The 72,089-nt window shown below is 36.6% G+C and overlaps 3 protein-coding genes across 3 annotated transcripts in view; 2 read left to right on the top strand and 1 right to left on the bottom strand.

Moving 5' to 3' along the window:
• Window positions 1–19,868: 19,868 nt before the first annotated feature.
• LOC119251044 (olfactory receptor 14A16-like) lies at window positions 19,869–40,835 on the top strand. Its single transcript, XM_037518551.1, has 2 exons — window positions 19,869–20,371; window positions 40,238–40,835. The coding sequence occupies exons 1-2, from the start codon at window positions 19,869–19,871 to the stop codon at window positions 40,833–40,835; spliced, it is 1,101 nt and encodes a 366-aa protein (XP_037374448.1).
• A 310-nt stretch (window positions 40,836–41,145) lies between these two features.
• LOC119251043 (olfactory receptor 14J1-like) lies at window positions 41,146–58,207 on the bottom strand. Its single transcript, XM_037518550.1, has 3 exons — window positions 57,290–58,207; window positions 49,280–49,324; window positions 41,146–41,271 (listed from the first exon to the last, which is right to left on the bottom strand). Exons 1-3 carry the CDS (start codon window positions 58,205–58,207, stop codon window positions 41,146–41,148), a joined length of 1,089 nt encoding a protein of 362 aa, XP_037374447.1.
• An 8,759-nt stretch (window positions 58,208–66,966) lies between these two features.
• LOC119251042 (olfactory receptor 14J1-like) overlaps window positions 66,967–72,089 on the top strand; it is a 7,919-nt gene continuing 2,796 nt past the window's right edge. The window contains exons 1-2 of the mRNA XM_037518549.1: window positions 66,967–67,012; window positions 70,239–70,351. Coding sequence (XP_037374446.1) covers window positions 66,967–67,012; window positions 70,239–70,351 — 159 coding nt within the window. The remainder of the gene's footprint in view (window positions 67,013–70,238; window positions 70,352–72,089) is intronic.

The following is a 72,089-nucleotide window of genomic DNA, read 5'->3' as shown; positions in this document are numbered from 1 at the left end:
AAAAATATAGGATGGTTTCACTTAGAGGAGGAATATAGGGGAAACAAATAAGGGATGACAAAAAAATAATGACAATTTAAAACAACAACAACAAAACTAAACAAAAATAATTAGACAACTATAAATCAGAGACATTCTGCAGAGGAGGAGGAGGGAGAGGTATCAAAATGAAGGCGGGAAGAACACAAGGGACTAAGGTGATGGTGCACGGGTGATTTGGTGTGAAATTCTTTTGGAACTACACTTTGTGTAAAATATATACAAATATAGAAATGATAAATAAATAAATAAACAAACAAATAAATAAATAAAATAAAGCAAACTGATGTGTGATTTTTGGGAAATCAAGTCCTTTTTGTGTACAAAGCAGAGGTTATTTGAATTTTGTTATGTTCATATTTATAATTTTGATATTACTTTAAACTCAGAATTTTATTTTTCTAAATATGGATTTTTTAAAAAAGATTTATTTTATTTATACAGAGCTGGGGTACAGGCAAGAGGCACAGGAGGGTGAGAGGATTCACCAGCGATAGAGCAGGGAGCAGAACAGGCAGACGGACGAAAGCACTGCTGAGGGGAGCAACAGGCGAGACAGGAGGAGTCTGCCCCACCATGTGGGTATCTCTTAGGCAGGCCGGAAATCGAACCCATGCTGCAGAGGCTGCGGACAGCTTCACAGCGTTGCGCTCAACCCACTGTGCCACCGGGGAGGCCCTAAACTCAGAATTTTAGACAACAAAAATCATAGGGCTTCCCCTGGTGGCGCAGGCCATTGAGCGCAGCACTGTGACGCTGGCCGCAGCCTCTGCAGTGCCGGTTTGATCCTGGCCGGTCGGCGAGGGTCCCGCAGGGCGAGGCAGACCTCTCATGTCTCATCCGCTGCTCCCCTCAGCGGTGTATTTACTCAGTCTGCCTGTTCTGTTCCCCACTCTGTCTCTGGTGAATCCTCTCACCCTCCTGCACATCTGGCCTGTACCCTGGTTCTTGTATAAAACAATAAATAAATCTTAAAAAAAAAGAAAAATCTTAGAGATCACTATAGCCAACATTCCACCCATATTAAAAATCCCTTTTTCGGACCTCGTCGGTGGTGCAGCAGTTGAGCGGTGGGCTGTGAAGCTGCCCGCAGCCTCTGCAGCGCAGGTTCAATCCCTGGCCGCTGGCGAGGGTCTCACATGGCGCACAGACCTCTCCTGCCATGCCCACTGCTCCCCTCAGCAGTGTACTTCAGTCCTTCTGCCTGTTCTGCTCACCTCTCTGGCTCTGGTGAATTCTCTCACCCTTCTGCGCTTCTGACTGTACCTACTGCTTGTATAAATAAATAAATAAATAAATAAATAAATCTTTAAAAAAAAATCCCTTTATCCACTTGTATCTAGACTTATCAATCATTGGCTTAAACAGACATAGGAAATCAATACATCTTTAGAACTTCATATTCAGTACTTAAAGTTAAAAACATTTTAGAAATCTTCATATTAATTTGTTCTTACTTGCTACTTATGACTTTACTCTTTCATTTCTTAATATGTGAAAAGACAGTCTATTTCTGCCAGTACATAGCAATCCTTCAAGCATGTGAAGCTGCCTATAGCAATTTAAATTTTAAAAATGTTCAAATTTTTCATCAGTTTTAATCTTTATGTCCTTTCTGAGCTCAACAAATTGCAAATCTACACATTTTTATATTGTGATTTTTTAAAAAAAGATTTATTTATTTATTTATACAAGTAGTGGGTACAATCAGAAGCGCCGGAGGGTGAGAGAATTCACCCGAGCCAGAGCGGGGAACAGAACAGGCAGGCTGACGAAGTACGCTCAACCACTGTGCCACCAGGGGAGGCCCTTTATATTGTGATTTTTTTCAAAGACATTTCTTTCTTTTTCTTTTTCATTTTTTGAAGATTGATTGATTTATTTATACAAGCACTGGGTACAGTCAGAAGCGCCAAAGGGTGAGAGAATTCACCAGAGCCAGAGGGGAGAGCAGAGCAGGCAGAAGGACCGAAGTACACTGCTGAGGGGAGCAGCGGGCGGCAGGAGAGGTCTGCGCGCCATGTGGGACCCTCGCCCCGAGGCCAGGGATCGAACCGGCGCTGCAGAGGCTGTGGTCAGCTTCGCAACACAGCACTCAACTGCTGAACCACCGAGGAGGCCCTCAAAGATATTTCTTTGTTCCATGTCATTAGAAATCTCTGGATATTTTTCTCACTCATTGAAAGAGATTTATTCTGCAAGTTTAGGAACACGTGTACTGAAGATGACTTAAATTACATCTTTGTATGCTAGTCTTGGTTCAAAAATGTGCAACACATTAAAAAAAAATAGTTGAATTGTTACATTAACATGCAAGTTTACATAGAAACCATTGAATTCTATTTTGTAGCATTTTGAGAATTAGAAAAACCCACGTTTGTGAAATAATACCAAGGGATGAGATGTTTTGTGATAACAGAATGCTTACGAGTTAACTATGCTAGAGGGCTTAAACAATGATTTTATTTTCATAATAGCCATGTTATACTAGACAAACCAAGACCATACAGCAGATTCTAAAAAATGGCTCTTTGATACTTCCCCACTCAAAGTGAAATTAGATTGCCATTTAGTGGCCAAAGATTAAGAAGTATTTTGTGGCTTTGTTAGTAGTAACCTAGTGATATTTACACTTTTTTTCATAACATGGAAGTCTATTAGACATTATGATATTACCTACTTAAAATTAATTTTAAGTAGGTAATTAATAACACTAAATTAAGTTATTTTAAATGTATTTTAAGTGTATTTAGTTAAGTATTTTAAGTGTATTTTTAAATCTAACATGTTATAATATTTTTCAATACTTTGGTCCAATAAACACCGATTAATTGAAAATACAGGTAACCAAAATGGGTAGGGTCATTAAATCTGCTCAACAGGAAAATACTCTGCAGGATCAATCTATGTAATTTAAGTTTTGGCCCCAGGGTATTTACCAAGAGCACCAAATACCTATAGCCCCACTAACTCTGCTAATGACAAAAAGATTTCATGACCTAACCATGCCCCCCTTGTGGCCAAAGAAGGACTTAAATGTACTTATTAATTCTCCAGTGTGCACAATTATCTAAATGTGACTGAATTACAGAGATCAGGACTTCGAGCTAAGTGTCAGCTTCTCACACAGATAGCTCTTTCTCCCATTAAGGAAGAAGTTCTTGAATATGACCTGGCGAGTTTCCTTAGGTTTTTTAAAAAAAGTTAAATTATGGACAGCCCATAAGTTACTTGTATTAAGTGGGTGAGACAACTGCCATTTCACTTGTAAAACATGAAATAATATGTATTATTTATAAATATGTAATATTAAAAAATACATAATGTTTTTTTCCCAAGAGGCAGGATGTATATTTAAAGTTTTATAGATAAAAATCAAATTGCATTTAATTCCCTTGTGTGGCTGCTGTATTAATTATTGGCAATTATTTAAACTAATGGAAAGACCAAACAAACCCTTTTGGGTGAATCAAGCAATATTTAAAACATATGAATAAATCAAGCATATGAAACTGAGACATTTTTGTTGGGATTCCAAATAGAAAATAAGCAACTTTGTCCCAGGCACAGAAATGGAAGTATCTAGAGGTTCCATAAACCTAATTTGCTTTAATTAGTAAGTGTGACATTATAATATCTAGAATCTATGATCTCTAGAAATGTCAAGTATCATCTTCAAAGTCTCTCTTCAATTATGTCTCAATATAAAATTACTTGATTTAATGTAGCAGTATTTTAACACTCCAGTGGACACTCATATAGGCACAGACACTAGGCAAAAACACATACACACAATAAGACTGAACCAATTTTCAACTAAGTTTTATTTTTGTGTGCAAGGGACTCCTCATGGGGTCAAGTCTTTTCCATCAATCTCAGAGAATTTCCCAATAAAATAACATAGTACAAATCATCCATCATGTCAAACGATGCCATAGTTGTGGGAGTTCTAATCTGTTCAGTTGATATATGTCTTCATGCTTATAATATCAGACTCTGTTAATAACTGTAGTTCACAGTACTTTAGTAAATTAAAATTTTCCAATTCTGTTCTTCCAGATTGTCTATATTTCTCTAGATTTTTCTATATCTTTATAAACTTCAGAATCAGTTTACCAGTTGCAAAACATACCTGCTGAAATATTGATTGGGATTACATTAAATATGTAGATTGAGCAGAAAAATGAAAAGATTATATCTTGCAATCAATGACCAGAATACTGTTTGCATTTAGTTATGTCTTTAAAAATTTCTTTCCTCCATCATATATAGTTTTTAGTGTAATGGTTTTGTACATTAAAAAAAGAAAACATTCAAATCCGTTTCTTTTATGTACTAAACATTGCATTATAACTTTATGAATATTTCAGATGAGCACAATTAAAAATCAACATATATATATATATATATATATATATATATATATATATATATATACACATACTACATTAAGTTCAGCACTTAAGCTCCACATATGCCCTCCATATAATTGAGGCATTTTACCTGTGTTATCCACTTCTCTTTCCTTCCCTTCTGGTAAGCACTAGTTGCTCCTAAAATTTATTTTTTTTAATTTGGTTCACATCTTTGTTTCCTCTGTATATAACACATGCATGAAATCATATGCTATTTATCTTTCTCTGATTCCTTTCCCCGAACATAAAACATCTGAGGCTCATCAAGTTTGTGACAAGCGGCGGATTCCAGCCATTTACACCTGTGGGATTCCATCGGGTGCATTGACCTCATCTTCTTCAGCCGATCATCTGTCCCTGGACACTAAGATCATTTTCACATCTTGGTTATTGCTAATAACACTGCAGTAAGGATGGTGGTGCATATCTCTTTGAATTTGTGTTTTTGTATTTCTTTGCTAAATGGGATAACAGGATCATATAGAATTACTAATTTTAATTCTTTGAGAACCATAGTATTCCTTAATGATGATACAACTTACATTTCTGCCAAGACTGTATAAAAATTTAATTATCTCAGCAATCCACCATCCCAGCCTTTGTTGCTTCTTTTTTGGAGAATAGTCATTCTCATAGGTGAGAGGTGATATCTCACTGTGATTTTGACTTGCATTTTCTTATTGAGAAGAGATGATGAACATCTTTTCATGAGAGTATTGGCCATCTGTTATCTTCTTTGGAGAAGTCATTATTCAGATCCTATGCCATTTTTTTTGTTGTTATTGTTGAATGTTTTAAGTAATTTATATTTTGGATATTAACCCATTTTGGCATATGAGGTGTAAATATCTCCTCCCATCTGGTGGAGAATCTTTTTGTTCTGAATATAGTTTCTTTCTATGTACAAAGGTCTTAGTGTCATGCAGTTCCAGTTCTTTATTTTTGTTTTTGTTTCAGTTGCCACCAGATCTGAGTCTTCAAGTACATCCCTAATGCTGATATCAAGAAGTATAGTACATGTTATCCTCTAATGTACATCTTTCATATATATTTGTTTCCATATGTTTGATGTTATTCTCACTTTTATTTTAAAAATAGTCTACCTTTGTATTTTTAGGCAGTATTCCTTGATCTTATTCAATGATTGTACTTAATTTACAGTAAACTTTATAGATTCTTTTGATTTCTATTTACACATCATTATTTGCCATAAATGGTTTGCATTCTTCCCTTCAGCTTTGAATTTTTTTATTTTTTTATGTTGGGTAGGTACTCCTGGCTAATGTTTGTTCGATAGAAATGGTTTATATGAAATTGGGTCACTAGGTTTTCTAATTGAACATTTGAATCATAGTTACTAATGTAGAAGTAGTTATGATGATGAGAAAATGTATTATTGAACAATACATCTTCAGAACATTGCATGTACTAGTCAAATATTAAAACAGCTGTCTCAAGTTAACCAAATCCTCTTCACTACTTATGACTTTACTATTTCTTTTTTTAATATGTGAAAAGACCATCTAGTCTTGCTAATACTAACACTTCTTCAGATATGTCTATCTCCTTATACGATTTTCTGAAGTCATTTAAATTTTGAAATTCTAAAATTTTTCACTATTAACTTTTGCTCAATTTTAATCTGTATGTCCTCCTTCATGAGCTCAAGAACTTGCAAGTCTATAAATTTTTATGTTGTATTTTTTCCAGACATATTTTTTGTGGTTTTATGTCATGAGAAATTGTTAGCTATTTCTCTTATTCTTTAAAATAGAAGATTTATTCTCCAAATTAAGGAGCACAGATATAGATATAGTGACTTAAATTATACCTTTGCATACTATTCTTAGTTCATAAATGTGTGATGCATTGACAGTTAGCTGACTTATTGTGTTAAAATGATAGTTTATATATTGCAGAAACCAATGGAGATCTATTTTGTGACATTAAAGGATTGGAAAAGCTCACATGTGTGAAATAAGTCAGGATTGAAAAACTTGTTTTTGATAATGAAATACATGCTTGTTAATTATTCAGTTTGGGCTTAACTTAGAAACAATGAGTTTATTTTCACAGTAATTTTTATGATACTTGTCAAACCATAGATCACGCACATGATTCTAAAAAAAATGGACACTTGCTACTTCCCCATTCAAAGTGAAATTACATTGTCATTTAGGGAGAACTTCATTGCTTCATTAGTGGTAATCCAATGGTATTTGCCCCTTTTCAGAAAAAGGAGATGTGTATTAGGCACTATAATAGTCTCTACTTAAAATTAAACTAATGAATAGCTAAGACAATTAATAGTACTAAATTAAATCTTGGGGGTATTCATGTCTTTAACATATGTTATACTATTTTTTAAATACTTTTACCCAAAAAACACAAATGAGTTGAAATTTCATGTTACTAGGTATGATCATAAAATCAGATCAACAAAAAAATTAACTCTGTAGGAACAATAAACATTATTACAAGTTTTGACCCCAGGGTATTTAGCAAGAACACCAAACACCTGCTGTGTTTTTTAATTATTTTTATGCCAAAAGATTCCATAGCCTAACCTCTAGAGACCAAAGAAGAATTCAAATGGACTTATGTTTTCTCCCCAGTCAGATTGTTGTAAATATGACTGAACTTCAGAGATCAGAATTTTGGGCAAAGTGTCAGCTTCTCACACTCACAGCTTCTCCTTCTGTTGAGGGAAGATGTTCTTGAATATGCTCTGGTGAGTTTCTTTAAGTTTTATAAAAAGAGAGATTACCAGATATGAATATTTTTTAAAGTTTTTTTTTTTTAAATGACAATTCTTTCATTTATTTATTTACTTTTTAAAGATTTATTTATTTATTTATACAAGCACTGGGTACAGCCAGAAGTGCGGAGGGAGAGAGAATTCACCAGAGCCAGAGCGGGGAGCAGAGCAGGCAGAAGGACCAAAGTACACTGCTGAGGGGAGCAGCGGGCGGCAGGAGAGGTCTGTGCGCCATGTTGGAACCCTACTCTGGTGGCTGGGGAGCAGCTGGGGATCGAACTGGTGCTGCAGAGACTGCGGTCAGCTTTGCAACCCAGTGCTCAGCTGCTGCGCCACCGGGGAGGCCCCAGATATGAATATTTTAATGGAAATTAGGAATCTGGAAGAGGACATGGTAAAGTCCTTCCATTTCAGAGTCAGAATTTCTGAATTCAGAATCAGAATTCCCACCTACTGGAAAAGTTTTTCTTTAACAACCATCATAATACAATGAATTAAAAGACATTTGAGATGTTTTCCACATCAGAAATCACTGATAAATTGTTAAGTTTGATAGGAAAATTTATAAATTTAGGATGGATCAGGTATTTTTCTGAGAGCAAAAAAAAAAAAAAAAAAACAAAAAACTATATTTTCCCAGTTTCATGAAATAAGGATTAAAAAAAAAACATAGAAAATGACATGCTTCTTGTAATTCCAACTTTCTTATTCATTTTAATTTATAGGGAAATCTCCGAAGTAAAGAAAATTCTGGAGTGGACTTGTGAATGGTCAGGATTTTCAGAATACAAAGAAAAGTCCTGAGAACCAAAATAACTGGTAAAAATAATTAAATGTATTTTAATACATTTGGAAGACTTTTGTTATGTTTTATAAACATTATATTTATGTGAACATTAAACATTGATTGCAAACCTCAATATGACCTAAAACTGTTGTACAAGTTTTGGAGTTTTGAATTTCCCCTCTCTTACTAGCAGTGAGTAATTCGGAGACAATGAAATAGTAAATTAAAGCTGCAAAAACATGCTAATGTTCTAATCAGCAATGAAAGAAGGGATTTCACTGAAGAAAAAAATATGACCATCATTATGTTCACAAATTGATACTCATAAAAATAGACAAAAATATTGAGGTTGTTTGTAAGAACCAGCAAGATACACTCAGGCCCATCATCATTTCCTGTTTTTGTACTTGGTATCACAGACAGTTGTGCAACACCATATTCAGTAGTCTTAGAAAGTGATCTATAACCCAAATGTCTTAAAATTGCATTTGCATATGCACATACTCACATACACAACTGAGTTAATATGCATCATCTTTTATCTCCAAAAGGGAGAAAAGTTACCTAAAGTTTTAAAGATGCAAACAAAAACTGCTTTTAATCCATCTATATGGTACCTGTACAATTGCAATCTACTTATTGCAATTGTAGATTTAAATTAATGGAAGCTCAACCCAATACTTTTGGGTAAATAAAGCAATATTTTCATGCATACAGAACTGAGTCTCTTTTTCTTGGGTTCGTCAAGGGAAAATAAGCTCTTTTCTCCCATACACAGATGTGGAAGTTTCTGGAGATTCCAGAAACCTCATCTCATGTTGAGTGTGTCATCATAATCTTTAGAAATGTCAATGTCATCTTAAAAGTGTTTGGTCAGTGAAATCTAAATATAAAATGATTATTTAATTTAACAATAATGAACACTCCAGAAGACACCCACACATATACACAATCACATACATGCAAACACACACAATAAAGCTGACACAATTTTCTGATAAGTCTTCCTTGTGTGTGCAAGGAACTCCCTCATCAGTGAAGTCTTTTCTATCCATCCAGACAATTTTCCAATAAAATTAAATAACACACTATAGCATCTAGAAGCATCCATCACCCTCAGCTTCCAAGTAAATTATTCAGGTTCATCCATAAAGTTCAGGCTGAAAAACTAAAATGAAGGATCATTTTCATATGTGTTTCAGGTCAGGATAACAAATCAAACCAGTAATAAGGACAATCATTCCCTCAGCAGAAATTATTACTGTTATTATACATTGTATTTCCTCATATTCTTTATTCCCTGCTTATTCCATTCTTGGGTATTTACATATATTGATAACATACATTGTGTATATCTTCTTTCTATGTCATCCACACAGCGACAACATTTCAGAAAAAAAGTCATTAATTTTCAAGAACACCAGGATATTATCATGAAAATAATAATTCCATTTCAATTTTAGAATTTGTCAATATTCTGTTACTGTGCTAATTTTACATAAACAATTTCCTCCCACTAATTACATAATTAAAATATTCTCTATCTAAAACTTGCATTCTTTAGGCTGTAGAGTGTTTCAGGTCTTTGCTAAGTAATTTTCTCTTTTCCAGAAGTATGCACAAATTTGATTTTACTACAGACATGTTTAAACTTTGTATCATTATTTTTATTAAGCAGATATCATATTTGTTTATTTTTAATTTTATTAGTTTCATTTAAGTAATGTTGATTTACAGAACTGTATGTGATTTGAGCCTTGACTCAGACCTTTTCAGCTGTGTACTACTAGATGAGTTTCTCTATAATTAATAGAACTATTTTAATTTAAATGTTAACTAATTTTATGAATACAAAAATTATTTGAATAGTTGTTTTAGTTGTTTTTGTACTCAGAATGAGTGTAAATGATATTTTCATATGTATATTGGTTATATTATTTATTTTTTATAAAATACACTGGGGACAATTCTGTTCTTTTCCATTTCCATAGGGAAATTAACAATTTATAGGCCTCCCCTGGTGGCGCAGCAGTTGAGTGCTGGGCTGTGAAGCTGCCTGCAGCCTATGCAGCACTGGTTCAATCCCCGCCGGCTAGCGTGGGTCCCACATGGTGCATAGACCTCTCCTGCCACGCCCTCTGCTCCCCTTAGCAGGGTATATCATCAGTCTGCCTGTTCTGTTCCCAGCTCTGTCTCTGGTGAATCCTCTCACCCTCCCACGCCTCTGACTGTACCCAGTGCTTGTATAAATAAATAAATAAATAAATAAATCTTTAAAAAAAAGAAATTAACAATTTACAGCTAATTTTTGTGATATTTTGTTAATGATAATGGTTATTTTCATATATGATTATTGCATAAGTATTATCAGTTTGATTTCATAATTTTATTTATTGAGAAAACATTCAGTTACATGAGAAAACATGAGGAATTTTTCTTCTCACATAGAAAACAAAATCATAAAATTACAATAACAAATCTACTGTGGTTGAAGTAGATGTGAAGACACAGAATGATTAATGAAAAGAAAAAAGGCAGCTAAGAAACCTTCATTAATGTGAATGTATTAACTACACAAAACTTTTAAATATAAATAAAAAATAATCCCACACATCATGTTAACAATATTATGCATTTAAAAATATATTTTAGGGCCTCCCTGGTGACCTAGGGGTTGAGTCTCTGTGCTATCACCACTATGGCCTGGGCTTCATCTCTAAACAGGGAGCTACCCACATGGCACAGCAGATTTCTCCTGTCTCATCCGCTGGTCCCCTCAGCAGCATATTTCAGTAGATCTTCCTGTTCTGCTCCCCACTCTGTCTCTTGTGAATCCTCTCACCCCCACAACCCTTCCAGCACTTCTGGCCTATACCCTAGTTCTTCGTGCAATAAATATAAAAAACTTTAAAATATATATGTTTTATTAATTTTATTACATGTATTTGGGTTTTTTTTCATTGGAATGCTCAATAATCAAATAATCATCTCCCTAACCTTTTTTCCTGGCTGAGTCAAGTCGTTTAAAATGTTCCACATTATTATTAGTATTGAGAAATTCTTCCACATTTGTTTTTTAAAAAATATTTATTTACTTACATATATAAGAACTGGGGTACAGGCCAGGGGTGTGGGGGGTGAGAGGATTCACCAACGATAAAGTGGGGAGGATTGACTGAAATACATTGCTGAGAGGAGCAGCAGGTGAGTCAGGAGAGGTCTGCTGTTCCATGTGGGTAGCTCCCTGGCCTGGAATCAACCTTATGCTGCAATAGCTGCAGATAGCTTCATAGGTTGTGTCTTAACCCCTTGCACTACCATGGATGCCCCCTACCTTCACATTTATAATGAAGTAGTGATTTCTTCAAATAACTTCATTCTTTCCTTCACTCAATGGTTAAGTAACAGAAATATCCAATGGTTCCATTTGATCTTGCAGCCAATATAACACAGAAAAGATGTGTGATGGCTATTTGAGGGAATATGGGGAATTTTACTATGAGTGGGTTTCTACTGTTGGGATTTTCTGCCATACCTGAACTGGAACTCATCCATGCTTCTCTGTTCTTAGTCTTATACATGGTGGCCGTAACTGGAAATATCCTCATTATCACAGCAACTTCCATAGACAATAGTCTCCAGTCACCCATGTATTTCTTCCCAAAACATCTCTCCTTCCTGGATCTGTGCTACATTTCTGTGACTTTGTCCAGGTCCATTTACAACTTTTTCATGCATAGTGGCTACATTTCCCTTGGGGAATGCATAGTGTAGGGTTTTGCTTTCACTCTCTGTGCTTCTGCTGATCTGTCCATGCTCACAGTGATGTCCTATGATCGCTACGTGGCCATCTGCCTTCCACTGCACTACAAAATCACCATGGATGCCAGCAAATGCATTCATAGTGTCTTAGGTGTCTGGATCAGTGGGGTCATTTCAGGAGCCATACACACAGCTGCCATTTTCTTGATGCACTTCTCTGGTTCCCATGTCATTCACTGGTTCTTCTGTGACATCCCCCAGCTCCTGAAACTTTCTTGTTCTAGTACATCAGAGAGATTGGGGGCAGGAACTTCTTGACTGTTTTAGTCTTTCTTTATGTCACATTTATTGGAGTGTCCTATGCACAGATATTCTCTACTGTGCTGAGGATGCCATCTGCTGAGGGCAGAGCTAAGGCCTTTTCCACTTGCCTTCCCCACCTTGCTGTTGTCATATTTTCATTTCAATGAGCTTCTTTGAGTTTCTCAAGCCACCTTCTGACTTGCCGATTGCACTGAATATTTTTATCACTTTTATGTACACAGCTGTGCCCCAACGCTCAACCCAATGATCTATAGCCTGAGAAATCAAGCCATGCAGTCAGCTGTAAAAAAGGTTTTCCAAAGAAGACAAGCCTGACACTTGTTGAGGCACATATGTTAATTCTTTGTTGGGAGACAAGTTCACAATATATTGGGGAAACTGTTGGGGTAAATAAATTGAGATGAGTGAAAATTAAATGAGTTTATGAAAGAATCAAAGCTGTGGACTCAATCCTGGGAATAACTTATAGATAATTCTGAAAATTCTGCTCAAACTTTGTGCTCCTGGATGAAGATATTCTCTAATTTGCAGGGGAACAGGGAAAAGAACTGCGGACCTTTTTTATATATGTAGCTGTTGTTGTCGGTGCATTGAGACAAACAAGGAAAATTGTTATTAATTACATTTTGTTGAGATGGTCATATACCCACAATTGGGAGTTTTAGCTCTTCCATAAAGCTTGATGTCTGTATATTTTGAATTTACTAATTTTCCCACAGAAAGCAGTCTCCAAAATGCTGTTTTATCTCCAAGTGCATTTTTTCTGGACATAATATAGTCAGGTCCAAACAAATTAACCGGTTCATTCATGACTTGTGTCCTTTGGTTAGGAATAGAGAAATGGGGAGAAGCAAATTGTTACCTGTGGAGAACCAACCAGGCAGCCAGGAATTTAGAGTTAAATTGAGAAACAAGCACACCGAGTGTCATATCAGACATTCAGTAGCTCTATGAAAATTACTCTCCCAAACAATGTAGATTAATATGTCACCCCACAGACCCAGGTGTGTGAAAAATTTCCATAATTTTGAAGAAGCTAATGTAGTCTCTTCCCTGATGATTTCTGTCAGGATGATGGGAAACAATAACATAAGGTTTTTTCTCATTTTCCATAATTCCCCTAACAAGTTGGGGTATCATATGGTGTCTGTGAACCTAGGGAAATCACTCTCAGCACCCATTGGCTAGGTTGCACTGCACTAAGACTCTAGCAACTTTAGGGCCTCTGGGAACAATAAACTGAGGCCACTCTGCAACTCTATACCATTTCTTTCCTCTTAAAATACATGGATTACTTGCCACTCAAGTGAGGGAAATTTTAAATAATATAATAATCTTTGAGTTGCTCAAAAATACATATTTGTAAATGTTAAGATGACTTAAGGAAAGAATGGCAAAATCATTTTCAATATTATATGCTAACAAAAAATAGATCTATTTAAAAATTAGGTAAATGTACTTATGGATATATAATCAGAAGTGATTAGAAATTAGATATCAATGGATGATCAATCATCTCAAATCACAAGTAAAGACAGAATTAGTGACTGAAAGAAAAGTTTTCAATTGTCAAAATATGAAATTCTGCCAAATAAACTCATGAAACAGAGGGAGAAACAGCATGAAAAAGTGATTGAATCATAAATGATAGAAAAGGAGGGACTAACATGGGCTTATAAAATTTCCCAAACACCATTTCATCTATATTCCATGCTTCAAAGGTAAGAACAACAGACAATATTGAAAATATAGGACTTTTTCCTATTTTTCCAGAATTAATACAAATTTATTTTTTGTCTTGAGAAACAAAAACTTGCTGATATATGTAAAATGAATTCCAAAGCATGTTATCTATTGAAAATATAAAATAACAACAACAAAAACAATAATTATCATTAAAATTTTACTGCTTTAGACTTTATTTCAAAAATCCATTGTAAACTCAATTTTACAAAAGTCGCGAGGTAGAAGTTTTGATTCCTTTTATTCAAAGGATATCTGATGGATTCTGTATCTTCAAATGAACAATCATGTCCTCATAATTTTGGTGTCATTAATTGCAAAATATTGTTTCCTGGTGAATTTCACCTGTGTTTTGTTAAATGATGGTGTAGGCGTGTGATTTCCTACTCTGTTCTATTGATGTATGGGTTCATGCTTATAAGATCAAACTCTGTTAAGAACTAGTTTCACAATCCTTAATATATTAAAGACTCTAAGCTTTTCAACTCTCTTCTTCCAGATTGTTTATGATTCTCTAGGATCTTTCTATATCCATATAATTATTAAAATCAGTTTACCAATTGCAAAATGTTGAATTTATAGATTAAACAGGAAAATAAAAATATCATATCTTCCAATCTGTGATCAGAATATTTTTTGCATTTACTTATGTCTTCAGGATTCTATCTTCCATTATGTAGAGTTTTTAGTGTAATGGAGTTGTACATCAGTTTTTTTTTAAATCAAATTCATTTTTTAAATGGACACAACATTTCATCATGATATCAATATTTCAGGTGTGCACAATTAAAAATCATCTTGTGTATTATATACTTCAAGTTCAGCACTAAAACTCCAATTCTGTTCTCCATGTAATTGACACATTTTACCTGAGTAACCCCCTCCTAATCTCCCTTCCCTTTGGTAAGTACTAGTTGTTGCTAGTTGTTAGTTCATCTCTTTGTTTTGTTACTATATAACACATGAGCAAATTCATATATCTTTCTTCTTTAACTCATTTCACTAAACATAATAACCTAAGTCTCATCAAGATTGTGACAAATGGCAGATTTTCAACCATTTTATACCTGTAGTACTCTATCCTATGCATATACCACATCTTCAGTGTTCATTCTTTGAAGGGCATTTATGTTGTTTCTACCTCTTTGCTGTTGTAAATAGTGTTATAATGAACAAAAGGTGAATCTATATTTGAAACTACTAGTTTTGCATTCTTTGAATGTAAACAAAAAATGGAAATTGTGGATCATACAGTAGATCTATTTTTAATTTTTTGAGAAATCTGCATCTTTTTTCCCCATGGGAGCTGCATTAATGTGCCAGTGTATGAAGATGCCCCTTTGTCTGCCCCTTCTCCAGCACCCTTGCCTTCTTGTCTTCTGGATAGTGGCCTCTCACAAGTTTGAGATGAGATGCGATTGTGGTTTTGATGTACCTATCCTACAATAAAATAATTGAACATAATTTCATGAGACTAATGACTGTTATCTGCAGATAGAACCTACTGAGATCCTCTTTCCATTTTTGATAGAGCTGTTTTTGCATATTGGATTGTATGAGTTGATTATATTTTTTAGATATTAATCCCTGATCTTATATAGTTTGTCAATATCTTTTTCCATTGGTGGTCATCTTTTTCTTCTAATGGTGGTTTCCATGATTGTACAAAAGCTCTTTATTTTGATGCAGTCCCTTTTGTTTATTTTTGTGTTTGTTTCCTTTGATGTTAGAGTCCAATTCCCAGAGTCATCTTTAAAGTGAAGGCAGTAAACCTATTGCCTCTGTTTAATGCCAAGAAATTTTATGGTTGCAAGTTTTCACTAAGGTACTTACCAATGAACTTAGGGCCTATGCTTCTTTCCTCATGTTTTAGGTCATACCTTCAAGGTTTTAATCTACTTTCATTACATTTTTGTAATAAGGTGAAATTCCAGGTAACTGAGTATAATCATTAAATCAAGTCAACAAAGAAATACTCTGCAGGAACAATCAATGTAATTACAAGTTTTGGTCCCAGGGTATTGCCCAGGAACACCAATACCCACAGCACCAGATATTCTGTTTGTGCCAAAATGACTTCATAGTCTAACCTCCAGAGGCCGAAGAAGGGTTGAAATGGACTTATTTTCTCTGAAATTCAGATATTTTTGAATGTGGCTGAACTCAGAGCTCAAGACTTTGAGCTAAGCGTAAGCTGCCCACATTGTCAACTTTACCTCTGTTGGGGGGGAGTTCTTGAATATGCTCTGGTGAGTTTCCTTAGGTTCTAAAAAAATAGATTACACAGAAACATGAAAGCCAGTAAATTACTGATTTTGGAGTGGGTGAGTGATGATCCTCTGATATTTAACTTGCAAAATATGAAATACTGCGTGCGATCTATGATTATTTACATGGGAATTATGAACTGGGAGAGAACATTGCAAACTCCTTCCTCTCCAGAAACATTTTGGGGAGTGCAGTTCCCACCTCCTTAGCAATGCCTTTCATCATGTAACCATGTTACAAGTAAAGCAGTGTGAATGTGTGATGGAATGACACTCTGATAGTGCTTGTCTTAAAATTATTCATTGACTCATAATTACCACTTATAAGAGGACATCAGAAATCACAGATAAATTGTTCAAATATGGTACATAAATGAACAATGGGAAGAATTTAAACATATTAATGAGAATGAAGTGACTACATATTCCATCTTTCACCATCTAAAGATGATAAAGAAACCTTATAGATCAAAATATTATGAAGTGATCAAACTTCTTTTATAGCATTATTGTAGTCTTCTGATTTCTTCTCATCCTCAGTGAAAATTCTGAAGTAGAGAAAATTCAGAAAAATTCAGGAAAGGACTTGTTAATGGCCATTTTTAAAGAAATATGGTGAAAAAGACTTTTAAGAAAAAACTGGTAAAAATCATTAGATGGTTTACACTAAATACATTGAACAAAAACTTTCATTATTTTTTGAAAACACTACATACCTATCTAAAGTTTAAACACTAATGCCTAAAAATATGAATATTCACCAAACACTGTGATATAGTTGTTAGATTTTGAATATCCCCTTAGAAATAAGACAGTGAATAAGCTGGAGAGAATGAAAAAGTTGAATGAAATTGTAAAATTCTGAATTTTCATTGAACAGCAGAGTTTCATAGAAGGAAAAAGTGACCATCTCTATCTTCTTACTTTAAGTAACAGCTCATAAAGAAAGATAGAATTATCCTGATATAATACCTAAAAACCAACAAAAGAGACACTTCAAGTCTCTTTTTACCACTGCTTTTTTCTTGGTATACAGACTGTTGTGGTTACAGCATATTAAATGCTAGTTAGATATTTATAATCCATAAAGTGACAAACATCATTTTACACATCCACAGACATACAGACATTTTGGGTTAACATATAAGTCATGCACAAATATAGAGTAGAAAAGACAAGAGGTAGAAAAGACAAGCAAAATTTTAAAGATTTCATTTCACTACATGGCCATTGTATAAATTATTAACAATAGTTGATTTAAATTATGGAAAAACCAAATAAAATACTTCTGGGTAAGCCAGGCAATATTTTTATCCATAAGGAATATACTATTTTTATTGGGTTCCATAAAGAAAAATAAGCCACCTTCTGCAGATACATAGAAATACAAGTTCAGAAACTTCACCTGTTCAGTGCCAATCTCCAGAGATGCCAGAGATGATGCCTGGGTGAGCAAATGTGTCATTATAATGTCTAGAATTGTCAGTTATCACTTTTAAAGTCTCTCTTTAATATTTTTAAATATAACATTACTCGGTTTAATTTAACGGTATTAAACAAGCAGACAATTATAAACCAGAGACATACTGCAGGATCAGAGGGAGGGAGGAAGGAGCACAGAGGTCTGAGGTGACAGTGCACGGGTGCATTGGGGAAGGAAAAATTAGGCGGACTACACTTGAGAGGTGAGGAAAGCAAATATTGTTTAAAAATGAACAATGATGTAAAATAGATATTAATTTAAAAAATTCAAAAAATTCATTTGTGATAAACAAAGACATAAATGCACACAAACCTACTTCCAACACTCCCCATTTTCCAAAACACAATCACTGAATCAATTTTTAAATAAGTTTTACTTGATGTGTGCAAAGTACTTGCTCATCGGTTCCAAGTCTTTTCTATTGAAAATCGTTCAGTTATAATTTAAGATTTTAAATTTTTTTGCTGCAGCACTAATTTTATTTTATTTATTTTATGTTATTTTAAGTTTCTGAACTTCTCTTTCTATGTATGTTCTATTTCTAATATAATTTGTAATAAAAATATGTATATATTTTACATCATTCTTCATTTTTGTACAATTTTTGCTTTCTTTTCTTAGGCACAGTCCCCATAGAATTCCCATTATCAATTCACCCATGCACCATCACAATAGTCCCCTATAATCTTCCCTCTCTCCTACTGATCCTTCTCCCTCTCCCTCCCCTGCAGAATGTTCCTGATTTATAGTTTCCTATTAATTTTGTCTTGTTTTTTATTGTTATTATTTTTCCCTCATCCTTTATTTGATTCCCCTTTTCCAATATCTTTATTTTTCCTTCTGACTTATTTCACTGAGCGTAATTCCTTCTAGCCCTATCCACATTGCTGCGAATGGCATTAGTTTATCTTTTTTTGATTGCTGATTAGTATTCCATTGTGCACATATACTACACCTTCTTGATCCAGTCATCTGTTTTGGGGCATTTGTGTTGTTTCCAAATCTTACCTATTATAAATAGTGCAGCACTAATTTTAAAAGAACATAGTTTTCCAAATATCAGCAATTCAGATTATTATTTAAAATGTCACATAGATATAAATTTAGTTGTTTAACATATAGTTTCAAAGATTTTGCTAAATAATTTGCTCTTTTCCACATAGCATGCACATTTTTCACCAAATACTTGCTTATTTAAAGTTTTTCTGTATTTATATGAAATAAACATGATATTTGATATAACTAATATTAATTTTATTGATATAACATTGATTTATAACACTGCATTTTTTTGGGGTTTACATTAGATGTATGATACCACTAGTTGTCTTTATTCATAATTAACAGACTGAATATTGTACCTTTGCTGTTAATGAATACATTGGGTACAAAAATACAATTCATAGCTATTCACTATATTATTTAATTTGAATTCAAGTAAATTATTTTTCATTTGTATTTTAAATGTGTTATTTTCTCACTAAAATGTGTTATTTTCTCAATAAAATACACTGTGAAGGTTCTGTTCTTTTCCATTTCCTTTGACAAATTAACATTTTTAAATGAATTTTTATGATCTTTTACAAGAATGATACTCTTTATTCATATATGATAATTATTGCATAAGTTCTACCAATTTTGTGTTTCCTAATTCCAATTAATGAGAACATACGTGGAGATAATGAAGAGATTTTCCTCATATAAAATAAAAAATTAAATTGCATTTATAAATCCATCATAGCTAGATGGGATATGATTAAGTACAATGATTCATGAAAAAGAACAGGTAGATGAGAACATTTATTAATATGAGTCCACAGGACTAAAAAATGTTTAAGATAAATGAACATTGAATATTGAATATTCCATACCCCTCTTAATACAACTATATATTTAAAAAAATTTACTAATTTTATTATGTACATTTATTTTTCCTTGCCATTGATAAAATGGGCATTCTAATATTTAGAATCTTATTAAGCTATATTTCCATAAATGAATCAAAGCATATTAGAATTTCTTGACATGATTTTCAGTACACAGAAATTCTTCACACATGTGATGCAGTGTGATTTTCACAAATGGCTTCTTGACCAACTTGAGTCCAGGTAAGTTAGTAGGTTAAGTAACTTTCTTTTTTCTTTCATGGATCCCAACTTGTCTTGCAGTCACCATCACTGGGAAATTAAGGACTATGGCTAATTTCACTATGAGTGGGTTTCTTCTGATGGGATTTTCTGCCAAACCTGAGCAGGAAATCATACTTGCTTCTCTGTTCTTAGTCTTATACATGGTGGCGGGAACTGGAAATATCCTCATTATCACCGCAACTTCCATGGACAACAGTCTGCAGTCACCCATGTATTTCTTCCTGAAACATCTCTCCTTTCTGGATTTGTGCTACATTTCCGTGACTGTGCCCAGGTCCATTTACAACTCTTTCATGCACAATGGCTTCATTTCCCTCTGGGAATGCATGGTGCAGTGCTTTGCTTTTGTTCTCTGTGCTGCCGCTGAGATGTCCATGCTCACAGTGATGTCTTATGATCGCTACGTGGCCATCTGCCTTCCACTGCACTACGAAACTATCATGGATGTTCACACCTGTGTTCTCGGAATTTTAGGTGTCTGGATCAGTGGGGTCATTTCTGGAACCATGCACACAGCTGCAATTTTCTCCATGCACTTCTGTGGTTCCCATATCATTCATCAGTTCTTCTGTGATGTCCCTCATCTCACGATACTCTCTTGTTCTAATGAGTACATCAACGATATTGGAATCAGTGCCTTTCTGTCTTTTATGACAATTCTTTGTGTCACCTTCATCGGAGTATCCTACGTCAAGATATTCTCTACTGTCCTGAGGATGCCATCTGCTGAGGGCAGAGCTAAGGTCTTTTCCACTTGCCTTCCCCACCTTGCTGTCGTCATTTTATTCACTTTAACGGGGGTCTTTGAGTTTCTCAAGCTACCTTCTGACTCTCCAAGTGCACTGGACCTTTTCCTAACTATTATGTACACAGTTGTGCCCCCAACAGTCAACCCAATGATCTATAGCCTGAGAAATCAAGCCATAATGGCAGCCCTAAGAAAGGTTTTCAAAAGGAGAAAATCTGACCTCTCTTGTTGAGGACATTCTGTTCATTATTTTTGGGTAAGGAGTTCAAAATATATTGGAAAAACTCCTGGCTAAAATAAATTGTGAAGAGGGAAATTAAATAAATTTATGGAAGAATTAAAATTGAGGATTCAGGCCAGCAACAATGGTTAAATAGTTCTGGAAAAGCTGCACAAACTAATAATTATGTATTAGTTTTATGTTTGTGTGTGTGTATATATATATATATATATATATATATATATATAGACACACATACACAATAACCTAAGACTCATGAGGCTGTGACAAATGGCAAAATTTTGACCATTTTATACCTATAGTTTCCATCTTGTGTATCCACCACATCTTCTTTAGTCATATTTCCCTGATATGCACTTATGTTGTTTTGGCCTCTTTGCTAGTATAAATAGTTTTTTAATGAACATGAAGGTGAATCTATCTTTCAAAATAACTGGTTTTATGTTCTTTGAATGTAAGCCAAGTGTGGAATTATTGGATCATCAAGTAGATCTATTTTTAATTTTGAGACATCTGCATCTTGTTCTCCATGGTAGTTGCATCAGTGTACCAGTGTATGAAGATTGGCTTTTTTCTGCCTCTTCTTGAACACCTCTGTTTCCTTGCCCTTCTGGATAAAGGCCTCTCACAATTGAAATGAGATATGATTGTGGTTTTGATGTAACTATTCTACAATAAAATAATTGAACATCTTTTCATGAGACTATTGGCTGTTATCTGCATAGAGAGCCTATTCAGATCCTCTTTCCATTTTTAATAGAGCTGTTTTTTTATATTGAATTGTACAAGCTGATTATATTTTTTAGATATTAATGCCTTGTCTTATATAGTTTATAAATATATTTTTCCACTAGTGGTCATCTTTTTTCTTCTAGTGATGGTTTCCATCACTGTGCAGAAACTCTTTAGTTTGATGCAGTCCCCTTTGTTTATTTTTGTGATTGTTTCTCTCCTGTTGGAGTCCAATCCCCAGAGTTATATCTAAGGCTGATCTCAATAAGATTATTGCCTCTGTTTTCTCCCATGTATTTTATTGTTTCGAGTTTTCACTAAGGTACATGTCAATGAGCTTATAGTCTATGCTTTCTACAAGTTTTAGGTCATACCTTCAAGGTTTTAATCCATGTTGTATACATTTTTGTAATAAGGTGAAATATTACAGATAACTGGGTATTTAAATCAACTCAACAGAGACATACTCTGCAGGAACAATCAATATAATTACAAGTTTTGGTCCCAGGGTATTGCCCAGGAACACCAATACTCACAGCACCAGACACTCTGCTTATGCCAAAGTGACTTCATAGTCTAACCTCCAGAGGCCAAAGAAGGGTTGAAATGGACTTATTTCTCTGTCAAGTTCATAATTTTCTGAATGTGCCTGAACTCAGTGATCTGGACTTTGAACTAAATGTCAGCTGCCTACACTGACAACTTCTTCTTCAGTTGAGGGAAAATTTGAATATGGTCTGGTGAGTTTCCTTAGGGTCTAAAATGATAGAATAATGAAAAGTCCATAAATGGCTGATTTTTGAATAGGCGAGAAATGAACCTCTGATATTTAACTTGTAAAATATGAAATATTGTGTGTAAACTAATGTTTACATGGAAATTATGGATTTGGGAGAGAACATTGCAAACTCCTTCCTTTCCAGAAACATTTTGCTGGCAATGCCTTTCATTATGTAACCATCTTAGAAATAATGCAGTGTAAATGTGTGATGGGATGATGACACTCTGATACTCCTTGTATTCATATTATTCATTGACTCTTATATCTGCCAGTTATAAATAAGAGGTGCTTTCACAGCAGAAATCACAGATAAATTGCTCATTTATCATATAAACATAAAAAATATGGGAATGAATTGGACATATTAATGAGAATAAAGTGATTACATATTCCGTCCTCACAAGGAACAAACAGAAACAATGGATTGAAAGATTATGATAAGTGACCAAACATCTTTTACAATATTAACATAGCCTTCTGATTTCTTCTAATCCTCAGGGAAATTTCTGAATCAGATATAATTTAGAAAAAAAATCTGCAAAGGACATGTTAATGGCCAAATTCTTAGAAATATAAGGAAAAGAGACTTTAAAGGAGAATAGCTGGTAAAAATCCTTAGATGTATCACACTTAATACATTGAACAAAAACTTTTATTATATAATGAAAACAGTTCATCTACCTAAAGTTTAAAAATTAATGTTTAAAAAATGAATATTCAACAAATACTGTCGTATATTGTTAGATTTTGAATGACCCCTTTGAAATAAGGCAGATAATAAGCTGGAGAGAAGGAAATAGTAGAACGAAAGAAGTAAAATTCTGAATCTTCTTTGAATGGAGGACTTTCTTTTTTTTAAATTTTTTTTATTTTAACATTTATCTTTTTTTACATTTTTTAGACAATTTTTCCTACCCCCACCCCCTCAGATTGAGTCCCTATAGAATTTCCTACCCCAAGGCACCCATGAACCATCACCACAGCCCCCTGTGCTCCTCCCTTCATCCCTCTCACCCCTCTCCCTACTCCTGTTTTAATTATTATGGCTTTGTAGTATAGCTTGAAGTTTGGAAGTGTGATGATGCCTCCTTTCTCCTTTGTTTTCATCAGTAGGGCTTTGGCTATTCGTGTTTTTTTGTGGTTCCATATGAATTTCATCAGCATTTGTTCTATTTCTTTAAAGAATGTCATTGGGATTTTTACTGGAATAGCACTGAATCTGTATATTGCTTTTGGGAGGATGATCATTTTAATAATGTTGATTTTTCCAGTCCATGAGCAGGAAATATCTTTCCATTTCTTTGTGTCTTCTTCTATTTCTTTTAACAGTGTTTTATAATTTTCTTTGTATAGGCCTTTCACCTCTTTTATTAGGTTTATTCCCAAGTATTTGATTTTTTTTTTGGTTTCATTATAAAAGAGATGGTTTTCTTGATTTCTTCTTCTTTGATTGATTGTGTATAGGAAGGCTATTGATTTTTTTGTGTTGATTTTGTATCCTGCTAGTTAACTGAACTGGTTGATTATTTTGAGTAGTTTTCCTGTGGAGTTTTTAGGGTTCTCTATGTATACTATCATATCATCTGCAAATAGTGATAGTTTTACTTCTTTCCCTATTTGGATTCCTTGTGTGTCTTTCACTTGTCTTATTGCCCTGGCTAGAACCTCCAGTATTACATTGAAGAGCGGTGGTGAGAAAGGACATCCTTGTTTCTTGTTACTGATCTTAAAGGAAAGGCCTTCTGCTTTCGCCATTGAGAATAATGTTGGCAGTGGGTTTGTCATATATGGCTTTTATCATGTTAAGGTATGTTCCTTCTATCCTGAGAATTTCAAGGGCCTTCATCATAAATGGATGTTGGACTTTGTCAAAAGCTTTCTCAGCATCTACATATATGATCATATGGTTTTTGTTTTTCTTTTTGTTGATGTGTTGGATTACACTGATCAATTTTTGTATGTCGAACCATCCTTGCTCCCCTGGGATGAATCCCACTTGATCGTGGTATACTATCCCTTTGATACATTGTTGGCAATGATTTTGTTGAGGATTTTTGCATTAGTGTTCATTAGGGAGATTGGCCTGTAATTTTCTTTCATTGTGTTGTCTTTGTTAGGTTTTGGTATTAGTGTAATGTTGGCTTCATAGAACATATTTGGTATTATTCCTTCTTTTTCAATTTTTTGAAAGAGTTTGTGTAAGATAGACACTAATTCACTGCTGAACGTTTGGTAGAATTCATTTGTGAAGCCATCTGGGCTTGGGTTTTGTTTTGAGGGAGTGCTTTGATTACTGACTTAATTTCACTGTTTGTAATTGGTCTGTTTAGGTGTTCTATTTCTTTTTTGTCCAGCTTTGGATGATTATATTGTTCTAGGAATTTGTCCATCTCTTCTAGGTTGTTGAATTTGTTTGCATATAAGTGTTCATAGTAATCTCTGATTATTCTTTTGATTTCTACTGAGTCTGTTGTGATTTCTCCTCTTTCATTTGCAATCCTATTTATATGTGTTTTCTCCCATTTTTTCTTTGTGAGCCTGGCTATAGGTTTGTCTATTTTGTTTATTTTTTTCAAAGAACCAACTTTTGGTTTCATTGATATTTTGGATTTTTTTAAAATTTCCAATTCATTTATTTCTGCTTTGATTTTTATTATTTCCTTTCTTCTACTGGCTTTAGAGGTTTTTTTTTTGTTCTTTTTCTACCTTTTTGAGATGTGAGATTAGGTTGTTTCTTTGAGTTCTTTCTTGTTTCTTGATGTGAGCCTGTTTTGCTATATATTTTCCTCTTATTATTGTTTGTGCTGCATCCCATACATTCTGGAAAGTGCTATCCTCCTTGTCATTCAACTCAAAGTATTTTTTAATTTCTTCTTTGATCCCCTCATTTGTCCAGTGGTCTTCCAGTAGTGTGGATTTCAATCTCCATGAAGTGGGAGGGTTCCTTGTTTTCTTTTCATGATTTATTTCTAGCTTGATTCCTTTATGATCGGAGAAGATAGTTGGAATGATTTTGATCTTCATGTATCTGTTGATGTTTGTCTTGTGGCCCAGTATGTGATCGATTCGGGAGAATGATCCATGCGCACTTGAGAAAAATATGTACCGGATTTTTTTGGGTGCAGTGTCCTATGGATGTCTGTTAAGACCATGAGTTCTATGTCTTTATTTAGAGCTCTAGTGTCTTTGTTTATTATTTCTGTCTCATTGATCTGTCCATTGGTGAGTGGAGTGCTTAAGTTTCCCACTATATATGTATTTTCTTTAATGTCTGTTTTCAGAGCTTATAATAATTGTCTGATATATTTTGGTGCCCCTTCATTTGGTGAGTATATGTTGATGATTGTTATATCTTCCTGATGTATTGTCCCCTTGATTATAATGTAGTGTCAATCTATGTCTCTTTTTACCTTTTTTAATTTGAAGCCTATTTCATCTGATGTAAGTATGGCTGTTCCTGCTTTCTTTTTTGGTCCATTTGTTTGTAGGATTGTTTTCAAACCTTTTACTTTAGATCTATATTTATCTTTTGTTGTTGAATGTGTTTCCTGGAGACAGCAGAAGGTTGGATTTTGTTATTTAATCCAGCCTGCCACTCTGTGTCATTTTATTGATGAGTTTAATCCATTTACATTTAGAGTTAATATTGATATGTTGGCATCTGTCTTGGCCATTTTGTTTGACTTTTTGTGATTTTATTCCTTGCTTTATTCTGTTCTTCTCGTTCATTCCTCTGTTGGTTTTGGCTTTAAGACTTCTTGTAGAATTTTTTGGAGAGGGGTTTAGTTGTAATGAATTTCTGGAGTTTCTTTTTGTCTGAGAAGGTCCACATTTCTTCTTCGTAGAGAAAGGAGAGCTTTGCAGGGTAAAGTATTCTTGGTTGGCATTTGCTGTCTTGAAGTTTGCCGAATATGTTGCTCCTGAATGGAGGACTTTCATAGAACAGAAAGGGACAATCTTTATCTTCTTACTAAGGTCACAGCTTATGAAAAAAAGGCAAAATTATTTTGATAATAATACCTAAAAATCAACATAAGAGATACTTCAAATCTCTTGTTTTCCACTGCTCTTCTTTTGGTATCATAGTTATGGTTACAGTATATTAACTACTAGTTAGATATTTATAGTCCATAATGTGACATTTGTTTTAACACACACACACACAAACACAGATAATTGGGTTAGTATATAAATTATACGCAAATATATACCTATATTCACACATATATGTAATATTAAAAAAAAATACAGTTCTTCTCCAGGCAGAAAAGAAAGAATTTCAAAGACAAAAACAAAAATTGTGCATAATTCCACTATATGGTTGCTGTACAAATTATTAACAATAGTTGCTTTATATTAAAAAATAAGACCAAACAAAACAGTTCTGGGTGTATCAAGCAATAATTTCATGCATAAGGCATATACCATTTTTGTTGGATTCCATAAAGAAAAATAAGCAACCTTCTCCAGACACACAAAAAAGAGGTTCTTGGAGCCTACACAAACCTCACCTGGTATGTTTCGGTTACAAGAGAGGATGGCTGGCTGAGTAAAGGTGTCACTCTATGTCTAGAATTGTCAGTCATTGTCTTTAAAGTCTCTCTTCAATACTTTTATATATAACATTACTTGGTTTAACAGTATTACAATATTCCTTTGTAATACACACAAAGACATAAATGCACACACATCCACACCCAAAATCTCCCACCACCCACACACATATACCTAACCATTTTTCTTAAAAAAATATTTTATTCTGTATAATTCTTACATAATTTTTCATTTTTGCACAATGTATGCATTTTCATTTTGGTTATATTCTCCACACAATTGTAAACCCCCTTATTTTGACCCTAGTCCTTCCTTTTTCCACCCCCAGCTTCCCCTCCCCACCATAGTGTGTCTGTGGTTTATAGTTGCTTGTTGATTTTGATTTTTACTTTGTATTAATTAGTCTTTTTCCTGGTCCCTTATTTAGGTTTTCTAAATTCCTGTTATGAGTGAGACCATCCAGTATTCTTCTTTTTCATTCTGACTTATTTCACTGAGCATGATCCATTCTAGCTCCATCCATGTTGCTGCAAACTGCATGTTTATCTTTTTTGATTGCTGAGTAATATTCCATTGTGTATATGTACCATATCTTCTTGATCCAGTCATCTATTTTTGGGCATTTGGGTTGTTTCCATAGCTTAGCTATTGTAAATACTGCTGCTATAAATATAGGGGTGCAGGTGCCCTTTGGAATTAATGTTTCTGTGTCATTTGGCTAAACACCTTGGAGTGGAATTCCTGGATCATATGGAATCTCTACCCTTAGTAGGTCAAGAAATGACCACACAGCTCTCCATAGAGGTTGGACCAATTTGCACTCCCACCAGCAATGCAGGAGAATTCCTTTTTCTCCACAACCTCACCAACATTTTCTGTTGCAAGGTTTTTAAATATGTGCCATTCTCACAGTTATAAGAGGGTATCTCATTGTAGTTTTGATTTGCCTTTCCCTGATTACAAGTGATGTTGAACACTTTTTCAAATGCTTGTTAGCCATTTGCATTTCCTCTTTGGAGAAGTTTCTTTTTAGCTCTTCTGCCCATTTTTGACTGGATTATTTTCTTTGTTTTTTTGAGTCTCATCAGCTCTTTGTAGATTTTTGTGATCAGTTCTTTATCATTAGTGTTTGTGCAAAAATGTTCTCCAAGTCGGTGGGGTTTCTCTGTTTTGGTTATTGTCTCTTTTGCTGTGCAGAAGCTCTTTAATTTGATGTAGTCCCAGCTGTTTATCTTTGCCTTCACTATCACTGCTTTGGGTGATGTGTCTGTAAGATGTCTTTGCGGTGCATGTCCTGTAGTGTTACGCCTATATTTACTTCTATGTATTTTATGGTTTCAGGTCTTATGTCTAGTTCTTTAATCCATCTTGAGTTGGTTTTTGTGCATGGTGTGAGGTAGTGGTCAAGCTTCATTCTTTTGCATGTAGCGACCCAGTTTTCCCAGCACCATTTATTGAACAAACTTTCTTTGCTTCAGTGCATATTCTTTGCTCATTCATCAAAGATTAGTGGACTGCAAATCTGTGGGTTTATTTCTGGATTTTCTATTTGGTTCCATTGGTCCGTGTGTCTGTTCTTGTTCCAATACCATGCAGTTTTAATGATTATGACTTTGTAGTAGAGTTTGAAGTCTGGCAGTGTGATACCTCCATTCCCTTCTTTTTTTCTTTTCCGGAGAGCTTTGGCTCTTTGGGGTTTTTGTTGGATCCATATGAATTTCATCAATATTTGTTCTATTTTCTTGAAGAATGTCATTGAAATTTTTATTGGCATAGCATTGGATCTGTAAATTGCTTTTGGTAAGATGGTCATTTTGACAATGTTAATTCTTCCAATCCATGAGCAGGGGATGTCTTTCCATTTCTCTGTGTTTTCTTCTATTTCTTTTAACAGTGTTTTACACTTATCTTTGTATAGGTCCTTTACCTCTTTTGTTAGGTTTATTCCCACATATTTGATTTTTTTTGTTTAAATAATAAACGGGGTGTTTTTTTGTTTCTTCTTCACATTTATTGTTTGTGTATAGGAAGGCTACTGATTTTTGTGTGTTGATTTTCGATTCTGCTACTTTACTAAACTGACAGATTAGATTTATTAGATTTTCTGTGGAGTTTTGGGGGTTAATTATGTATAATATCATATCATCTGCGAATAGTGATAGTTTGACTTCTTCCTTACCTATTTGGATTCCTTGTATGTCTTTCTCTTGTCTTATTGCTCTGGCTAGGACTTCCAAAATTATATTGAAAAGCAGTGGTGAGAGTGGACATCCTTGTCTTATTACAAATCTTTCCACTTTTCACTGTTGAGAGTGATATTGCCTATAGGCTTGTCATATATGGTCTTTATAATGTTGAGGTATATTACTAGTATCTCAATAATTTCAAGGGCCTTTATTATAAATTGGTGTTGTAGTTTGTCAAAAGCTTTCTCAGCATCTATTGATATTAGCATATGGTTTTTATATTTTTTATGTTGATGTATTGGATTACAGTGATTGATTTTTGGATGTTGAACCATCCTTGTGTATCTGGAATAAATCCTACTTGGTCATGGTGAATTATTGTATGGATACAATGTTGGATTCTGTTAGCTAAAATGTTATTGAGGATTTTTGCATCAGTGTTCATAAGGGAGATTGGCCTGTAGTTTTCTTTTTTTGTGTTGTCCTTGTTTGGTTTTGGTATTAGTGTAATGTTGGCTTCATAGAATGTGATTGGTATTATCCCTTCCTTCTCAATTTTTGAAAGAGTTTGTAAAGGATAGGCACTAGTTCTTTTCTGAATGTTTGTTAGAATTCATTTGTAAATCCATCTGGCCCTGGGCTATTCTTTTTGGTGAGAGTTGGTTACCATTTCAATTTCACTGCTTGTAATTGGGCAGTTTAGTTGTTCTATATCTTCTTTATCTAGATTTGGGTCATTGTAAAGTTTTAGGAATTTGTCCTTCTCTACTAGATTGTTGAACTTGTTTGTATATAACTGTTCATAGTAATTTCTGATTATTCTTTTAATTTCTGCTGTGTCTGTTGTGATTTCTCTTCTTTCATTTGTGAGTGTATTTATTTGCGCTTTCTTCTGTTTTTTTCCCTTGTGAGTCTGGCTATGGGTTTGTCTATTTTTTTTATAGTTTTGAAGAAACAACTTTTAGTTTCATTGATCTTTTGGATTATTTTTTAGTTTCTAATTCATTTATTTCAGTTTTGATTTTTATTATGTCCTTTATTCTGCTTGTTTCAGGGTTTTTTGTCATTCTTTTCCTTGTTCTTGAGCTGTGAGATTAGGTTGTTTCTTTGACTTCTTTCTTGTTTCTTGATGTGAGCCTCTGTTGCTATATATTTTCCTCTTATTACTGCTTTTGCCGCATCCCATTCATTTAGGAAATTGGTGTTGTCCTTGTTGTTCAACTCAAAGTATTTTTTAATTTCTTCTTTGATCTCCTCATCAGTCCAATGGTCTTCCAGTAGTGTGGGTTTCAATCTCCATGAGGTAGGAGAGTCCCTTGCCTTCTTTTTATGTTTTATTTCTAGTTTGATGCCTTCATGGTCAGAGAAGATGATTGGTATGATTTCAATCTTGGTATTCCTGTTGATTTTTGTCTTGTGTCCCAGTATGTGATTGATCCTGGAGAATGATCCCATGTGCACTGGTGAAAAATGTGTACTCAGATTTTGTTGGGTACAGTGTTCTATAGATATCTTTTAAGCACAAGAGGTCTAGTTCCTTGTTTAGAGCTTTAGCGTCCTTATTTATTTTTTGTCTTGTTGATCTATCCATTGTTGATAGTGGTGTGTTGAAATCTCTTACTACATATGTATTTTTTCTGATGTTTGTTTTCAGAGATGACAACAGTTGTCTGATATATTTTGGTGCTCCTTCATTTGGTGAGTATATGTTAATGAGTGTTATTTCCTTTTAAAATATTATCCCCTTGATCATAATGTAGTGACTGTTGGGGTCTCTTTTTACCTTTCTGAGTTTGAAATCTGTTTTATCTGATATAAGTATAGCTGTTCCTGCCTTCTTATTTGGTCCATTTGCTTGTAGGATTGTTTTCCCTCCTTTTACTTTTAGTCTATTTTTGTCTTTTGTATCTAAATTTGTTTCCTTGAGATAGCAAAAGGTTGGGTTTTGTTTCTTAATCCAGCCTGCGACTCTGTGTCTTTTTATTGACGAGTTTAGTGCATTTCATTTAGAGTTAATATTGATATGTTGACAACTGTATTTGCCATTTTGTTTGTCTTTTCTGTGGTTTTATTTTTGTCTTATTTCATTCTCATTCATCTCTCTGTTGGTTCCAGTTTTAGGATTCCTTGTGGTATATTTTGGAGTGGGGGTTTAGTTGTAATGAAATTCTGGAGTTTCTGTTTTTCTGGGAAGTTCCTTATTCTTTCTTCATAGAGGAAGGAAAACTTTGCAGGATAAAGTATTCTTGGTTGGTATTTGTTGCCTTGGATTTTGTTGACTATGTCCCTCCACTCTCTCCTTGCCCATAGTGTTTCTTCAGAGAGGTCTGATATCAGTCTGATTGGTTTTCCTTTGTATGTTATCTGTTTCTTCCTTCTTGTCATCTTCATTATTTTTTTTTCCTTCTCTTGGATTCTTGGGAGGTTTACTATTATGTGTCTTGCTCTATTTTACCTTTCATCATGGAAATTTGGTGTTCTTGCATCTTGTGTGTCTATTTTCAGCTCCTTCTTCATGTTTGGGAAGTTCTCTTCAATTATTTCCTTGAATATTTTCTCTGTTCCTATGTCTCTCTCCTCTCCTTCTGGGATTCCTATAACTCTTACATTTCCTTTCCTCATAGAGTCAGATTGTTCCCGAAGTCTTTCTTCTTTCTTTTTCCCTTGTACTTCTCTTTCCTTTTCTGTTTTGGTTCTTTTTATTTCTGCGTCTTCGAGAGTACTTATTTGTTCTTCCATTTCATCTGTTCTGCTTTCATTGCTTTTCCCAGAGTTGTTCAGCTCCTCCATTAGTCCTTTGATTACCTGCATTTCTTTCCTTTCCCTCTTTAGGGACTCAATTTCATTCTTCTGATCATTTATTATTTTTGAGAAAACTTTTGACTTAAATAAATTGAGACAAGCAAAGATTAGCTGAAGACAAGCAAAAATTAATAGGGGACTGAAATATGGGAACAACTTCCAGATAGTTCTGCAAAATTTGCCTGAATTTTTGTTTCTCAGTGTGGATTATAGGCAATTTGCAAGGGAAATATTTCAAAGATGTGAGCTATTATCTGTTTAGTGCATGTAGCTCATGATTGTGCATTGAGGAAGTTGGAGTACAAATATTATTCAAGGGTAATCATATGTTACCAACAGAATAGATATATTGAAAAATATGTTAAACAGTATTTATATGAGGATGAGTGTAATGTGTAGTGCTCAAAATTTGAAAATCAATGTAGAAATAAATTAGTACATAAAACAAAGACAGAATTAGTGAATTGGAAGATAGATTTTCTTTTTTTTTTCCTTGATTTTTGATCAAAGTTCCTCTTTTTTAAATTTTTATATCATTGTTCATTTTTAAACAGTATTTTCTCCCCCCCTCCAGACATAGTCCCCATAGAATTTCCTACCCCAATGCACCCGTGCATCATCACCTCAGTCCCCTGTTCTCCTCCCTCCCTCCCTCTGATACCTTTCTGGATGATAGATTTTCTAACATGAAACTATGGTATTCCAGCAAATAAGAAAATGAAACAAAGTGATAAAATATCATGAGAAAGAGATTGAATCATAAGTGATAGAACAGGAAGGCTTACCATGCTAAAGATTATTAATACGTTAAAATTTATTGAGGTTCTCAAAATAACTACTAGATCTATTCTTCCATGCCTTGAAGGCAGGGACAATAGACAATATTGAAAAAATATTGTCCAGATAAATAATGATAAAAACTTCAGATATAATAAACAATGAAAAAAATTGGCAGTATGTAAAATAAATCTGAAAGTAGAATATGCTATTGAAACTATAAATAACATAGACAATTTATTTTGTTTATTTATTTATTTTTAAATATTCATTTATTTCTGCATACAATAGTTGGGGTGTAAGACAGAGGTGAGGAGGGTGAGATTATTCACCAGAGACAGAGTGGGGAGTGAAACAGACAGATCCACTGAAATACACTGCTGAATGGAGCAACAGGTGAGACAGGAGAGGTCTGCTGCACAATGTGGGTCAGCTACTTGGCTAGGGATTGCAATTGTGCTGCAATGGCTGTGGATTTCTTCACTTTGCTAGACTTAACTCCTTGGGCCACTAGGGAGGCCCTAACTAGACAAGTTAATAATTACAGTAAATGGTTACTGCTTTATTATTTGCATTCAATGATCCTTTTTAAAATTATCTTTGCATAAAGTATAGGTAGATGTTGGGGTTCATTTTATTCAAAGAGCTATCCCCCTGACCCAGGATCACTGACAACTGTTGTTTCCTGATGAATTTCACCTGTGTTATGTCAACTGATGATATAGGTACCAATTCTAATATGCTGAGATGATGTATGTATTCATGCTTATAATGTTAAACTCTATTAATAACCATAATTTCACAGTACTTTAGTATACTAAAGACTAAGTTTTCCAACTCTGATCTTCCACATTGTCTATGCTTCTCTAGAGTCTACATCCATATAAGCTTTAGAGCCGGTTTACCAATTGCAAGATATTAAATTCATAGATTAAGTAGAAAAATAAAAAGATGGTACTTTCCAATCTATGACTGGAATGCCTTTTGCATTTGTTCATATCTTTAAAAATTCTGTCCTCCATGAATTTTTAGTGTAATGGTTTTTAAATCTTTCTTTTTAATATTCAAATCCATTTCCTTAATGGACACAACACTGCATTATAAAACCATAGATATTTCAGGTGTGCATAATTAAAAATCAGCTTGCGTATATACATCATTAAGTTCAGCACTAAAGCTCCAATTCTGTCCTCCATATAATTGACACATTTTACCTGAGTGACCCACTCCTTTTCCCTCTTCCCTTTGGTAACCACTAATTGCTCCTAAAGTTTACTTTTTGTTTTATTTGGTCTTTGTCTCCTCTGTATATAACACATGCATGAAATCATATGGCGTTGGTCTTTCTCTGATTCATTTCACTGAACATAAAAATCTGAGGCTTATCAAGGTTGTGACAAAGGTAACATTCCAGCCTCTTACACCTGTGGGATCCATCATGTGCATCAACCTTGTCTTCTTCAGCCGATCATCTGTTCCTGGGCACTGAGGTTGTTTCCAGATCTTAGCTATTGCTAATAACACTGCATAAGGATGGTGGTGCACATCTCTCTGAATTTGTGTTTTTGTATTTCTTGGTTAAATGGGATAACTGGATCAAATGAAATTATTAATTTTAATTTTTTGAGGACCATAGTTTCCTTAATGACTGCACAACTTACATTTCCTCCAAGAATGTATAAAAATTCCATTATCTCAGGGCCTCCCTGGTGGCATGGTGGTTGAGAGCTGGGCTGCAAAGCTTCCTGCAGCCTCTGCAGCACCGGTTCAATCCTCAGCTGCCAGGCGAGGGTCCCACATGGAGTGCAGATCTCTCCTGCCGCCCACTGCTCCCCTCAGCAGTGTATTGTCAGTCTGCCTGTTCTGCTCCCACTCTGGCTCTGGTGAATTCTCTCACGCTCCCAAGCTTCTGACTGTACCCAGTGCTTGTATAAATAAATAAATAAAATCTAAAAAAGAAATTTCCATTATCTCAGCAACACACCCCTGCCCCCCAACATTTGTTGCTTCTTTTTTGGAGAATGGTCATTCTCACAGTTGTGAGGTGATACCAAACTTTGCATTTCCTTATAGATATGACATGATGAACAATTTTTTTCTGAAAGTATTGGCCATCTGTTTATCTTTGAAACAGTCATTGTTCAGATCCTCTGTCCCTTTATTAATTGGCCTATCAATTTTTTGTTCTCGAAGTTTTGAGTTAATTACATTTTGGATTTGAACCTTTTTTTTTTTTTTTTTTGATATGTGAGGTGTAAATATCTTCTCCCATTCTGTGGAATATCTTTTTGTTTGGAAAATAGTTTCTTTCCATGTATATAGGCTTTCATTTTTTAAAGATTTTATTTATTTCTGTGTAGAAGAACTGGGGTATGAGCCAGAGGTGTGGGGGTTGAGAGGACTACTAGACACAGAGTGGGGAACAGAACAGGCAGATCTACTGAAGTACATTGCCTAGAGGAGCAGCAGGTGAGACAGGAGAGGTCTGCTGCACCATGTGGGTAGCTCCCTGACCGGGGATCAAACTCAGGCTATGGTGGTGATAGCACTGAGCCTTATAGTGGTGTATATCTACCACATGTCCTTTAGTCATCATTCTTTGATAGGCACTCTTTGCTGTGTTGACAGGTGGTAATGAGCTGAAGGTAAATCTATCTTCCAAAATTACTGCTTCCACGTTCTTTGAATGTAAACCAAGAGTGGAATTACTGGATCATTCAATAGATCTATTTTTAATTTTTTGGTAAATCTGCATATTGTTCTCCATGATAGTTGCATCAATGTAACAGTTTATGATACATTTTCTTCACCTCTTCTCCAGCACCTGTGCTGTCTTGTCTTCTGGATAATGGCCTCTCATAAGTTTTTTTTTTTTTTTTACTTTTTTATAATTTTACATATTAGCCTCTCACAAGATTGAGATTGGATGTGGTTGTGACTTTGATGCACTTATTCCACAATAGAGGAACCTAACATCTTTTCATGAGACTGTTGGCTATCTGTCATCTGCAGAGAGAACCTGTTGAGATCTGCTGATAATTTTTAATAAGACTGATTTCTTTTTTATGTTGAATTGTATGAGTTGATTATAATTTTTAGATTAATTCCTCATCTGATATTCAGTTTGTAAATATCTTCTCCCATTAGTAGGTCATCTATTTCTTCTAATGGTTTCTTTCACTGTGCAGAAGTTCTTTAGTTTGATGCAGTCACACTTGTTTATTTCTGTTTCCCCCACTCCTTGATGTTGGAGTCCAATCCCCAGAGTCATCTCTAAGGCTGGTGTTAATAATACTAATTGCCTCTGTTTTCTCTCATACATTTTATTGTTCCAAGTTTTCATTAAGCTACATGTCAATATTCTATGGTCTATGCTTCTTTCCCCATGCTTTAGGTCATACCTTCATAACCTAGTGAAATTCTAGGTAACTGGGTAAAATCATTAAATCAACTCAACAGAAAAATACTCTGCAGAAACAATGAGTGTAATTGCAAGTTTTAGTCCCGGGGCATTGATCAAGAATCAAATGCCCACAGTACAGACACCCTGCTTATGCCAAAGTGACTTCATAGTTTAACCTCCAGAAGACAAAGAAGGGTTGAAAGGGGCTTAGGTTTTTTGCTCAGTTCAGAATTTTCTGAATGTGACTGACTTCAGAGATCAGGACTTTGAACTAAATGTCAGCTGCCCACCCACACTGACAGCTTCTCCTTCTGTAGGAGAAAGAATTTTTTGAATATGCTCTGGTGAGTTTCCTTTAGTTCTAAAAGGATAGATTACACAGAAATATGAAATTGCAATAAATTACTGGTTTGAGTTAATGAGAGATGAGCCATTTCTATTTAACTTGTAAAATATGAAATAGTATATATGAGCTTTGGTTATTTAAACAGAAATTATGAATCTGGTAGATAACATTGTAAACTTCATTTCCAGAAACATTTTGTTGCATACAGTTCCCATCGCCCTAGCAATGCCTTTCATGATGTAACCATCTTGGAAGTAATACAGTGTGAATGTGTGTCGGGATGACACTCTGATACTCCTTGTACTAATATTACTCATTGACTCTTACAGTTGCCAATTATAAGCAATACGAGGGGCTTCCACATCAGAAATCACAGATAAATTGTTCAATTATGGTGGAAAAGTTAAAAAAAAATTGGGAATGAATCAAACATATTAATAAGAGTAAAGTAACCAAATAGTTAATCTTCACAAACTAAGGATCATAAAGAAATGACAAATAAAAATTGATAGACCATGATAAGAGACTGTGCTTCTTGTCATTACCACTAATTCAGCCTTCTGATTTCTTCTAATCCTAAATTCTGGGGTAGAGAAAATTCAGAAAAATTCTTGACTGTACATGTTAATGGACTTTTTTAAACATAGAGAAAAATATTTTCAAAGCAAATAGCTAGTAAACATCATTAGATATCACAGTTCATACACTGAATAAGGACTTTTGCTATGCTTTAAAAACATTATATCTACTTAAATTTTAAATATTAATTTTAAAAACATGAAAATTCACCAAAAACTTTGATAGTATTGGTAGACATTGAATGCCTCCTTATCTAAAAGACAGTGAAGAAGCTGGATGCAATGAAATAGTAGAATGAAAGATGTAAAAATCTGGATCTTTATTAAATGTAGGGCTTCAGAGAAGAAAAAAATGGCACTCTTCATCTTCTCTCTTAAAGTAACAGCACATAATGAAAGGCAAAATTATCCTGAAATATTACCTAAAAATGTCTCTTTTTTTCCCCTTGTTTCTTCACTCGGTGTTAAAATTGAGGTAACTGTATAGTAGCTACTAGTTAGATATTAATAATCCATAATGTAACAAAGATTTTTTCACCTACCCACAAACGCACAATTTATGTATAAATTATACATAAATATGCATTTCTATATGTATAATGTTAAAATAATTATAGGGCCTCCCTGGTGGCACAAGGGATTAATCTATGAAACCATCCACAGCCACTACAGAGTGAGTTCTATCCTGGGCCAGGGAGCTACTACCCACATGGCACAGCAGACCTCTCCTGTCTCACCCACTGCTCCCCTCAGCAGTGTATTTCAGTCATTCTGCCTGTACTGTTCTCCACTTTGTCTCTGGTATATCCTCTCATCCCCCACACCTCTGGCCTGTACCCAGCTCTTATATGCATGAGTAAATCTTTATAATAATAATAATAATAATAATAATAATAATAGTATATTTTTTTCCAAAATGCAGAAAAGATAGTAAAATTTAGAATATGAAAACAAAATTTGCATTTAATTCCACTATATATCCACTGTTTAAATTATTACAATAGTCAATTTATTTTTTAAAGATTTATTTATTTATGCATATGAATGCTGGGGTGCAGGCCAGAGATAGAGGGAGGTGAGAAGATTTACCAGAGACAGAGAGGGAAGCAAAATAAGCAGATTCACTGAAATACACTGCTGAAGGGAACAGCGGGCAAGACAGGAGCGGTCTGCTGCACCATATGGGTGGCCTGGGATTGAACTCTTGCTGCAGTGGCTGCGGATAGCTTCGTAGTGCTGCGTCTTAATCTCTTGCACCACCTGGGAGGCCCCAATAATAGTTGATTTAAAGTAATGGTAAGACCAAACAAAATAGTTCCAGTTAAATCAAGCAAAATATTTTCATGCATGTGGAATATATTGTTTTTATTGGGTTCCAAGAAGAAAAATAAGCAACCTTCTCCCAGATACATAGAAATAGAAGTTCTTAGAGCCTCCAGAAAACTCACCTATGAAGTATCAGTTAAAAGAGATTATGCCTGGATGAGTCAATGTGTCATTTTTATTTCTAGAGATGTTAGGTGTCATTTTCAGTCTCTCTCCAATATTGTCTAAATGTAAAATATTTGGTATAATATAACAGTATTTTGATATTCCTATGGAATACACAAACATATGTGCATACACAATAAGAGTGAATCAAATTTTAAGTAAATTTTACTTGATATGCAAGGGGCTCCCTCATTAGTGCAAAATTGTTTCAATCTCAAACTTAAATAAATTCTCAGTTAATTTGATGGTAGGTTACTGTCCCAACCAGCGGGATTCATAGGCACGAAAAGAGAAGGGCTAAGGATTGGAATGAGGGGCTTGAGACAACTTGACGCTAGTGGTTGCGCAACACTGCGCATGCTCTGGACAGGTTACAGTCAATTTTTTTTTTTTGCTGCAACACTACTTTTTAAATGAACATAGTTTTCTAAATATGATTTATTCAGAAGATTATTTAGATTGTCATCTAGATACAATTTTTTGTGGTTTAACACAGAAAATTTCAAGACTTTTGCTAAATAATTTGCTCCTTTCCATAGAGAATGCACAAATTAGACCATACTGCTTGTGTGTTTTATGCTTGTTCTGTATTTATATAAAATAAGCATTATATTTAATATTTTTAATATTATTTTATTGATATAACATTGGTTTATAACACTATATGATTTGGGGATCTACATTTTCATTTTCAGATGTATGAAAGCACTGGTTATCTTTATTAATAATTAACAGTATTAATTATTTTACTTTTGTTCTTAAATAATAATTGGGTACAAAAATACAATTCATATTTATTTAATAATTTAATTAAGAATTCCAGTAAATTATATTTTCAAGTGCATATTAGATATGTTATGTCTAAAAAGTTACACTGGGAAATTTTAATTTTTCATTTTATTTGTAAAATAAAATTTTTCAGATGAGTTTTATGATGTTTTGTATGAATGATAATGATTATTTATATATCATAATTATTGCATAAATAATATCAATTTTGAGTTTCATAGTTTCATTTAAAGAGAAAATACATAGAAAAATGAATATTTCCCTCATATATAAAAATTAAATTGCACTTATAAATCAATTGTAGATAGAATGTCGTATGATTAGGTAGAATGATTCATGACAGAGAATGGGAAGCTAAGAAACATTTATAAATGCAATTGTGTGGACTGAAACACTTTTAATGTAAATGAACATTGACTGTTCTGGACCTCTATTAATAAAATTCTGTACTTTAAAGATCTTATAAATTTTGTTATGTACATTCAATTTTCATCCTCTTTGATGAAATGGGCAGTACTAAATTTAGGACTTTGTTTACCCATGTTTCCCTAACTAAATCAAAGCATATTAAAATTGCTTGACGAAGTTATCAGTATACAGAACTACTTCATATTTGTGATGAAGTGTTATTATCTTAAATGGCTTCTTGCCAAACTTAATTGAATCCAAGCTAGGTTAAGAGGTTAACTAACTTCCAATTTTGTTTCATGGCTCCAGTTTGTTTTGCAGGCAACAATACAGGGGAATTAAGGACTATGGCTAATTTCACTGAGTGGGTTTGTTCTGATGGGATTTTCAGACAAGCCTGAGCTAGAACTCATCCATGTTTCCCTGATCTTGGTGGTCTTAACAGGTAATATCCTCATTATCACAGCAATTTCCATGGACAATAGTCTCCACTCACCCATGTATTTCTTCCTGAAACATCTCTCCTTCTTGAATCTGTGCTACATTTCCATGACTGTACCAAGGTCCATTTCCAGCTTTTTCATGCATAGTGGCTACATTTCCCTCGGGCAACGCATAGTGCAGTGTTTTGCTTTCACTCACTGTGCTGGCCCTGAACTTTTTATGCTCACAGTGATGTCTTATATGATCGCTACCTGGCCATCTACCTTCCACTGTACTACGAAATCATCATGGATGCCAGCACCTGTGTTCGTGGAGTTGTAGGTGTCTGGATCAGTGGGGTCATTTCTAGTGTCATGCACACAATTGCCACTTTCTCCATGCACTTTTGTGGTTCCCGTATCATTCACCAGTTCTTTTATGACATCCCCCAACTCCTGAAAATCTCTTGTTCTAATGAGTATACCAGCAAAGTTGGTGTCACTGACTTGTTGAGTATTTTGGCATTTCTTTGTGTCACATTAATTGGACTGTCCTATATCCAGATATTCTCTACTGTGCTGAGGATGCCATCTCCTGAGGGCAGAGCTAAGGCCTTTTCCATTTGCCTTCTCCACCGTGCTGTTGTCATTTTATTTATTTCTACATGTGGCATTGAGTTTTTCCAGCCACCTTCTGACTCTCCAAGTACACTGGATATTTTTCTCTCTATTATGTACACAGTTTTGCCTCCAACACTCAATGCAATGATCTATAGCTTGAGAAATAGAGCTATAAAAGCAGCTCTAAGAAAGGCTGTCAGAAAAAGAAAAGCTGAATTCTTTAGTTGATGCATATCTATTAAATCTTGGTGGTAAGAGAAATTAAAAATATATGGGAAAACTGTTGGCTGAAATAAATTGCGACAAGAAAAAATCAATTGAGTTCATTAAAGAAAATATGTCGAGGACCCAGGTCTGAGAACAATCTGCATATAGTTCTGGAAAAGCAGTCTGAAAATGGAGCTTCTCAATGAGGACCTTATACAATTTGCAAGTAAAACATGTCAAGGATCTGGATAGGTGTATGGTTTATATAATAGCTGATGTTGTCTGTATATCAAGGAAAACAAAGAGTTAAAAAAGTACCCTATTTAGAGCTTCATCTTCTGGGAACTGGGAGTTTCAGCTGTTTCTTCAATGCTGAAGTCTGTCTTTCTTTGAAGTTAGTGATTTCCACAGAGACAGCAGTTTCCAAAATGTTACCTTTCCACAAATCATCTTTTTCCTGGGAACAATATTTTAGGACTTGGGCAGTTGCATCTTCGCTCTTGACTTGTGCTTTGTAGTTGCAAATAGGAAAAGTGGACCACAATTTTGTATTTGGTTTACCAAACCTGACATAGTCAACCACAATTTTTAAGGTAAATAAATGAACATAGGAGAAGTTGCCATAACTGTGCTATCTGAGTAATACAAATATTCACACATATAGCTCTATAAACATTACTTCTGCAAATTTAGAATAAAATCTCACACCATGAAGTGTGAAAAAAATTATAATTTTTTTTAAAAATTAGAAATCCTCCATGATCATTTCCATCAGGGTGATGCAAAACAGTTAATATGAGGTTCTTTTCTTATTGCTTCCTGAGTTATTGGAGTTGGGCTATCACATGATATCATGCACTGATAGAGAACACCTGGCTCCCAGCACCCCTGGGTCCTTGTAGAGCTCCACTTAGGCTCTCTCAACCTGGAAGGTCTCTATGAGTAATTTACTGAGGTCACACTGCAAAAATCTCGTTATACCTTTTCTTTGCCTCTTTAGAATCAACGGATTAATTGTTGCTAATGTAGGGGAAATGCTAAATAACATATTAATCTGTTAGTCCTCAGGAGTACATGTTTCTAAATCTTAAAATGATTAAAAGAAAAAATAAAATATTACTAGACTATACCAAAATAATTATATATACTAAAATAATTGTGGCAACAAAAAGAATAGCTATCTAAAAAATGGACAAAAATATTGTGTAAATATAATGCATAGTGATCCAAATTTAAAAATCAATGGATGAATTAATATCAGTTCATTGTTTTGTCAAAGGATGATACAAGTATGATAGATTCTAACCTCTTCAGCTGATATGTGTTCATGCTTATAAAACATTGTAAATTAATGTATATTCCCAGTACTTTATTACAGCAAGAACTTTATTTTTTATTATTTTTTAAAGATTTCTTTATTTATGAATGCAAGAACTAGGGTACAGGCCAGAGATGCAGGAGATGAGGATTCATCAGAGACAGAGTGGGGAACAGAACAGGCAGACTTGTTGTAGAAATGAATTCTAGCCTTTTACCCAGACAGAGAAAGAACAAGCAGTACTTCAGGAATGGTGAGGACAGGAAAAACTTTGCTACTCATGCATGAGGTCCCAGATCTGGGTAGCCCCCTAAGGTCTGAGCACCAGTTTAAGGACCGAGTGCTCCTTTTACATACAACTGTCTACATATCTGTTACATTGATAGCATCGTTCTTCAGCAGGCACAACCATTTGCAGCAAAGTCCCCAGACAAGGGGGGTGGGGGGCAGACAAGGGGGGAAAGATGCCGGCATTCAGGGATGGTCTTGGAGAGAAAGACCAGCTAACTTGCTGCCTGACCTTGTAGATAAGAGTGCTGAGGCCCTGGCCATGAATTTTAAAAGGGAAGGGCCTGTAAGTAAGCAAACTGGTTAATTATGCCTCCTTAGAATGTTCATTGCGCCTGGGCTGGAAGTTCTGCTAGAATCTTTATTATATTCATTTGCTAAATAATATATTTCTCATCACTTACACCTCCTTCCCTTTCAAGATTCATTGCCAGGGCCTCAGCACTCTTATCTAAAAGGTCAAGCTAGCTGTGGTGGTCTCTGCCACACCAAACAATTTCAGCAATTGCTTAACGCTATAAAGACCTGCGCTCCCCATTTAGGGGGAGCGACACTCAGCCTGCAGGGTGTTGTCCCTCACAGACTTTCAATAAAACCCGCTTCAGTCTGATACTCTTGACCTCATTTCCTTTCTAACAAAAGGACCAAAATTTGAGGTTTGTATATTATTAGGCATTATTTTGCAATTTTACATCAGTCCACTAAAACAGAATATTCAAACTATTTGGTTTCTAAAGTCATATCACCAAGCATTTCCTAGCTTCATATTACTAGGTATGGTTACTAAGATTAAACTGAAAATATATAAGAGAAAACTTTTGAGAAAATAAGTTTATATTTTTATTTCATTTTAAAAGCAATATATATTAAGTTGATATTTTGGAAAGCTAAACAATTGAGCTAGATATAGCTTACTTTTTTTTTTAAGATTTATTTATTTATTTATACAAGCACTGGGTACAGTCAGAAGTGTGGGAGGGTGAGAGAATTCACCAGAGCCAGAGTGGGGAATAGAACAGGCAGACTGACGAAATACACTGCTGAGGGGACCAGTGGGCGTGGCAGGAGAGGTCTGTCCCGCCATGTGGGACCCTTGCTGGGGATCAAACCGGTGCTGCAGAGGCTGCGGGCAGCTTCGCAGCCCAGTGTTCAACCGCTGCGCCACCAGGAGAGGCCCTCTTTTTTTTTAATTAATATTTTATTTTATTTATACAAAAACCAGGGTACAGGACAGATGCACGGGAGGGTGAGAGGATTAACCAGAGCCAGAGCAGGGGACAGAACAGGCAGACTGAAGAAATACACTGCTGAGGGGAGCAGCAGGCGAGACAGGAGAGGTGTGCTCGCCATGTGGGTTGCTCTGAGACCCGCAGGGATCCAACCGGCACTGCAGAGACTGCAGACAGCTTCACAGTGCTACACTCAACCGCCTGCACCACCAGGGAGGCTCTCTTAATACATTCTTAAGGTTATAACTTAATCTTACTTGTGGCAATGTTACGGAACACTGGCCTCAGTTTCCAAAAAAAAAAAAAAATCTGTAAAATACCGGTATCTATGAAATATTATTTGGAATACTCTGTAAGACAAAAGAAATATTAAGAAGGACCGGACACTCATTTTTTTTTTACTATTTATTTATTTATTTATACAAGCACTGGGTACAGTCAGAAGGGAAGGTGAGAGAATTCACCGGAGCCAAAGCGGGGAACAAAACAGGCAGACCAACGAAATACACTACTGAGGGGAGCAGCGGGCGGCAGGAGAGGTCTGCGCGCCATGTGGGACCTTCACTTGGTGGCTGAGATCGAACCAGCGCTGCAGAAGCTGTGGGCAGCTTTGCAACCCAGCGCTCAACTGCTGCACCACCTGGGAGGCCCCGGACTCTCAGTTTTGATGACAAAATTCAGGGCAAACCAGGATGGGCTGCTCCTCCTTCTGATAGTATTATAGAATGAAGAGTGCTTTTTTAAAAAAAATATTTTATTTTATATAATTCTTACATCATTTTTCATTCTTACACAATGTATGCATTTTCAATTTGGTTATATTCCCCATACAATTGCACCCCCCCCCCCTTATTTTGACCCTAATCTTCCCTCTCCTGCCCCTCCTGAGACAGGGCAAGCTAGGGTTATTAGGCAGTTTTAGGGACAGTGCAGGAGGGGACCTCTGAAGAATTTAGGGAGGCTTCAGAGATAAGGATAACCAAGGAAATATAACCAATTCCACTGGGAAAAACAAACATCCTAGAACCATTGTTAACAATAGGGGAAAAACAAACATCCTAGTACCACAGATAATCTTGTTAAGGATGGTCCTGGTTTTCTTCAGATGATAAGATAAAGTGTAAAGATGCTCACCAGGAGGGCTAGACCATAAAGGTAAAGTGATAAGCATAACAAATGGGGAAAGAAAATACTGTTAGATAAGGAATGTGACATTTCCCCACTCAGTAAGTGTGAGACCCTCTGAGAGTTAACCAATCAGGGAGAGAAAGAGTAAAATTTAAACCTAATGAGGGAAAAAAAATTATATATTGCCAACATAATATCCCGTACCAGCTCATCTCGGCCCCTCCCAGGTACCTTATACCTGGGAGTCTTTCTTCTTTGTTTCCTTTCTTCCTAAATAAACTTTTCTTTCAAAGACAAGATTTGTCTGTCTCTGCTTACTTACTTCAAAAAGTCTGTGAATTCCTTTCTACGGTTTCGCCAGACAAGAACTCGTGGTAAAGCGGCAGCAGTTGTTACACACGCCAGCATCACTCCTAACCCCGCAGATAAACACAAACAGTTTGCAGCAACATGGATGGAGCTGGAAGGGATCATGCTCAGCTAAATAAGTCAGAAAGAAAAAGAAATATACTGGATAGTCTCACTCATAGCAGGAATTTAGAAAACCTAAATAAGAGACCAGGAAAAAGACAAAGTAATACAAAGTAATACAAAGTAGAAGAGTGCTTTTAAGGATGAGCATTAAAGTACTGTTATGGGGAAAAGGGTGTCATTTTCGTCTCAATAGACTTGAGCCCAAGTGAGTGCACATTCCTTCATTTGATGAAGGATAATCATGTAAAAGGTGTTATTTTTGTAAGATGGAAACAATTGAGTAAAAACATTTTGCTCTTTTCCAACAGATGCTCTGCCCTAAATGATGCAAAACTAAGGAAAGTGGTGTTTTATTACCGAGAATGAGAAAGTGTATCAATCACCTGACAGAAACTGCAAGGAGTATTGGCCAGAGACAGCAGCTGGATCTGTTGTAGAGCAACCCCGATACAAAACGGGGTGCCTGACTGTGGGTCCTCACCCGCGCACTTAAAAGGACTTATCAATGCTCTACTGCAGGCACACGTGAAAGGTTAATAAAAGGTTTATTTACAAAGGGAAGGGGAAATGAGGAAATGTACAGCTCTGGGAGAAAAGTGGGAGACAAAGTTTTAAATGAGTCCTACCCGATCCGCTGATTAGGAATCCCAAAATGGCGCTCTGAGAGCTGGCCGCCAGCCAGGAGCGGTGAAGCCAGGAGGGGAGCGATCGCGAGTCAGAGAGCCCAAGGCCCACGTGTTTGGTTTTTTATATCCAACCTGGCTGCCCAACTCCACCCTCAGGTCCCAGCCACCCTCCCTTGGTGGTGATGGGATTTGTCTTTCCCAGAGTCTTGATGGCTTTAGTCTGGAGTGACGGTGGAGTCCACAAAGTTAATCCTGTATGGGATTAACTCAGGACATCACTTCCTCCTAACAATTCCCCCCTTTCACTTTTTGCCACCATTTCCATGGTGATGAAGATCAAACATATGGATGCTGGGATACAGTCTCAGATGAAAGTTTTCCAGGGTTCCAGTCTGAAAGAAAACGAATGAAACAAACACACCGGAGAAACCAAAAATCATATTTGCGCTTATGGTAGCCAGTGCCATAGGGAAGCCCAATTTCCCCATGGGGCTGACTAACCACGGATGGTTTTTGTCCTAAATCTTCGTGGTCACCAAATCTGTTATAGGACAGGGAGAGGGGCAACCCAAACCCCACAAACCTGCCTATTCTAAATGGGTTCTGCCATCCGCCGCATCAACACAAAACATATAAGACTTTAATTGGAAGGACCTTTAATAAAACTAGGAAACAATACAGGAAAGGCAAAGAGTCTAGTTTCTAAATGAAGCACCCAAAGTTACCCATCCCCTCATGGGTAAAAGTCCATCCAAATGGGATTGGCCCAGAGCAAAGCCCCAAAGCCTGCCACAAGTCTAAAGCATCTTCCAGTGGGGACCCACAGCAAAGGGTCAGAAATAACCAGACAAGCCCGGAAGGAAAAGAGCAAAATCAACATTAAGATAAAAGCTGCCATTGTCACCTCCCCACGGGTCTCACCCACATCTGTGTCACCCAGTCTATGACCAAAAGACAAGCGCAGTTTCTTCATGTGTCTCTAGGCTCCATGCGCCTCCTCCAGGTCTCCTGGCTCCATCCTGCTTCCTTCCTCAGTCTCTTCTGCAGCTTCTCCTCTTCCTGCTCAGCTCCACCCTCCCTTGGGTGGGGCAGGGAACATGGAACCTCCCCCTTTCCTGGGGACCACCCTGTTACAGATCTATCCAAAAGAAACTCTGAAGGTTGCTTCCCAGTGACCCTTCTGAGAAGAGGGAAGGATTGTGGGAATTACAGCAAATCCTGGACTACTAGATTGACTGGAAGGTTGGGGTGAGATGAGGGGAGAGGAGGCCCACAATCTAGGCTAAAGTACTGTGGGTACTTTTGTAACAGGGTGGTCCCCAGGAAAGGGGGAGGTTCCAGGTTCCCTGCCCCACCCAAAGGAGGAGAGCTGGGCTGGGAGAAGAGAAGCTGGAGGAGGGAGGGAGGGAGGAAGGGAAGAAGGGAGAAAGGAAGGAAGGAAGGAGCCAGAAGGAGACTTGGTGGAGGCACATGGAGCAGAGACATATGAAGAAACTGCACTTGCCTTTGGGTCAAGGACTGGATGAAACAAATGTGAGTGAGAGACCAGTGGGGAGGATAACAGTGGCAGCTTTTATCTTGATTTTGATTTTGCTCTTTTCCTCCCAGACTTGTCTGGCTGTTTCTGACTCTTTTCTATGCCCCTCCCTGCCCCAAAGGTGCTTTAGACGTGTGGCAGGCTTTGGGGCCTTGCTCTGGGCCAATCCTGCTTGGGTGGACTTTTACACACAAGAGGACGGGTAACTTTGGGTGCTTGATTTAGAAACTAGATTCTTTGCCTTTCCTGTGAGACAGGGCAAGCTAGGGTTATTAGGCAGTTTTAGGGACAGTGCAGGAGGGGACCTCTGAAGAATTTAGGGAGGCTTCAGAGATAAGGACAACCAAGGGAATGTAACCAATTCCACTGGGAAAAACAAACATCCCAGGACCATTGTTAACAATAGGGGAAAAACAAACATCCTAGGACCACGGACAATATTAAGGATGGTCCTGGTTTTCTTCAGGTGATAAGATAAAGTGTAGAGATACTCACCCAGAGGACTCAGCCATAAAGATAAAGCGATAAGCATAATAAATGGGGAAAGACAAACCTGTTAGATAAGGAATGTGAAGATCCCCCACTCAGTAGCAGATTAAGTGAGACAGCGGAGAACTAACCAATCATAAAGAGACTGGTGGAGCTTTAGAATAATGAGGGAAAAAAGGTCTATATTCCCTGAGACAAGACTCCACTTTGGCTTCCTTGCCCCTCCCTGGGAGTCCCACTTTATTTCTGTTCTTTTTCTCCTCAATAAACTTTTTCTTTCTATAAACGAAACTGCCTCTTCTCGCTTGCTTGCCTGAGTGCCTGCGAAGTTCCTGCTGCGGCTTCGTGAGACACCAACCCGTGGGGGTCTAGTGGCTGGGGCTCAGCGCTGCCCCTGCAGCCTGGGATCCGTTCCTGGCTGGGAGACTAGGCCTGACAATTCTGGTATCGCCTGTATTGTTTATTGTTTACTAACTGTTTTCAAATTCCTTCCTATTTAAGTCTTATATGTTTTGTGTTGATGAGGCAGATGGCAGAACCTATTTAGAGCAGGCAGGTTTGCAGATTCTGGGGTACCCCTCTTCCTGCCCTGTAACACTTTGATGTGGTAGTGGGTGGTAATGATGTCGTTTTGGAGTTTGGAGTGTGCTGTCCTTGGGTTCACTCTGGGAAAGAGCGCCCCTTTCTTTCTTTCTTTCTTTTTTTTTTTTTATAGAGGCATGTTATTTATTTGTTGGTTTTGTTTGTTTGTTTTGTTTATACATGCACTGGGTACAGTCAGAAGCGCGGGAGGGTGAGAGAATTCACCAGAGCCAGAGCGGGGAGCAGAGCAGGCAGAAGGACCCAAGTACACTGCTGAGGGGAGCAGCGGGCGGCAGGAGAGGTCTGCGCGCCATGTGGGACCCTCCTCCGGTGGCTGGGGAGCAGCCGGGGATCGAACCGGCGCCGCAGAGGCCGCGGGCAGCTTCGCAACCCAGCGCTCAACCACTGCACCACCACCGGGGAGGCCCAAGAGCTCCCCTTTCAATGGCACACAGTGAGTTTTCCAGGCGAGTTTCTCCATGAGACAAAGACATTGGCTATATTTAAAAGACAGATTTATTAGGGAAAGGGACAGAAGTGTAAAAGACACTTGCACAGACACAAGCGGCCAGGAAGAGCTGCCCGGATGGGACAGGTTTGCTGAGAGAGACCTGCATGGTTGCAGGCGGGCATCTTTGAGGAGAGCGGCCTCTGCTGAGGGAGATCAGTGATGAGAAGTCCCAGCATGGTACAGATCATGGGCAGCCAGAAAGCTGTTGCCCTGTAGAGGGAGAGAGTTGGTGAAAGAAGCACCTGCATAGGCACAGGTGGGCAGAAGAAGTGCTGCCCCGAGCCAGTGCAGAGACTGCACTGACACAGTCTTCTTTCTTTGGGAGGTACTCACTCCTTGTGAGCCTTTGGCTAGTTGCTGATATTGAATAACTATGCAGAATCTGAAAGGGACTGGAGATTCTACAATGGACTCAATCTCCATATCTTTACCTTGGGGTCTGTTAGTCTCAATATCCATATCTTGACCTTCAGGCCTGTGCTCTAGACACTCCCCACAGCAGTCTGATACATGCTTGCATCTTATGATTTGTAATGTAGGCGTTGGCGCCTAAGGATCTTGGTTTCTATAGCTGGGTCAATGACTATGCTAATCCCTTCTACCCTCATCTGCACCTCTTAGCATTTTGTGAGCTAGGGTTCTGATCTTATAGCACCTCCTTTTCAGTTTTTCTATTCTTGTCCTCCATCAGTAACATACTTTGGAGGGTTGTAAGCCTATTCCCCTAAATCATAAGCAGTGTTGCAGAGCAATGTTATAGCAATAAAGAAAAAATACAAAAACTAAAAATAGAAATTCCATATGATCCAGTTATCCCTTTTCTGTGTAAGTACAAAAAAGTACAATCACACTAAATCAAATAGATAATATATGTCACAATTTTTATTGCAGTATTTTGTTACAATAGCCAAGGGTAAGAAAGAAACTAAATGCTCAAGGACAAATGATCGGCTAAAAAGTATGCTATATATCATACAATGGAATAGCACTTGGGTGTCCTGTGCAATTGTTAAGGTAAAGATATGGAGATTCAGCCCATTGTAGAATCTCCAGTCCTTTTCAGATTCTGCAGTTATCCAAAATCAGCAACTAATTGAAGACTCACAAGGATTGAGCCCCTCCTAAAGAGAAATATTTCTATCAGTACAGTCTTTGCACTGGCTCAGGGCAGCAGTCCCTCTGCCCACCTGTGCCTATGCAGGTGCTTCTTTTCAACAACTCTGCTCCTCTTCATGGCAGCAGAATTCCTGCCTGCCCATGACCTGTACCATGCCTGGCTTCACTGCCCTCTCCCAATAGAGGCAGCTCTCCTCAAGGCTGCCCACATGTGGCCATGCAGGCCTCTCTTAGCAAACCTGTTCCTCTCAGTGTAGCTCTTCCTGCCTGCTGGTGTCTATGCAAGTGTCTTTTACTCTTCTGTCCCTTTCCCTAATAAACCTGCTCCTTAAATATAACTAATGTCTCTGTCTCATGGAGAAACTGCCTGGGAAACTCGCCCTGTGCGGCTGAAAGGGGAGCTCTGGTGAAACCTTTCCCGGGGTGAACCCAAGGACCACACACCGCAAACCCATTAACTCCAAAACAATATCAGATGAAGGCCTCCCTGGTGGCACAGCGGTTGAGCACTAGGCTGCGAAGCTGCCTGCAGCCTCTGCAGCACAAGTTTGATCCCTGGCCTCTGGCAAGGGTCCCACATGGCGTGACAGACCTCTCCTGCAGCGCCTGCTGCTCCCCTCAGCAGTGTATTTCATCAGTCTAGTCTGTTCTGTTCACCGTTCTGACTCTGGTGAATTCTCTCACCCTCCCACACTTCTGACTGTACCCAGTGCTTGTATAAATAAATAAATAAATCTTTAAAAAAAAACAATATAAGATGAACCCCACCATTTGCCCCAACATGTGTGGCCCCGAGGGTATTATGCTGAGTGAGATAAGACACCAAAAAAAGGTTAGTACAGTAGGATTTCACTCGATGTGTTGTATAGAGAACCAGACAAACAGAGAACTGAATAATACAAAAACAAACTTTTGGACCAATTAGTGGTTACCAGAGGGGAAGGGGAAGAAGAGTGGGTAAATCAGGTGCAATGTGTCAATTGTATGGAGAAGAACAGAATCTGAGCTTTAGTGATGAACTTAATGTAGAACACACACAAGTTGATTTTTAATGATGCACACTTGAAACTTACATAATGTTAAACTGCAAGAGTAATTTCAATAAAGAAATTAATTTAAGTATTGAAAAAATCTACAAAGCCATTACACTAATAATTACATATAATGGATGAGAGAATTTTTAAAGACTTTAATAAATTCAAAATTTTTCTGACCAGGAATTGGAAGACATAATCTTTTTAATTTTTCTGCTTTATTATTGATGAATGTAATTACAAACAAAATTTCAGCTGGTATGTTTTGGAATTGGAAAACTGATTTTAAAGTTTGTGTAAATAGAGAGTGGAGAAGCTAGACAATCTGGAAGAATAGAGTACTTCATATAATAAATTACTACAAAACTACAGTAATTTATAGAGTTTGATATTATACTTGCTTGACAGTACATTGTTCATTTAATTATATTAATTAAGTACATATGTTACAGAGCAGGGAGAGGGGCACCCCAAATCCTGCAAACCTGCCTGCTCTAAATAGGTTCTGCCATCTGCCACATCAACACAAAACATGTAAGACTTTAATGGGAAGGGACTTTAATACAATTAGGAAACAATACAGGAAAGTCAAAGAATATAGTCTCTAAATCAAACACCCAAACTTACCCACCCCCTCGTGGGTAAAAGTCCACCCAAACAGGATTGGCCCAGAACAAGAAACTAAAGCTGCCGCAAGTCCAAAGCATCTTCCAGTGGTGACCCACAGAAAAGGATCAGAAACAACCAAACAAGTCTGGGAGGAAAAAAGAGCAAAATCACTATCAAGATAAAAACTGCCATTGTCACCTCCCCATGGGTCTCTCACCCACATCTGCGTCACCCAATCCACGACCAAAAGGCAAGCGCAGTTTCTTCACATCTCTCTCTGTTCCACGTGCCTCCTCCAGGGCTCCTTCTTGCTCTCCATCCTGCTTCCTTCCTTCCTCAGTCTCTTCTGCAGCTTCTTCTCTCCCTGCTCAGCTCCACCCTCCTTTGGGTGGGGTAGGAAACCTGGAACCTCCCCTTTTCCTGGTGACCACCCTATTGCACATAGAATCCTAAAATATTAGTCAGCAATCATAAAGATAGTTATTGAATTTGTAAAATTAAAATATAAAACATTTTACTTGGTTATCTCAGAACTTTACTTTATATGTATGTCAATCATAATATATCCTTAGGTTTTGGGGGACATATCTGAAATAACCTCAAACATCCACACTAAATTTCTTTGACAACCCATACTTTGTTTTAAAAATGTATGCAACTTCCATAATATATCATGTTTTTTCCAACAGAAAAATAGATTCAATATTGAATTATTTTGAATTTTTTCTAGACCTATAAGCAAAACTAGTAAAAAGAATATATAGCAATTTTATTGCATGAACTCACTATACACAGCCACTAACAAGCACACTGCCTTAATAAAATGAACAAATTAACCATAATTATTTTCATTAATAAATATTAATTATTTTATTTCATTCCATACAATTAGGAGACTACATGAAAATCTAGTCATAAGTTGAGAGAATTCATGTGAATACATAATAGTTGTTAACATTTGGATGTGGAAGAGCTCACTGTACTTCACTGCCAGGAAATGCTGCTTTGCACTGTTCTTTTAGGCAATACTTGGGAGGCTTGTCTTGTGAGTTATGGGCATTCATTGTGAGTAAAAGAAAAGCAAAGAGGTAACCAGAAACCAGGTACATTGACTGCATTTACTGAACATTTACATGCCCAAAGCATGATGCTGAGAAATATGTGGAAATTTGAGAAATTAAAAGCAGAACATAACAGGGTTTGGGGAGGGAATTGTGTTAAAAAGCCACAAACATGACGAAGAATTCATCAGGAGCCATCTGAGGAGAAGCCCCTATGTGTCTGGGGTCAGTTAGTCAGTGTTTTTTTGTAACTGTTTTTTCATAAAGTGCAGTTGAATACACTCATTTTTAAAAGGCCAAATTTTATGCCAATATGTGGTCACTACAAAATCTGTCTGTTTTTTATAAGGAAACAAAAAACTAGTAGAAAGAAAAGAAACAACCTACTTACAATCATATCAAAAAGTATAAAATACCAAAGACAACTTTACAAAGAAGTTTATAGACACATACGCTAGATAATAAACACAATGTTGAAAAAAAGAGGACACAAGGAAATGGGAAGATAGTCTGTTCTCAAGGGTTTTAACATCTTTAAAATGTCCAACTTACCTAAAAACATACATACCTTTAATGCAATCCCTATCAAAATTTCAATGGCATGTTTCATAGAAATACAACAAATAGAATTTGTATAGAATCATAAAAACCATGCATAGTTAAAACAATCCTAAGGAAAAAGAATGGTGGGATCACTTCTCTGAACTTAAACTCTACTTAAAAAAGCATTAGTATCAATAAGAATTTGATTCTATCAAATTGGTTAGTAGTATCAAATTAGAATTTGATACTAGAATAACAACAGGCATAAAAATCAAAGGAACAGAATAGAGAGTTCAGAATTTTAGGCACATTTATATCATCAGCTAATTTATCACAAAGATCAAGAGCAAATGATAGAAAAGGGGGCATCTCTTCAGTAAATAGTGTTGGTAAATATGGGTACCCACATGAAAAAGAATGACTAGGGCCTCCCCGGTGGCGCAGCGGTTGAGCGCCGGGTTGCAAAGCAGCCCGCAACCTCTGCAGCCCCGGTTCGATCCCCGGCTGCTCCCCGGCCACCAGAGAAGGGTCCCACATGGTGCGCAGACCTCTCCTGCCGCCCGCTGCTCCCCTCAGCAGTGTGCTTCGGTCCTTCTGCCTGCTCTGCTCCCCGCTCTGGCTCTGGTGAATTCTCTCACCCTCCCGCGCTTCTGACTGTACCCAGTGCTTGTATAAATAAATAAATAAAAATAAATCTTTGAAAAAAAAAAAAAGAATGACTAGACCAGGATATAGAAGAAAAAGGTAACCTATGAATGGGAGAAGCTATTTACAAACCATATATCAAACACGGAATTAATGTCAAAATATATAATCAACTCATACAATTCAGCATTTAAAAAATCTTATTAAAAAGGGCCAGAGGATCTGAACAGGCTCTTCTCCATAGAACTCAGCCAGCCAACAGACTCATGAAAAGATATTCAGCTCTCTTATTATGGGGACTGCACATCCAAGCCACCCAGACATCTCACCTCACACCTGTGAGAAGGGCTGTTATCCAGAAGAAACAACAGGTTCTGGAGAAGAGGTAGAGGAAAGGGAATCCTTGTACAATGGTACATTGATGCAAAATATGGAAAACAAGATGCAGATGCCTCTTGGTTTTCTTTCAAAGAATATGAAACTACTAATTTGAAAAGTTATATGGACAATTATGTTCATTGAATCCCCATTTACAACACATATTACCCTTAACAGATGGCTGCAGAAAGAAGATATGAAATGTACTACACACAACAGCATAGTATTCAGCTATATTTTTAAGAGGAATCCTGTAACAAGGATGTAACCTGAGGGGATCATGCTAAGTGAAACAAATCATGAAGAGAAAGATCAACATTATGACTTTCACTGTCTATGGAATATAAAGAAGCAAAAATAGTTGAACACATAAACCCCAACAAACGGCTAATTTCATGACAGCAGAAAGCTGGTTACCACAGGGAAAGGGAGTGGTGGTGGGTGGGGGGCTGCTTTCAATGTCAGCAGATGGTAACTAGGCCTCTGGGGGTGGTTGCTTTGTGGTATATATACTATGAGGTATAAAACTGACCCCTGAAACTTACACATTGTTGTTAATCAATGATACCTTAAAAAAGAAAGAGAAGATAGATGCTATGACACTGCACATGGAAGTAGCATAAACAAGCTATCTAGCCTTGGGTTTTCTTCCTATACGTGTCATTTGATTACAGAAAATGAAAACATCACTTAAAATATTCTAAATCATTCTGTAAATCTTGCATTAGAACAGAACCAAGAATGAGTGTTGATATATTGTCATTCATTGTGTTTTGTCAATACACAATTGTAATGTGTTTTGTATATTTAATATTTTTTCCCTTAATCAGAATATACAACCACATGAGTTTCTGAAGTCATATAACCAAACTTTTATTAGCTTTTTTTTAACCAAGATGGCTATTAAGAACAGAAATATATAACATGTTTGAGAATAAGTTTATATATTTATTTCACTCAACAAGAAATATTTAAAAGTTTACATTTTAGAAAGCTAAACATCGAGCTAGATTAAACTTTCTAAATTCATATATTTACGATATAATTTGACTCATGATAACATATTTTTGTAGGAACTTTTTTTTTTAAATTTATTATTTATACAAGAACTGGGGTACAGGCCAGATACGCAGGAGGGTGAGAGGATTCACCGGAGACAGAGTGGGAACAGAACAGGCAGACTGACGAAATACACTGCTGAGGGGAAGCAGCGGCAGAGACAGGAGAAGTCTGCCATGCCATGTGGTATTCTCGCCGGCTGGTCGGGATCAAACCTGCACTGCAGAGGCTGCGGACAGCTTCACAGCACTGTGCTCAACCACTGCACCACCAGGGAGGGCCTTTGTGTGAACTATTATATGGAGCAATCTGACACAGAAAAAAATATTCTGAAGGACAGAATTCTTGTTTTGAAATAACAAAGATTTGGGGCAAACCAGGATGAGCTGATCCCCCTTTCACAGTTTAATTGAAAACAATAATGACTCATAGAGGTGAGAATTAAACTCATATTTGGAAAAGGAGATGTTATATTCAGCACAAATGATTTGGGACCAAGTGAGTGCAAATCCCGTTCTTTTTGTCAAGGGGAGACAAGTAAAAGAGTGACTTTGCAGAGAGATATTTTAATCTGTATTTTCAAGAGCAATGCTTATAGAGCTATATGTGAAGATTTGTATTACCCAGACAGCACATATTAATGACAACTTTCTTTTTTTTTTTCAAATTTTTAAAATTTATATATTTATTTAATGAATTTTATTTTTATATTCCCCATACAATTGCAACCCCCTTATTTTGACCCCAATCCCTCCCTTCCTGCCCCCCACCCCCCACAGAGTGTCTCTGGTTCATAGTTTTTTGTTGATTTTGATTTTCACTTTCTTATAGTTATTCTTTTTCCTGGTCCCTTATTTAAGTTTTCTAGATTCCTGCTATGAGTGAGACCATGTGGTATTTTTCTTTTTCTTTCTGGCTTTTTCGCTGAGCATGATCCCTTCCAGCGCCATGATAACTTTCTTATATGACAACTTGCCTATGCTCATTTCTCTACTTACCTTAAGATTCCTGGTTTGGTTAAGGAAAGTTAACAATTTGGATCCCCATCTTCCTGGTCCCAACTAAAAGGCTCTAGCCAAGGGCTAAGATGGTCCTGAAGAAGTTGTGCCCGGGGAAAATGCTGTTTGTGAAAAAAGGAACATTTTGGAAATAGCTGCCTCTGGATAATTCACTAACTTCAAAGAATGGCAGGCTTCAAGGCTTATGGCAGGGCTAAAACCCCCAGCTCAATGAAAATTGAGCTCCAAATATAAAGGGAATTTTTTTAAAAGATTTATTAATTTATACAAGCACTGGGGCAGAGGCCAGAGGCACAGGAGGGTGAGGATTCACCAGAGACAGAGCAGGGAGCAGAACAGGCAGAAGGACCAAAGTACACTGCTGAGGAGAGCAGCAGGTGAGATAGGAGGTCTGTCGTGCCATGTGGGAATCTCACTGGCTGGCCAGGAATTGAACCGGCACCGCAGAGGCTGCAGACAGCTTTCCAGTGCTATGCTCAGCCTGCTGCGCCACCGAGGAGGCCCCTAAAGGGAAATTTTTAACAGCCCTCCTTGTTTTCCTCGTGAATGGACAACATCAGAGAGATACATTAGGAGACACCTGCCTGGATCCTTGCTATGTATCCCTTGCAAATTATATAAAATCCTTATTGAGAGCTCAAATTTTGGACAGTTTGTCCAGAACTCTCTAGAGACTATTTTCAGACTTGATTCCTCAGTCTTGATCCTTCATAAACTCACTTACTTGGCGTTTGTCTCTCTATATTTAAGCCAAGAGTTTTCTCCAATATATCTTGAACTTGTCTCTCAATAAAGAATAAAGAGATGTGCCTCAACAAAATAATCAGGCTTGTCTTCTTTGGAGAACTTTTCTCAGAGCTGCCTTTATGGCTTGATTTCTCAGGCTATAGATCATTGGGTTGAGTGTTGGGGGCACAACTGTGTACATAATAGTCAACAAAATGTCCAGTGCACTGGGAGATTCAGAAGGTGGTTTGAGAAACTCAAAAACACTGGTTGTAATAAACAACATGACCACAGCCAGGTGGGGAAGGCAAGTTGAAAAGGCCTTGGCTCTACCCTCAGCAGATGGCATCCTCAGCACAGTGGAGAATATCTTTGTGTAGGACACTCCAATAAAGGTGATGCAAAGAAAGGCCACCAGAGACAAGAAGCCAGTGACACCAACCTCTCTGATATACTCATTAGAACAAGAGAGTTTCATGAGCTGTGGAATATCACAGAAGAACTGGTGAATGATATGGGAACCACAGAAGTGCATGGAGAAAGTGGCAGCTGTGTGCATGGCACCAGAAATGATCGCACTGATCCAGATGCCTAGGACTCCTTGGACGCATTTGCTGACATCCATGATGATTTCATAGTGCAGTGGAAAGCAGATGGCCATGTAGCGATCATACGACATTACTGTGAGCATGGACAGCTCAGCAGAACCACAGAGAATGAAAGCAAAACTTTGCACTATGCATTCCCATAGGGAAATATAGCCATTCTGCATGAAAGAGTTGCAAATGTATCTTGGTACAGTCACGGAAATGTAGCACAGATCCAGGAAGGAGAGATGTTTCAGGAAGAAATACATGGGTGAGTGAAGACTACCATCTATGAAAGTTGCGGTGATAATGAGGATGTTGCCAATTACCGCCACCATGTATAAGACTAAGAACAGAGAAGCAAGAACGAGTTCTAGCTCAGGCTTGGCAGAAAATCCCATCAGAAGAAACCCACTCATTGTAAAATTAGCCATAGTTCTTCTTAATTTCTGAAAGATGCTGACTGCAAGAAAAGATGGGAACCATTGGAAATTTCTTTTGCTTAACCTCCCAACCACACTGGATTCAATGAAGTTAGGCATGAAGTCACTGGACATTATCTCATCATCATAAATGTGAAAGTAGTTTTTTATACTAATCATCTTGTGCAATTTTAAATTACTTCATGGAAACATAGGTTAGGAAGATCGTAAATTTGAGAATTGCCCATTTTAGTCAAATGAAAGAAAAATGAATGTATATATAAAGTTTATAAAATATCTTTTAGAATATATAATTTTAATAATGGGACTATGGAGCATTTTTTTTCTTATTTCTATTAAAAGTGTTATATAGTTCATAAACTCACATTTATTAACTTTTGTTAGCTGCCTATTTTTTTCATTAATCATTCTATATATTCATATACTACTCAACTACTGTAGCTTTATTATTGCAGTGTAATAATGTTGCATTGTAAATGAGAGAAAAAATTCCTCATGTTTTTAACTAAGCACTTATTTTCTCACTAATTATAATTTTGAAATGCCAAATTAATAACTAATTCATGTACCTAATTATGACATATAAATAACTGTTATCATTAACATAGTATATCATACAGATTGATCTGAAAAATACTATTTTCCCAAAAGAAAAATAATTGAACAGCCCTTCCATATGCATATTTTAAAAGAAAATAATATGGCTCATATAAAGGACAAATACCATCTACTGTAATTCTTAGTATAAAACAACTATGGAATATGTTCACACCCAACAAATTAGTGAAACATTAAAAATACATAATCAGTAGAATATATATATATTTAAATATTCTTTTTTTTAAAGATTTTTATTTATTTATTTATACAAGCACTGGGTACAGTCAGAAGCGCGGGAGGGTGAGAGAATTCACCAGAGCCAGAGCGGGGAGCAGAGCAGGCAGAAGGACCGAAGCACACTGCTGAGGGGAGCAGCGGGTGGCAAGAGAGGTCTGCGTGCCATGTGGGACCCTCCTCAGGTGGCCGGGGAGCAGCCGGGATCGAACCGGCACTGCAGAAGCTACTGGCAGCTTTGCAACCCGGCGCTCAACTGCTGCGCCACCGGGGAGGCCCCAGTAGAATATATTATGATGAAAGATATCTGGTGATTACATATATCTGAGGAGGTGTGACTAAAGACCTCTATATCAAGTACAGTCTTATAAACAGATGCTACATCAATAAAATGAATGCAATTAAAATAATAAAGAATATGATTTATTTAAAAAATAAATAAGCTCAATACAAGCAAGTGGTATGATCAAATTTGTGCATTCTTTTTTTTTTTTTTAAAGATTTATTTATTTATACAAGAACCGGGGTACAGGCCAGAGGCGTGGGAGGGTGAGAGAATTCACCAGAGACAGAGAAGGGAGAAGAACAGGCAGAGGACCGAAATACATTGCTGAGGGGAGCAGCGGGCAAGACAGGAGAGGCCTGCCTCGCCATGTGGGTTTCTTCCTGGCTGGCAAGGAATCAAACCTGTGCTGCAGAAGCTGCAGACAGCTTCACAGCACTGTGCTCAACCCACTGTGCCATTGGAGAGGCCCAAATTTGTGCTTTGTTTATGGAAAAGAGCAAATTATTATTGGTCCATAGGTATTATTTAAGACTTTGTCTTTTTTATGAATCTCACATTAATGAAGAGATAAAGATGGTAGATTTTCCTCTTTAATGAAATTACTGCTTTCAGTGTTAATCCATTTACATTAGTTTTACATCTGTAATTCTACCATTTCATTGTCTCCAACATATTCATAGTCATATAACTGAGGGAACATTCAACATCTAAGATCTCTATCACAGTTTGGGGTGAAGATGGATGTTTATAAATAATGTTTCATGTTTACATGGAAATATTGTGTTTAAAACCTAACAAAAGTCTATTAAATATATAAACATATTAATATATGACACATATTATTAATATATGCTATAATTACAATATATATTATATATTATGTATATTAACTTTATGAAATATATTTATTGATTTTTACCAGTCATTTTTCTTGTAAATGCTTTTCTCTATATTTCTAAAAAAATGACCATTGACATGTCCATTCCAGAATATTCTTGAATTTTCTCTACTTTAGAATTTTCCCCTATGAATCAAAAGAAACAAGAAGGCTGATGACTGGTAACAAATGAATCATGCCTCCTGTTATGCTCTTTCAATCTTTATCCATATTTTCTGTGAGGATGTAAAATGTGCTGATTTAGCTCTCATAAAATATTTGAACATTCTCAATTTCTAAATTTTTCGACTATATTTGAACAATTTATCTTTAATTTCTGATGTGGAAAGCATCTCTCATGTCTTACTAGTCACTACTATAAGACTCAATAAACAACATGAACACAAGGAACATCAACAGCATCAACCCATCACAATTTCAGGCTGAATTACTTCTATGCTGGTGATATGTATAAAGACTTTGGTAGGGAGAATTGCACTCTCTAAAATGCTTTCAGAATAAAAGGAGTTTGCAATATTATTTCCCAGATTTCTAATTTCCATTAAAATACTCACAGCTCACACATAGTATTTCATATTTTACAAGTTGAGTACTAATGGCTGGTTATTTCATCCACTCAAACTAGTAACTCATGGGCGTTCCATCATTTGTTGTAATCTATATTTTTAGTACTCAAGCACACTCACCAGAGCATATTCAAGAATATCTTCCCTCAACAGGAGAAGCTGTCAGTGTGGCCAGCTGACACTTAGCTGAGTCCAGATGTCTACCATCCAGTCACATTCAAACGAAGTAGCTGTGGAGAAAAATAAGCCCATTACAATCGTTCTTTAGCTACTGGCGATTAGGCAATTAAATTATTTTGGCACAAGCAGAGTTTCTGGGTGCTGTGGGTATTTTGTGTTCTCAATAAATACCCTGGGACCAAAACTTGCAATTATATTTATTATTCCTGCAGACTATTGTTCTGTTGAGTCAATTTAATGATCAGACACAGTTATCTGGAATTCATCTTATTTTGTTTATTGGACCAAATTATTGAAGATATTAGTTTGTGTGCAGACTTAGTAATATACACAAAAAGACCTAGTTTAATTCTATTAATTGAAATAGCAAGTCATTCATTTAAATCATAACTAGATAATATTATAATGTCTAATAGACATGTCCATCATCTGAAAAAGGGTAAATACCAATAGTTTACTATAATGAAGCAAAAAAATGCCTGAACTATGTCACTAAGTGCCAATGTCATTTTACTTTGTGTGGGAGAGTAAAAAACAGCCACTTTAAAGAAACCTGGGTTTATGGTGTATGGTTTTGAATCATAGGGCAAGCAAATAGCTTCTAGGGTCAGAATAAAAAGGCTTGGAGGAATAACGAAGACTCCAGAGATAAGGGCAGCAAATTCCAAAGGCGATTAATCAGACACAACCCTCACCTCACTTGGGACAGCAGGGATTTCTGGATAAGGGCAATAAAAAAGGAATCTAAGGGCTGAGATGCAAGATATAATTCTAGGCACAGAAGGCACAGAGACATTAAGGCAGAGTGAGTGAGACAACCAAGAACTAACGAAGCACAAAGAGACTGATGGGACTTTAGAATAATCAGGGAAGCGGTATATCACCCAAGGCATGACTCTAGGGTGGCTTTCTTGCTCCTGGCTTGGTCCATGAGGCTGTGAATCCTACTTTGATTCTGTTCCATTTCTCCTCAGTAAAATTTTCCTTATATCCATTTCTCTAAATAAATTTGCCTCTTTTCATTTGCTTACCTGAGAGTAAGCGAGGTTTCTTCTGGGGCATCTTGAGAGGCCAGTCTGTAGTGGTTTAGTGCTGGGACTCAACACTGCCACCACAGCCTGAGGTTGATTCCTTGCTGGGGAACTAGACCTCAAAACCTCAAATTACGGTAACAGTTTGTCTAGCATCAAAGTTTAGTTGTGCTGCCAATATTCTAATTGTTTTCATTTCAAGCCCAGATTAGAAGATTACACACTATGTTCCATTATCACAAAATATGACTTATCCACGGCTATCATTTCACAAATATGAACTTTTCCAATCCTAAAAATGCACAAAATAGAATTCAGATGGTTTTTATGTAAAGTCTCATTCCAGTTTCTGTTATTAACATGATCATATATTTCTGTATTTTACATTTATATTTAATATGCCTCATGTTTTTATTTTTGCTTCATTCATCCCTTACTGCTTTGTTTTATTGAGTTTTAGTGAATATATTCTAATGCCATATTTAAATTTTGTAATGACTATTGCCTTTTTATAAAGTTATTTCCTTAGTGTTTTATTCTTGTCTGTTTTTACTTATACACCTATCACCAAATACATGGTGCCTTTTTTGGTCAACACTGTTCTAGTAAATAAGAATTAGACTCTTGAAGTTTCAAGCAACAAGGACTTGCATGTTCAGAACATCTCTGATGGGACCACTCTACACAGGCATCAATTGAATGTGCTTCTCAACTGCTAGCTATTAATTGGTAGTGCCATTTCTTCCCATTCCACTTCTTTCAATAACTTTCTAGGGCAGCTCAGAACTCAAGAAGCTTTATTTCTCACTGTGGTGTTTTATTATAAAGAATACAAATCAGAAAAAATGGAAAAGATACAGGACAAGGCATGGGGAAACAAGTAGAATTTCCTTTATTCCTTTCACATGCCACTTTCTAGAACCTCCTAGGGTTCACCATTCTGGAACTTTTTTTTTTTTTTTTTTTTTTTTGTGGGACCCTCGCCGGCGGGCATGGAACGAACCGGCGCTGCAGAGACTGTGGGCAGCCTCGCAGCCCAGCGCTCAATCTCTGCGCCACCAGGGGAGGCCCCTAGAACTTTCTGAGTAGTGGATTCCCCAGTCCCCCTTGATGTCTTGGTGCCCAGAGTTGCTGCTGGTCAAGCTAACATGTAGAGTTAGGCAGGGGGCCTTTCATCAGGACAAAAGTCTTGGTATGAGGCTATCTGCTGACAATAGCAGGCAGACATTATAGCATAACCAGCTGGACCACCTTGACAGGAAGTTAAGTGTAAAGAGGCACTAGAGATAAGATATCTGATCAGCAGCAACAATGGAGCCCCCAGGCATTAGCCCCAATACACATCCCCACCATTATGCATCCCCAATCCATATCCCCACCACACACATTCCTCCACACATTCCTCCGTATTCTTGCCCACCATCCCTGAATCTGATCCCCAATAAATGTGAGACAACCAGAGAAATAGGCTGCTGCATCTCCAGAGGTGCAATACCCTCTAGGTCTTTCTCTCTCTCTACCTGAACTTTGAGTTGTCTTTCCTCCATCCCACACACCCCCAACATAGTGACCTTTGAGGTGACACTGAATCCTATTGTTTAAGGTTTTACTTGGGATCACATTACACAGACCAGATTGAATAAATTATGGGACAATTAACTCAACCTTCAGTATCTCTCTCCAGTGGTCAGGAATGGGATAAATGTTTCAAGTTTTAGTCATGTGTTTAGTATCTTTGGCAACCTGAATTCACTTAAGCACCCTTAACAAGTCACACCATTAACATAAATGGTATTTTTGGAAAGGACTTACCTTGAATAACAAAATTCTTCACTCAGTCCAGTAACTCAGATATTACAAAGGTTGTCATACTCTGTGAGAAGAACTGGGGACTAATAACAAATATATATTTGTTTTTATGTCACATTATAACAGATTATTGAAGGGCTTACCATATATATCATTATGTTTCTCAATACAAACAGAGTTTCTCCCTTTGTGGTATATAAATATATACCTCACACATATTGATATATATGCCAATATTACAAATTTAACATCATACTCATACATATCAGTGTACATAATTATATGTCTTAATGAGATACAGGGCAAGCTAGGAATTATGCAGTTTTAGGGACACTGCAGGAGGGGACCTCAGAGAATTGAGAAAGTCTTCAGAGATAAGGGCAACAAGAGGTAACTAATTCCACCTGTAAAAACAAACATCCCAGGACCAAGGACAACATTGTTAATGCTGGCCTTGGTTCCTTCAAGTGATAAAGGGAGGTAGATATTGGGGAAATGGAGAGTGGTTTAATTTATGGACAACTTAGAAGGGCAACTGTTTAACTTCAATGCAGGGATGCCCATCCAGAGGACTGGGCCATAAAGATAAAGATGCAACAAATGGGGAAAGAGAAAGCTGTTAGATAAGGAATGTGAAGATCCCCAGCTCAGTAAGCAAATTAAGTGAAACAGCCAAGAACTAAGAGATCACAAAGAGACTGGAGGAGCTTTAGAATAATTAGGGAAAGAAGGTATACACTTTGGCTTCCTTGCCCCTCCCAGGCCTGGTTTCATGGCCTGGGAGTCCCACTTTATTTCTGTTCCCATTTCTCCTCAATAAACTTTTTCTTTCTCTAAACAAACCTGCCTCTTCTCGCTTGCTTGCCTGAGAGTCTGCGAAGTTCCTGCTGTGGCTTTGTGAGACACCAACCCGTGGGGGTCTAGTGGCTGGGGCTCAGCGCTGCCTCTGCAGCCTGGGATCCGTTCCTGGCTGGAAGACTAGGCCTGACAATTCCAGTATCATTTAAAATTAGGAAAACATGCTAATATGTATAGCTTTTATTATATTAAACATATAAATCTAATCATTTATGGTTCTCTTGTCTTGTTCATGTTAATTCTATTTACCATTATTTCCTTACCCTCATTCATTAATGGTATTATTGGAAAATATATTACTTTCCCATATGTACTAAGACCAACAATACATGCAAATGGAAAATAAAAGACTACAGGGATAGTGATTCTTATATCAGGCAAAAGGGACATTAAGTCAAAAAATGGAATAATAGGGGTCTCCCCTGGTGGCGCAGTGGTTGAGCGCTGGGCTGAGAAGCTGCCCACAGCCTCTGCAGCACCAGTTCGATCCCTAGCTGCTGGGGAGGGTCCCACATGGAGCTGCAGACCTCGCCTGCCATACCCGCTGCTCCCCTCAGCAGTGTATTTTGTCGGTCTGCCTGTTATGTTCCCTTCTTTGGCTCTGGTGAATCCTCTCACCCTCCCACGCTTCTGACTGTACCCAGTGCTTGCATAAATAAATAAATAAATCTTTAAAAAAAAAGAAACAGTCCTTTGAAAAATGGAATAATACACAGTAACAGTAACTTGTTTACATAATGATAAAGAGTTGAAATCATCAACAGGATATATATCAGGTGAATGGGTGGATGGATGGATGGATGGATGGATGGAGAGGTAGATACACCAAACTTCACAGTATTTGAATTTAAATCAAATTTTTACTAATCTGAAGGTAATAAGAGACAGCAACACAAAAATTGTAGGGTACTACAATAACCCACTTTCAATAATGCATAGATCATACAGACTGAAAAATAGTAATGGAGTGTGGACTATATCAAAAAGCCTAGAAACAATAATTGCTGGTGATGATATGAAAAAAAGGGAACCCTCCTACAGTGCTGGTGGGAATGCAAACTGGTCCAGCCCTAATGGAGAGCAGTATGGAGGTATCTCAAAACATTAAACATGGACTGTCCATTTGAACAGTAATTCTGCTCCTTAGATATCTATACAAAAATTCAAAAATACTAATTCAAAAGGAAATTTGCACTACCATGTTTATTGTAGCACTATTTACGATAGCTAAACTATGGAAACAACCTAAGTGCCCAGAACAGATGAATGAATCATGAAGATGTGGTCTATCTATATAATGGAATACTACTCAGCAATCAAAAGAGAAACTCATGCTGTGTGCAGCAACATGGATAGAGCTTGAAAGGATAATGCTCAGTGAAATAAGAATGAGGAAGATAAATGCAGATGATGTCACTAATTGTGGGATATAAAGTAACTAAATTACAGTCATATGAAAAAAAAATGAAAAATTAACCCTTGATAACTGACTTCAGAACAGAGACACCAAGGGGGTTGTGCTGGGGGAGGGGAAGGAGCAGGGAGGGAGGGAAGCCTAATGGTCAGTGGTGGTAGATGATGAGTGAGTTGGTGGTGAGAGCACTATGGTGGTAATAGCTCATGGCAGGACTCAGTTAAAAATATATTAATAAAAAAAAGACTACGAACTTGACTCCATTCTTGTTGTACCATTCATGCACATAACTTTTTACCCAATAAGAGCATGATACACATTCTCCTCAAGTGCACATGGCACATTCTCCAGAATTGTTCATGTATTAGGTCCTAAAATAAATATTAACAAATTTGAAATGATTGAAATCATGTAAGTATCTTACCTGCCCACAATGTTGTGAAACTAGAAACAAATAACAGGGAAAACTGAAAACTTCACAAATAGGTGGAAATTAAACAACACATTTCTGGACAGCAAATGAATCCAGGAAGAAATCAAGAGGGAGGTGAAAAAGTATCTGAGACAAATGGAAACACAACAAACTAAGTCTTGCATTGTGGAGTAAAAATAGTTCTTAAGGGAATTCACATGGGTCTCAAACAACTAACCTAATTTTACTGCTCAGGGTACTAGACAAATTAGAACAAAATAAGTACAAATTTAGAAAGAGGAACAAAGCAAGGAACAAATAGAAAGTAATGAAAATGAGTCTGAAACATTAGCAGAAATAACAGCAAAATTAAGAACTGGTTATTTGAAAAGATAGGCACAACTGACAAACCTTTTCTAGACTAAGAAAAAGGAAAGACTATTCAGGTAAGTAAAATCAAACATGGCAGAGAAGATATTTCAACAGATGCCACCAAATACAAAGGCTCGTAAGAGACCAATATGAAGGTTGAAATGCAAATAACATTAATAGGGGCCTCCCCGGTGGCGCAGTGGTTGAGCACTGGGTTGCGAAGCTGCCCGCGGCCTCTGCGGCACCGGTTCGATCCCCGGCTGCTCCCCGGCCACCGAAAGAGGGTCCCACATGGCGCCAGACCTCTCCTGCTGCCCGCTGCTCCCCTCAGCAGTGTACTTCGGTCCCTCTGCCTGCTCTGCTCCCCGCTCTGGCTCTGGTGAATTCTCTCACCCTCCCGCACTTCTGACTGTACCCAGTGCATGTATAAACAAAACAAACAAACAAACCAGCAAACAAATAAATAAAGCATGCCTCTATAAAAAAAAAAAAAAGAAATGCAAATAACATTAATAACTTTGTGGAAACATACAATTTTTAATAACATATGAGATACTAAGACTATGTTATGAGGAAATAGAAAATCTAATAGACCAATATTGAGCAAGGTGTTTGCATAATCAACAACAAAATAAAAACCATAATCATCTCAATCTATTTAGAAAGCATTTGGCAAATTCACGCTCTTTTCACGATAAACCTAAACATGTGTTTAGGTAGAGCAGAAATGCACTTCAAAATAATAAAGACCATAGGGCCTCCCTGGTGGTGCAAGGGGATAAGACACAACCTATGAAGCTAGCTGCATCCACTGCAGCACAAGTTGGATCCCCAGCCTGGGAGCTACCCACATGGCCCAGCAGACCTCTCCTGTCTCGCCCACTACTCCCCTCAGCAATGTATTTAAGTCAATCCACCTGTTCTGTTTCCCACTCTGTCTCTGGTGAATTCTGTCTCTCACCCCCACAACTCTGGCCTGTACCCCAGTTCTTGTATGCATAAATAAACAAATCTTTAAAAAAGTAAAGGCCATATATGTACTTGTGTTTTATTCATGACACCAAACAAAAAGGACTTATTTTGCTTTTCAATTTTTACATGAGAGCAGATATTTATTTTGGAAAATCATATCCCCTTTGTACATGAAGCAGAGGTAACTTACATTTTGTTATTCTTATGTTTATAACTTAGACATTACGATGAACTCAATGAATTTTAGAGTTAGAAAAAATTTAGAGATCATGTTAGCTAACATCCTACCAAATTAAAAATGTGTCTTTCCACTTCTGTGTAGCTGTCATGGACAGTTCTAGGGCCTCAGTGCATCTCTAGGACACCACATTTACTTACTTAAAGGTGAAAGCATTTAACATCTTCCTCATTGAGCTACATCTGCTCTGCTATTTTGATTTTACTATTTCTTTTCACAATAGGTGAAAGGACAGATCTAGTCCTGCTAATAGGTAACAATCCTGCAGATATGTGAAGCTATTTATACAATTTTCTATAATCAATTAATTTTTGAAAGATACTAAATTTTTTCACTATTTGTCATTTTTAATGTCCTGTTTCATGAGCTCACAGCTTGCAATTATATACTTTCAAATCCTGATATTTTAAAAGACATGTTTTTCTGGTTGGACCAAGTGATTAGAAGCCTACAGATTCTTATTTTAAAGATTTTTTATTTATTTATACAAGAGCTGGGGTACAGACCAGAGGCATGGGAGTTTGAGAGAATTTACCAGAGACAGAGCGGGGAGCAAAACAGGCAGATCTACTGAAATACACTGCTGAGGGGAGCAGTGGGTGAGACAGGAGAGGTCTGCTGTGCCATGTGGTATCTCCCTGGCTGGCCAGAAATCGAACCCATGCTACAGAAGCTGTGGACATCTCCCCAGCGCTGTGTTCAACGGGCTGTGCCACCAGGGAGGCCCATATAGATTCTTTACCATTAATTAGCAGAGAATATTTATTCTACAAGTTCATGAGCACCAATACATGTGCAGAAAGGATGACTGAAATTAAACCATTGTGTACTGTATTCTTAGAATATAAATGTGAAATGCTTTGACATTTATTGGGAGATTCTGTTCAAATGAAAGTTTTCTTGGAAATCATCTGACTTCTATGTCATGCCATTTTTAGGATTATAAAAACTCATTTGTGATTGATAGCCTGGGATAAAGACATGTTTTATAACAATGGAATGCATACTCTATATTATTGGGTTTGATCTTGAATGATGAGTTTATTTCATGAAAAATTAAAATTTTATGCTAGACAAACCATTGCCCACATATCCAGGTTTAAAAAAAATGGCTATTATATTCCCACTTTAAGTGGAATTAGATTGACATTTAGTGTTATAATATTAAGAGATGCTGTTTGATTTTTGGTAGCAATGTATCGGTAGCTACACACTTTCAGATAATAGGGATATTTATTAGAGTAAAACATTATTCAAAAAGTAAATTGATGGGCATCCCATGGTGGCACAGGCAGTTAAAAAGCACTGTGAAGCTGTCCGCAGCCTCTGCAGCGCTGGTTCGATCACGGCCAGCTGGTGAGAATTCCACATGGCACGGCAGACCTCTCTTGTCTCACCTGCTACTCCCCTCAACAGTGTATTTCACTCAGCCTGCCTGTTCTGTTCCCTGCTCTGTCTCTGGTGAATTCTCTCACCCTCCCACACATCTGACCTGTACCCAAGTTCTTGCATGAGTGAATAAATAAATCTTCAAAAAATATAAAGTAAACTGGGGCCTCCCTGGTAACACAAGATGTTAAGTGTCAGCACTATGAAGTGATCTGCAGCCACTGCAGCATGGGTTCGATCCCTGGCCAGGGAGATACCCACATGGTAAAGCAGACCTTTCCTGTCTTGTCCACTGCTCCCTCAGCAGTGTAATTCAGTAGATCCACCTGCTCTGTTCCCACTCTGTCTTTGGTGAATCCTTTCACTCTCCTACCCCTCTGCCCTCCACCCTAGGTTTTGTACACATTATAAATAAATCTTTAAAAAAAGTAAATTAATGACATGTTAATTTGATTAATAGAAGTAAGTTGTCTTTTTTTAATATTCTTGAATCTAACACCAAATAATAATATTTTTCAGTAATTTGATTCTATTAAAACAACTAAGCTGAAATTCCAGGTAACTAGGTATAATAATTAAATCAATTTAGCAGAAAAATACTCTGCAGGAACAATCAATATAATTTCACATTTGAGTCCCAGGGTATTGGCCAGCACCTGCAAATGCCCAGAGCTCCCACAAACTCTGCTTGTGCCAAGAGATTTCATTGCCTACTCACTAGGGGCCAAAACAGGATTGAAATGGACTTAAATTTTCTCCACAGCTCTCATTTTTCTGATGGTGACTGATTTCAGAGATCAGGACTTTGAGATAAGTGTCAGCTGCTTGCACCGACAGCTTCTCCTGTTGTGGGAAGATACATTTGAATATGCTCTGGTGAGTTTCCTTAGGGTCTAAAAGCTAGATCACACAGTTAATGGAAAGGGCATAAGACACTGGTTTGGAGTGGGTGAGAGAAACAACCATTGTCATTTAACTTGTTAAATATGAAATACTATGGATGAGCTCTGATTAAAGGAAATTAGGAATCTGGGAGAGAATAATGTAAATGTTTTCCATTCCAAGAAACATTTTTTGGAGTGCCAATTTTATGTCCATCACAGTGTCTTTCTTTGTATAATCTCATATAAGTATTTGAGCATGAATCTATGATAGAATGAAACTGTTTGAGATACATTGTATTCATATCATAAATACTCTTATAATAGTGACTTATAAGACATGTGAGATGCTTTTTGCTTCAGAAATCACAGAAATAATAGTTCAAATATTGTAGAAAAATTTAAAAATTCAGAATGAATCCAACAGTTTCAGAAAGCAACATAACCATATTTTCCATTTTTCCAAAATAAGGATCAAAAAGAAACCATACATACATATGTTGTGCATATGTGTATATATACATATGTGTGTGTGTGTGTGTGTGTGTACCATGCCTCATGTCATAACAATCAACCAGCCTTCTAAACTCTTCTGGTTCTTAGAAGAAAACTCATAGAAAATAGAAGAAGATTCTGAATGGACTGGTGAATGGTCAATTTATTAGAAATGTAAAGAAAAGGACTGGGATCAAAACAACTTGTAAAAATGATTAAGTACATCATACTTAATCCACTTAAAGAATTTTATTATGTCTTGAAAACACTATCCATCTAAACAACAATGTTTAAAGACATTAATATTTTCCTAAAATGGTGATAGGTGTATAACATTTTGTTACAGGATAGAGAATAAATTGGAGACAATGAAATGGTGAATTAAAGAGGTAAAACTGATGTAAAGGTCCGGATCAACCCTGAAAATAGGGATTTCTTTGAAGTCAAAAGTGACCATCTTAATCTTCATGATTAAAGTGATCTCTAACTAATAAAGCAAAAGTAATCTGAAATAATATCTAAGAACTAACTAAAGTGACATCTTGAGTCCATTTATTTCTTCCTGCTTTTATGCTTGTTATCATAATTAATTACAGCAACAGTATATTAAAAATATTAGGTAGATATTTATAATCCATAATGTGACAGTTATTTTTTACCTATCCATGTACACACACATACACAAAACTAAATAAATTTATAAATAATTTATAGATGTTTATATATGGTCTAATCTAACATTAATCTTTAATATATATTTTCAAGATACAGAAAAGATACATATGTTGTAAATAACCAAAACTGCATTTAATTCCACTGTGTGTCTCTGTATAAATTATTGGCAAGAGTAGATTTAAATTAATGGAAAGACCAACAAAACTTTTGGATAAATAAAGCAATATGAGAATACATAGGAAATTAATTCTTTTTGTTGGGTTCCATAAAGAAAAAATAAGCAACCTTCTCCCAGTTTCATAGAAATGGAAATTTTTGGAGTCTTCAGAACCTCACCTGGAAAGTTTCAGTTACAAGAGATGATGCCCAGATGAATAAATAAATGTGTCATAATCAGCTCTAGAAATGCAGGGGTCACCTTCAAAGTCTCCCTTTAATATTGTCTAAAATAGAATTACTTGGTCATACTTAACAGTATGTTAACATTCCTGTGGATCACACAGACACACACAATAGCTGAAGCAGTTCTCAAATAACTTTTACTTGTGTGAGCAAGGGACTGT

The sequence above is a fragment of the Talpa occidentalis genome, unplaced genomic scaffold, assembly GCF_014898055.3.
Source record: "Talpa occidentalis isolate TD23 unplaced genomic scaffold, MPIMG_talOcc4v2.1 talOcc4.2, whole genome shotgun sequence".
NCBI lineage: Eukaryota > Metazoa > Chordata > Mammalia > Eulipotyphla > Talpidae > Talpa > Talpa occidentalis.
Note: the sequence above shows the minus strand (reverse complement) of the source record. Positions and strands in the feature narration are given on the sequence as shown.

Bases quoted from the DNA above. Each gene is read 5' to 3' on its own strand.
- LOC119251044 (XM_037518551.1), top strand. From the start codon at position 19,869: ATGGTGGCGGGAACTGGAAATATCCTCATTATCACCGCAACTTCCATG. The intron at 20,372-40,237 runs GTCTTTTATGAC...TTATGCTCACAG, and splicing joins ATTGGAATCAGTGCCTTTCT to TGATGTCTTATATGATCGCT.
- LOC119251043 (XM_037518550.1), bottom strand. From the start codon at position 58,207: ATGGCTAATTTTACAATGAGTGGGTTTCTTCTGATGGGATTTTCTGCC. The intron at 49,325-57,289 runs GCCTGATTATTT...ACAAGGAGTGAG, and splicing joins AAGTTCTCCAAAGAAGACAA to TACCTCCCAAAGAAAGAAGA. The intron at 41,272-49,279 runs GCTCGGGGCAGC...TATTGTTCCCAG, and splicing joins TCAGTGCAGTCTCTGCACTG to GAAAAAGATGATTTGTGGAA.